The 66,690-nt window shown below is 40.3% G+C and overlaps 2 protein-coding genes across 2 annotated transcripts; one reads left to right on the forward strand and one right to left on the reverse strand.

Moving 5' to 3' along the window:
* Nucleotides 1-3,496: 3,496 nt before the first annotated feature.
* Nucleotides 3,497-8,818, forward strand: RBIS (ribosomal biogenesis factor; the record flags this gene model as incomplete). The annotated part of the gene is made up of 4 exons (XM_080693534.1): nucleotides 3,497-3,570; nucleotides 5,704-5,820; nucleotides 8,393-8,509; nucleotides 8,747-8,818. The coding sequence occupies exons 2-4, from the start codon at nucleotides 5,707-5,709 to the stop codon at nucleotides 8,816-8,818; spliced, it is 303 nt and encodes a 100-aa protein (XP_080549660.1). The 5' UTR covers nucleotides 3,497-3,570; nucleotides 5,704-5,706.
* Nucleotides 8,819-9,506: 688 nt separating this feature from the next.
* Nucleotides 9,507-32,743, reverse strand: E2F5 (E2F transcription factor 5; the record flags this gene model as incomplete). Its single annotated transcript, XM_080693838.1, has 8 exons — nucleotides 9,507-9,616; nucleotides 10,108-10,155; nucleotides 12,559-12,826; nucleotides 14,167-14,231; nucleotides 15,372-15,418; nucleotides 16,617-16,778; nucleotides 17,654-17,763; nucleotides 32,576-32,743. The coding sequence occupies 8 exons, from the start codon at nucleotides 32,741-32,743 to the stop codon at nucleotides 9,507-9,509; spliced, it is 978 nt and encodes a 325-aa protein (XP_080549964.1).
* Nucleotides 32,744-66,690: the final 33,947 nt, after the last annotated feature.

The raw sequence follows: 66,690 nt of genomic DNA on the forward strand, positions 1-66,690 counted from the left end.
GGTTTTCTGAAGCTTTTGTTTTGTTTGGTTTTACTCCCACACATTTTAGGCATCTTATACCAGTATTTTAAGATATTTTTATTATCTCATTTATTTATTTTTGTGGAACTGGGGATTGAACCCCTGGAGGAGGGATTCCACCTCTGAGCTATAGCCCCAGACCTATGTTATTTTTTATTTTGAAACGTGATCTCACTAAGTTGTTTAGGGGTTTGCTAAGTTGCTGAGGTTGGCCTCATTCCCCTGCCCCAGTCTTCCAAGTACTGATATTACAGATGTGTACAACCACTACCAGCTTTAATTTTTTTCTTGTGTGTATGTGGTACGAGGGATTACACCCAGGGGTGTTATACCTCTGAGCTATACCTCTACTCCTCCTCTTATTTTTTTATTTTGTTTTTATGTGCTTTTATTGGTGTATTATAGTCTCATATCATAATGTAAATCATGTTGACAGTGACATATATGCACATAGCACTTGGCGGGTCCCTCCCCGACCTCCCCCTTCCCCCCTTCCCTATACACAGTCCTGAGACTGACGTTGGTATATTCACATACGTACATATAGTCGATGATAATGTTTCCTTAATGAACCTCAGTCTTCCTCCTCCTCCCCTTCCCTTAGACCACCTCCCTGGAGTTTCTCCTCCATTATCTGGCATCCCTGTGCTATCCCTAATACTTTCTAGCTTGAATTGGAGAAAACATATGTCCCTTCTCTTTCTGGGCTTGTCTATCTCACTTAACATAATATTCTCCAGGTCTTTCTATCTTCTTGCAAATGACATGATTTTGTTCTTCTTTATTGCTGAGTAGAATTCCATTGTGTCTATTTCCCATAATTTTGCAATCCATTCATCTGTTGATGGACACCTAGGTTAGTTCTATAGTTTGGCTATTGTGAATTGTGCTGCTATAAACATGGGAATGCATATATTACTGTAGTTCTCTAGTTTCAACCTCTTTGGAAAGATACCCAGGAGTGGTATAGCCAGATCATATTGTGGATCCATTCCCAGTTTTCTGAGGAATCTCCACACTGATCTCCATAGTGGCTGAACTAGTTTATAATCCCACCAACAGGGTAGAAGAGTTCCTGTTTCCCCACATCCTTGCCAACATCCTTGCCATCATTCATTGTTACTTGACTTCTTGATGATTGCTACTCTGATTGGGGTTAGATGGAATCTCAGCCTAGTTTTGATCTGCATCTCCCTGATTGCTAATGATGTTGAACTTTTTTTTATATATCTATTGGCCATTTGTATTTCCTCTTTTGTGAAGTGTCTATTTTTTTCCCCTTTGAATTCAACAGTATCTCGCTAAGTTGCTGAGGTTGGCCTAGAACTTTTGATCATCCTGTTCCAGCCTCCTAAGTACAAGGATTACAGGTGTGGGCCACTGTGCCCTGCTTTTAAGGTGTTTTAAAGGGTTGATTTTAGCCAAGGCATGGTGGTACACACCTGAAATCCAGTACTTGGGAGGCTGAGACAGCAGAATTGCAAGTTTAAGACCAGCATCAGCAACTAAGTAAGACTCAGAGACCTAGCAAGAAACTGTTTCAAAACAAAAAGTAAAAGGGTTATAGGTGTTTGGCGGGTGGGATTTCATTCCCAATGGGGTGGAACTCCACTTGGTGGTGAGGCTTCAGGCTTTGTGTGCAGCCCTGCATAGTGAGCGGGATTATGCTTGGTGGGCAGGGCCTTGATCAATGGCCAGGACCTCTCTCCTGGGTCAGTTGGGTAGCTCAGATGTAGAATGTCCCTGGGTTCAATCCCCAGTACTACAAAACAACAACCTCAGCAAAAAGATTGATCTTTAATTACAAAAATATGAATAAGCATACATTAACAAGTAATTATGCCTTTTAATATATTTCTTAGTGATGAGCATAAATATAAGATGATTTATAGTAACATGGCTCATCTTTCTATAGTAAATGGCTGACAGCACAGAAAGAGGACTTACGTAAATGCCTACCTAGGTGGATTCTAGTCTGGTTTTGGCAACAACTAATTGTAAGACTGCCAGCAAAGGGTTCCAACTGAGCTTCAGTGGTATACTCATTTGGAAAAAGAGGGTAGTATTGCCTTATTTGGAAACTTAGAGCAAAATGTAGGCTGAGCTTCTGTTCAAAATGTTACAAAATTTAAGAAGCTGAGAAAGGAGGATCTAGGTGCATGGACAGCCTCAGCTACTTAGTGAGGCATTCTGCAACTTAATGAGACCTTGCTTCAAAATAAATAATAATAGGAGCCAGGCATGGTGGCACAGGCTTGTAATCCCAGCATTCAGGGGGGCTGAAACCAGAGGATCACGGTTCGCAGACAACCTCAGCTACTTAGTGAGGCCCTCTGCAACTTAGTGAGACGCTGTTTCAAAATAAAGAATAAAAAAATAGGGAAAGGGGTGTGGCTCGGAGGTCAAATTCCCCTGGGTTCCATCCTCAGACCAAAAAAAAAAAAAAAAAAAAAAAAAGGACTGGGGGTGTGGCTTGGAAGTAAAATGCCCCTAAATTACATCCCCAGTAATGCAAGAGAAAAAAAGATTACAAAATGACATATAAATGTCAATACTTCTACATTTGTTTTAAATTTGGCTTTTCCAATGACATTAACAAAATAAGTGTGGAACATGTGAAAATGGTTAACTTTAACGGGAATGGCCTGTTAGAAGAATTGAGTCAATTTCCTAAAAAAACCCAACCAAGAACGCTTCATTGGGGAAACACACACACACACACACACACACACACACACACACACACACACACACACACACACACACACACACACACCCTGAAGGCAAAAAAGTTTAAGTTCCATGGTGCTTTGAGTTCTGTATTTTATAGTGACTGGGTTTTGTACCTCTGCGACCAATCCTGTCAGAAATTCTCATCTCGAAGCAAGGAATTTTCAGTGTAAAAATCATTTTAACTTTTTGCTCATAATAAATGCTCTCCTCTGAGCTGATTAGATCTTTTTCAGTGCAGCCCTGGACGCGTCCAGCGGGGCGCAGCGCCACCTGCTGGGAGCTGAGTGGCGTGGGCAGAGACAGTCAGAGCAGCGGCGGAGGACTTGGCGTAAGGACTCCAACACCTCTGTGAGCGAACCCAACCCGGAAAGTCAAGATCTTGGCCGCCCGGAGCGTGCCAAGGAGTCGGGACTTCCCCTGGTGGGTGGAGCCTCAGCCTGTGGGCGTGGCTTCGCTCTGTTTACAGCATCTGGCTAAGTGGAAAATAATTGGTCTGGTGGGCGGGACTACGCCAGGTGGGTGGAAATTGCTCGGGGCAGGGGTGAAGTCGGACTCCACTCGAGGGCGGGATTCAGATTGGTGGGCGGGGCTCGCGCTACGCGCACGAGCCCACAGAGGGGGCGGGGCCTCACTCCCTGGGGGCGTGGCTCCACAGAGGGCGGGGCTTGGCGCTTGGGCGGGGCTACGCCTGGCTGGATCCGGGCCCCGGAACTTCCTGGCGGTGTGCGTGCAGATGGCGTCACCTGGAGCTTAAGCGCCCGGACACGAGTGTCGGAGGTCTGGTGACAGGTTGCTGGCTTTCTGCGGCGGATCGCGGTGAAGTTCGCGGGTTGGGGAGGACAGGGCGGGTCTGGGGCCGCCGAGGGCGCGGTTCCGCCGGGGTCTGTCTCCGACATCTTTCTCTCCGGGGCCCCGGCCTGCCAGCCCCGGCCCGAAATCCCCGCGCCCTCCCAGGTCGGGGTACAGTTTGGGGCCGCACCTGTTACCACAGTTTTCACGTGGTTGTCAGAACTTTCTTAACCCCTCTCCAACCAGGCTGTGCCTGCTCCACGAAGCTTTCTCGTGTTCCCAACTCTAGCAGACCCCCTGCCCTGTGGCCCCGCGTCCTGGCTGCCTGCACCACCGCCTGCTGCTGCGTGTCTGCGGATGTTCCTTATCGTATACAGATCATATCTGAGCATGCGGATGTTCCATAAATATATATATACATGGCGCAACAGGTTTTAATGAGTACTCGATGAATAATTGGATTTGGGGGTACTCTTGGAGGGATTTTAGATTACTTAATTTGAATTTTGTTGTTGTTTTGTGGTATTGAGGATTGAACCCAGGGGCATTCTATCTATGAGCTTCACCCCCAGCCCTATTTTGTTCTAGGTAAATTGCTGAGGCCGCCGGGAATCTTTGATCCTCCTGGCTCAGCCTCCCGAGTACTGCGATTACAGGCCTGCGCCCCGACACCAGTTTGGTTTTAATACGTGTATTTTCGGCGTCTTGTGTTATAATCATGTACTTTCCGCGGCGTTCGTTTTCTTTAATAGAAGTATTGTCAGGTTTCAATAACAGCCTGGCTCTGTTAAGTCGCTATCTAAGGCTACGTTATCGACAGATAGACATTTCAATCAAGAGAGCTAGATGAGCAAAGGAGACACAAGAAGACTGCAAGATACCTTCAGAGAACAATTAGTAGCTTGCCAGATTTCACCTACACTCAGGGTACCAGTAATAACGCCAGGCCAAAGTTAATTTCCTCTTTGTGTATGAGTAGAGCAGTTTAAGTTTCTTAGCTTTGAGGAGGTTCATCACAAGGCCTGTACCAGACACTGCCGCTGGCTTGAACAAGGGGTTGGCAAACTTTCGATATAGGGTAAGACAATAAGTATTTTAGGCTTTGCAGGTTATAGCTGTAGCAGGATAGCAGCCAGCAACAACACATTATTGAATGGACTTGGTTGTGTTCCATTAAAACTTACAAAGACAGTTGTCCAGTCTGATTTGGTCATTGGGTGTAGTTTGCCAATCCAGTCTAACCCAATGGGCTCAGGGACTGCAGCAGTAGGCAAACTGTGGTTTGGGATTGATTTATTTATATAAGAGAAGCAATATCACATAATATATGCTCTGATCTAATATGCACAACTCTAAATCTTGACGCCCCAACTACTTACAGTGATATTTGATATTGAGTAAATCAACTTCTCTTTTCTTTTTTAACCTATAAAACAGGGATAATAGTACTTCATACAGAGTTGTGAGGAGATATAGCATATAAAATGCTAACATAATACTTGACATAGATGTTTGAATAAATGTTAGCTATTAATATTTTAAAAATTGTTCCTCACATGCATTATTAAAGTCAGATTTGAGAGATGTTTCTAAGGTAGAAGTCACAGGCTTAGTGTGCATTTAGATACAGAGCAAATACAGTAAGGTTTCAGAGCAAGAGCCTTTTACATAGAGGTAAGGAAACTGACAGTAATTTGAGTAGGAAGTATAAGATTGGGGACCTGTTTAGATAACTGCACAGGAGAGAAAGCAGAATAAAAAGGAGTTAAGAAATCAAAGAGAGCAGTCCCTAAAGGATGATCAGAACCAGGGTAGTATAGTAGTGTGTAGACTAGCAGAGGGATGGGCAGTAATGGTTAACATTGTAAGATACTGCAGGAAAAGTGGTGTTGATGAGATTTCAGCTAGATGTTAACTGAGTATCTTCTATGGGCCAAATACTGGGGTGCACCAAAGGATCAGGTAAATATTGCTGCACTCAAGTACAAAAAATCTAGTAGGGGTGAAAGACATGAGAATAATACATTTAGCCACTTTTAAAATAATCAGAAATAAGATGGAATTTCTTAGATTTAATTGGTAACTTTAAAAGCTTAGAATTTAGTTCATAAATGTAAGCAGCTTAATTGAACTCCCTTTCTTTGTTTCTTTCTTTCTTAGACAATGGCCAAGAACAAATTCAGGGGGCAGAAGTCTAGGAATGTATTTCACATAGCCAGCCAAAAAAATTTTAAAGCTAAAAACAAAGCAAAACCGGTTACTACTAATCTTAAGAAGGTGAGTATTTGTTAAACACTTTTTTTTCTACAAGCATAGTTGTAAAGCTACTGAATAATTCTTTTATTTAAACCTAATGTTCATAGCCTTTCCTACAAAGGCAAAATGATTTTAAACATTCTTAAAAGAAAAATAACCTCTCTTTTTAAATTCAACAAATGTAAGAAAAAACATGTTAAGTGCAGATGTGTCAGGCACAGTTTAACAACTTTAGTTTTTTTAGAGCATAGAAATAAAAGTTTAAAATCCATCCTATGGTAAATAGTTCTTATCTCTCAACTCAGATATACTAGAGAACCTTGCAGAGCCAAAATATGGACTATCAGCCTGGACCCATTATATTTCTCCTCAGTAATTATCATTTTAGAACTCAAGTAATAAGTCTATAAGATGAAGATAAAATATTTCATTTCTTGAAATGCATAACTTGAAAAGTTTACTTTCTTTATATTTCAGAATATTTGAAAAATTTCATCATGTGTATTCTTTAACATTACTTTAAAAATGTTTTCAAATTTAATTCATCGGTAGAGTCAATTCTCCAGAATTCAGTAATTCTTACACTATTCCATAGAAAAGGGAATTCCCTTTTCTATCTATGGAATAGTGTAAGAATATTCCCTCAATGCTGGGGATCTAACCCAGGGGTGTCCTACTGTTGAGCTGTATCCCCAGCGCTTTTCACTTTTTGAGACAGGGGCTCACTAAATTGCCTGGGCTGGCCTTGAACTTGCGATCTGCCTATAGAGTTATTGAGATTACAGGCATGTGCCATTGTGCCTAGCTGAAAAGGGATACTTTCTTAAACTCATGAGCTAGCAAGTTTTAAGCTTTTGTTCAACAGTTTTGACTTTGTAAATTCCAGAAAAGAAATAAAGCAGGATCATATGATGGGGGTTTGTCTTCATAGTTGGCACTGAAGCCAAGACTCAAATGATAAGGAGCAAGCTGGGCATGGCGATGCACGCTTGAAGCCCCAGCATTTGGGAGGGTGAGACCAGAGGATCGTGGTTCATGGACAGCCTCAGATACTTAGTGAGGTCTCCTGCAACTTAGACCCTGTTTCAAAATAAAGAATAAAATAATAGGGCTGGAGCTAGGAATGTGAAGAGCTGGGAAGCACTGGCTGTAGTATTCACTAGGCAGAGAGAAGCAAATGCAGAAAATCTCCAAGCAAAGGCACAGTGTGGTGCATTTGATGTTTCATTTGGGTAGGAGGTACTGGAATCTTTATGTAATAGGTAGGATCTAAGAGAGCTAGAGACTGAGTAGAGAGCATGGTGGGAGAAAGTATCAAATACTTTCCTTAGAAAATGGGCTCAGTAGGTGAAGGTTCTAAGATTGCCAAGTATTAGATAAGTGATAAGTTGAAATTTGTGGTGATAACTAAAGTGAAGCCAATCCATCAGTTATGACTTTCTCAAGCTTCAGTTCTGGGCTCAGAAAGGGTTAGAGCTGGATTTAACCAGGTTGCCAAGCAAGTTTGATCAGGAGAGAGGAGAGGTTAAGTTAAAAGTGGATTGGGAAAAAAAACTGATTAAAATGTCGTGAAATCTGCTGGCTGAGGGAAAAATTGGGATGTAAACATGAAAAATGGTGAAATTCGTGGGAAAAGGTTTCAGTGAGATTTAGGAATTATTTATAAACCACATGAACTGTAAGGAGAAATAGTAGTACAAAGGTATTCCATAAACATACACGTCTGGGGAGGTAGTGGAAAAGATTCCTGGACATGTCCAAGAGACTTAGAGACCATAGGATTAGACTTTGTCAGCAAATACTGGAATGTTCTAATGCATACGGTGCAGAGTAGCTCAGGGTTTTGAAGGAGAAATTGTTTAGTAGCAAGGAATGAAAGACCACCACCCTCACCTCTTAGATTCAGTAGAAGAGGGCTGCTGGGGACTTCCATTAAGATAAGGTGTTCAGCGGGCATGGTGGCACATGCTTGTAATCTCAGTACTTGGGAGGCTGAGACAGGAGGATTGCAGGTTCATGGCCAGCCTCAGCTACTCAGTGAGACCTCTACAACTGTGAGACCCTGTTTCAAAATAAAGAATTAAAAAATAAGGCTGGGGGGTGTAGCTCAGAGGTAGAGTGCCCCTGCACTGCAATTAAAAAATCCCCAGCACTGCAATTAAAAAAAAAAAAAGGTGTTCAAGAAAAGCTCAGTGGTAGAGCACTTGTGTAGTATGCATGAGGTCCTAGATTCTATCCCCAGCACTACCAAAAGAAAAACAAATTCAAGAAAGACTCAATGATTTACTATTAGGAGAGACAGTTTTCTTATTTTATAGATGAGGGATGATAGCTCCACAGTCTAGAAGACTGTCATCACATATTTTGGCCTGCTTTTGCTAATAACGTTGAAGTGTAATACATGTCCATATAATTGTTATTTAAAAAAAAAACCTTTTGACTAAATTTGCCTCAAGACTATAACAATTTTAGTGCAAATTATTCCTACAACTTGGTAAGGTCAATAAAAGTGTTTAGATTTTTAGGTTTAATAAGATTAAAAACATTTTAACTTTAGTGGTAAAAGATTGGATTAATGTAATTTTTTTAATAGATAAACATTGTGAATGATGAGAAAGTTAACAGAGTGAATATAGCTTTTGTGAACATACAGAAGGAACTTGCAAACTTTTCGAAAACGCTTTCTCTTGAACCTCTTCAGAATGAGCTGGTAAGTAGAATTCATTTGCTGTTGAAGGCTAAAAATTAAACTTCAGGTTTTCAAGGCCTGTAAGTCAAGTGTAGTTTTTAATATTTGCCTCTCTAGTATATGTGGCATGGTATTCTGAATATAAGAATTTATTATCCTATATTCAAGGTATGAATAGAAGAAGTTAAACTGGATAATAAATAAAGAAGTTATTATTGTTTGCCAGAACTTCTGAATAAAATACTTCTCTCTCTTTAGATTCCTCAGCAGCAGCATGAAAATGAACCAGTTAATGTTGACGAAGCGACAAGATTAATGGCTCAGTTATAATATCATGGTGGTGTATCATATTCCCCAAAAAGATCAATAAAGTAAATGTTTTATACAACTTTATTTTTAAAAATCTTGTTAATGTACAGGCATTGGCACATTTTAAAAACAAACTACATCAACAGATCTTTCCTATACTCTAGGAAAGTGGAATGTCAGAAGTCAACAAAATGTGATAGCTTAAAGTGCTAAAACAGAAGGCACTTCACAAAATCTGTTCACTGAAATAGTTAGATATCCTCATTTACATCCTTCACTTTCTAAGTGGCAGTGAATATCTATTTGGATTGAAGGATATACAGAAAGACAATTTCATGGCAGTAAAAATACAAGACAAATAAATGATTAGCCCTTGGCCAATTTTATCACCTGAATTTTAACCTACCTCTTATGAGAGGAAAAAACTAAAGAATTAAAATTTAGAAGCAAAGTTGAAATCCTAGAATGTCATTACTTGGCGGTTAGGGAGGCTGGTAGATATTAAATCACTTTCCCCCTGAAGCAATCACAGCCCTTTGTTCTTATGGTTGAAGTTTTGTGAAGTAAAAAAGAAAGTATTAGGGAAGAGCACTTCAGAATCAGTGAACTAAAAAGGTGTTACATTCATTATTTTAAATACTTAGGTTATTAAGAAATCTAAAATGTTACACAGTTAGAGGTAGATAACAGTCCCAAGTTTCCATGGAATCTAATAATTTAGTATCTGGACATCAAACAGATCACACACTCCTTCATTATCATCTAAATTAAAGTTGTAGTCATCTGCTGGTGTAGGAGAAAGCCGTAAGAGAGGAAACACTGCAAACAAAAACAGATTCAATGTTAAAGATGGTTTTATACATGGATAATGATGTTTAACATAAAATACATCAGCTCAAATGGTTTCCTAAGGTTACACATGAATTTTTTTAAAAAACAGAAAAGTAATGATCATATTAATAACTGATGCTTAATGGGTACTTTAAAAAAAATCCCATGTAAAGACAATTTATACATTGGTTATTGATATTACTGTATCAACAGTAACAGTTGATTACTAAACCAATAATTTAGAAGCTTATTCAAAAAAAACAGCAAGTCTCCCCTTATGGATTCCTTCCCCTCAAAATGAAAGCAAAGAGAAATTCCAAAGGATAGCTATGATTTATTATGAAGTCCTTAAGCGAAAATCTTCATGAATCATAGGAAAATAAGTTAGAAAATAAAGTCTTCATTTCTCTTAAATTACATACCACATAAATTCTATAAAAGCATTAATGTATAAAGTAGTAAAATTTTAAACTACTTACCATCAGAAGACATCAATTCATCAATGATATCTCCGCTAACAGATCCTGCTAAGAAAAAAAGTGTCAGTTTTGTTACGTGCTGTTTACATATTTTCACAGTAAAAGGCAATTTTATCTAAACACAAGTAGTGAGATCATCAGTTTAATTGACAGTGCAAGTTAAAAGTACTAGAGCTTTGCACAAAGATCATTTTCATGAGCATCTACTTTGTGCTGGGCACAAACTCAAGATGCAGACCACACTCACCATTTAAAGGCAAAACTGACTCAGGTTTACAAAGTCTATATTACCATAATTCTCAGTCACCCAGCATTAAAACTTTCAACATTTTTGCATTCCTCCTGTTGGCTTTATCTCCAGATTTCATACATCAAGCACTATGTGATATTTCTTAAATCTCTTCATGATTTCTCTCTCCAATCACAACGGCATCACTCTTTTATAGCCTTAATCTTTCACAGTTGAAAAACTGCAAACATCTAATCTTCAGTCTTTGAAGCCTCTAACTGCTTCTTTTTCCCCAGACTATCTTCTTACATAGTGTGCCCACTACTGTAAAGCTCCAGTTATATACGTCCCTATGTCACAGCTCTTAATTGGCTCATCAGCTAAAGTCATAATCTGATGTTCAATCTAGACTAAAATTACTTCCTCTCATACTTCCAAATACAAAACCATATATAGGAATTAAGTACTCATTCTCCCTTAATGCTCCCTAGAAGCCAGTGTACCAACTGTGTAAAGCATATGAAGCTTACCTGCTTTATTCATACCAATTAGATAATAAACTTTTAAAGGACTATACCTAGTATGCATTCCTATGACTTATAGTATAAAAATAAAAGGGAAGGAAAGAAGAATGTGCTAACATGGGGCTAAAAAATAATCCGTGTCCAATTAAGCCTTAGCTTCACTTTTAACTACTGTGAATTCCCATAATAGCAATGAAACACTTCCACAGGTAAAAAATTAATCTGTATAACAAAATATACTTTGTAATCATTTGCAATATGACATCTATAATTAATACAACTAAGTCTGTCTGTCATTCAGCAATCACTGAGAGACTCCATACCATTCTCCCTTTATTTGGAATCAGGAAGGAATTGCTATAGACCTAGCCCTGGAACCAAGAGGAAAGGCTGGATGCCATGGAAATTTAAATTTAAAAGTTGTGGTTACTACCTCCTGATGCCAAATTTTTAGTGTTTTAGACAGTTACTGTTTCACAGATGCGACCAGTAAAAACGGCAGGATTTCCTAAGTAATTGGAATTCACGGTATAAGAAACAATATGGAGAAACAGGAAGTTTAAGTCACTCTTCACTACGTTCTGGATTTTTCTAAAAGGTAGCTAAAATAATTTATTTTAGACTTAATAAGAGATAACAGAACCACACCAAATAAACATCAGAGTCTGAATTATGTAGTCAGAAGAAGAAAAATTTGGAAATGGGAGAGGTGGTACACATGTGTAATCCCAGTACTTGGGAGGATGACAGGAGGATCACAGGTTCCTGAACAGCCTCGGTAATTTAGCGAGACTTCCAGCAACCTAGTGTGACCCTGTTTCAAAATAGAAAATTAAAAAAAGGCTTGTGGGTGTAGCTGAGAAGTAGAATGCCCGTGGGTTCAATCCCTAATAAAAGTACACATATACACAAAAAAGGGGAAAAAATTGGTTTAATTATTCCCAAAAATGGATTCCTAAAGAAAAAAACAAACCTTGGCCCATAAATCTTTGTCTCACTCAGTATCAATAGCTCTATGCACAATCCTAACCACATCATATTGTACCTTATTAGGTATATAAATTGTGTGTAATAAATATGTACACATGTATATAAATTGAATCTAGCTGGGTGTGGTGGCACACACTTGTAATCCCAGCATTCCGGAGGCTGAGACAAGAGGATCGTGGTTCGCGTACAGCCTCAGCTACTTAGTGAGGCCCTCTGCAACTCAGTGAGACCTGGTTTCAAAATAAAAAGAATAAAAAATAGGGCAGGGGTGTAGCTTGGAGGTCAAATGCCCCTAGGTCCCATCCCCAGACCCGCAAAAAAAAAAAAAAAAGTTGAATCTAGAACAATATAATTAAAGACACGATCTGTTTATAAATTTTCCTCATAATCTATTCTAGTGATGGGTTTGTTGATTAAATTAAACTTAATTTTGTCTGCTATATTAGATAATGGGATAATATCACAACTGACTAAGGAAAGTGCTTAAATTTATGTAATATACACGTATTTAGGTCTGGTACTAGGAATTGAACCCAGGGGCATTCTACCTCTCAGCTACACCCCCAGCCCTGTTTTATTTTTTTATTTTTAAACAAGGTCTTGCTAAGTTACCTCACTGGCCTTGAACCTGCCATCCTCCTGTCTCAGTCTCCCAAATACTGGGATTACAGGCCTGTGCCAACCACCCCTACTAGGCTCTGAACCCACCTGAAGATATTTCTGTAGCCGGTATCTGCTGAAGACTCTGGCTTCTTTCGGAGACATGTTGCTCAGGCAGGTTCTGAGCCACAGTGCTGGATCTCTGGGGCGTCACTGGAGCAGAGGACTGAGAGGAAGGCTGCGTGAGGTCATCAGGGGGGGGAACGGGGAAAACCACAGGCTTTGACGAACTGGACTCTTTATTTATAAGCAGCACGTGGATAGGTCCTGAATGACTCTTTAAGTTGATCTGGTACTTCTTTTGTCCATTCTGACCCTTTGGAGTTATTATATATAAACAAATTCAATATTAATACTTTGGTTATCTTAAAACAAAAATTAGACAGGCAAAGTTTTTAGGGGCCAACTAAATTCACACAACAAAATAAACTCATTAAGCTGAAAGACAAGAGTAAAGACCAAGAGCAGAAGGAGAGATTGAGAGCGCTAAATCACTTGCCCCTAAAAAGTGAGGTTTTCTAGCCGGGCGTGGTGGCGCACGTTTATAATCCCAGCATTCAGGATCGGGAGGCTGAGACCTGGAGGATCACGGTTCGCGGACAGCCTCAGCTACTTAGTGAGGCCCTCTGCAACTCAGTGAGACCCGGTTTCAAAATTAAAAAAAAATTAAAAATAGCGCAGGGGGTGTAGCTCAGAGGCCAAATGCCCCTGGGTTCCATCCCCAGATCCGCAAAAATATATAAATAAATAAATAAAATAAAATAAAAGTGAGGTTTTCTCAAATACTGATCATTAAATCTTGGCTGTGGAGTTCAGGCAACCATCCATTTCTGGTGTGTGTAACTGTACCTATCAGTGCTCAACAGTGCTGCAAGCACTCTCCCTCTGCACAAACTCAATGCCTGGCGTTGGAGACCAGGCTGGTCCTCTCAACATGCTGTCTTTATTTACAACTATGTCACAAGTCAAAACATTTTTGTTCATTTAGCGAGCACAATTTCCCTCCATTTAAAAAAGTTATTTGTATCCTGACACTTTAAAATCCAGTAATATTAATGCCTAAATACAAACTTCTAGAGTAGGTGGGCAGGGGTGAGGTAATAAAGTGAACTTTTCCTACTCCCTTTTTGATTGTTATAGATTTAATCTGTTTGCATCTAAAAACTAAAATCATAAAAATTATGTATGACATAGAGTCAAAGATTTCTTTAATTCAATAAAGCAGATGTCAGGTTTTTGGTTTTGTTTTCTGCAGTATTGGCAGGATTTTTTTAAAACCGAACTTTAAAGCAATTTTATATATTTACACTAAACTTTTTTTCAGTCATAGTTTTATATCAATTATAGATGCAGTTATTTCTATTGAATTTTTCAGTTTACGGGTCATATCATTACTTATTGCTTAACACCCTCTAGATGAAATAAAGTTGAACTTTTACAAAAACTTGTAATCAAAATGTTCAATGACTCAGTCATTTCTACAATTTACAAAAGTATTGAAGACATCCAAATTCAAATATTAATACTTTCAGATATAAAACTAGAAAGCAGTAATTTGATTCATACTCAGCTCAGGCACAGCACAAGGAAATATATTTGTCTTCCTTGAGACAGTAAATCTGTTTTCCGCACCTGTATAAAAGCTGTACTACATACCATTTCTGGGATAGGTACTTCCAGCTGTGTACCAGAAGGTGCTTGAATAGCCAGAAGTGTATCACCTGGTCAAAATATAAATAAATATTAAAAAATTACAGAAAATGCCCTTGGTCATAAAATACAGTGGCAAGAATTGAGAGCGCTAGCGTGAGAAGTATGGGTTTCGATCCCAGGTTAGAGAAGCTTGGGTTATATAAAATGAATGACATATAATTTACAACATAAGTTTGTTCTGAAGATTAAATGAGGTAATAGATTTATTAGTAATTCTTAGAAGAAAGTAAATAAAATGTTAGCTCTAATAGTCTCATTAGCAAATTCAGCTCAAGTCAATTTTGCTTTCACTGTAAAGTCTTGAGATTCTTAAAACCTTTTAACCTCAAATAAATAGCACTGTTGACTTGAAATATTGAAGCTACTTAAATAACTGAGAATGCTAGAGATTAGGTATGATAGAGAAAAATGTTGACCTTACATGAGTTTATTTTTAAAGTCAAAGTCAACAACAGATCTCTGTGGAACTGTAGATTAATACAATTTCCCAAATTTTCTAAGAAAATGCAAGAACCAGGATGGCAAAGTAGAACAGTAAACCCACATGTATTACCAATACAGTCTTACACAGAAAGTCAGATGAGGTAACTTGGTGCGCACGCGCGTGTGTATTACATGTATCTGTCCTAATAAACATGCACAATTAAATATGCATGCATGAAAAGCGTATTTTATTGTCATTTCGAGGGGTACACAGAGGATGGAATAGGATTAGGAATAATTTTCCTGGTTTTAATATGGAGTCATTACACTCTTTCTTCATGATCTCTTTGGGTTACATTTGTGAGCTGCACACCTGCTGTATACAGTTTCATAAACAGTGCTGATGAGAATTATGTTCTAATTCACTGACTGACTTTGAAAATTATTGCATAATCCTGCTTACTTAGCTTCCTCCCTGGCCCTGGTGCCCTTCACCTCCCACACTTGCTGTTAGCCTAGCAATGGAGTCAATGAACTGAAAGCTGTGAAAAGCAGTTATTGCCATGAAAACAGAAACAAAAGGAGCCTATCAACACACAACAGAGTAGGAAAAATATGCACAACTCTTTCTAAAAATGACTTAGGCTGGGTTCATGACATCTTAATCACTCTACATTTAAAAGGTAAATGAGAGGTAGAACGAAAGGCAAGTTCACAATACTTACCATTAAAGCAATTGCAGATGTCTTCATGAGTTACATAGGAAAATGTACTGTCATAAGAGTTAAGGAATAGCATTTACATCAAGCTCCATACATTTAAACTACAAAAATAAATCTGAGGGCCAAAATAATTGAATGAGAATATGTATGAAAGAGGAGTTTTATGTGACACAGGGTAAAATAAAAAGGAACAGAAGTCTGGAAAAGAAAAGACAAACCAATATATGTCCCTAAGAGGAGCTCCTATCCTCTGCTCTGAGAAGCCATTCTGATTTCTGTGACATCTGAGGACTCAGAAAAAAGTGCACATGCCAGGGGCTTCTGGGGGCAGGGAATGGAATGGGTGGAGACAAGGACACCGTGGCAGGGGTGGAGAAAAACCATGTAAGCTTTCCATCAGGAACATTCTTGGGCCTTTATGTTCTTTCATGAGTCAATGAAAGGGACAGAGGAGAGGCTCAGGAAAACAAAGTTTAGTATACTCACAGGTCCCAGAGACAGAAGGCACGGCAGACCACGCTGGAAAGGGATCAGAGTAGTCAGGAGGCAGAAGACAGAGGAGAAGGGAAAGCATTAGGACAGAACTTTATTGAGGTTTGCAAGAGAACAGTGACATAAGGGAAGGTAAACACTTCAGGACAGGCTAGCTGGGATAATTCTGGCCGGCTCTACGCTATAAGGGGTGGTCCCTAGTTGTCTTTTTCCTGGCAGGGAGATAATGGAGGCAGAGGAACAGTGCCTCCTGGAGAGTATGGGCCAGGCAGGAAGTGTGGCTCAGGACTGGAGAGTCGGAACTATCGCTGGGGTACTATTAGGCAGAAAGCACCACGGATTTACTAGGAACCATGGTATTTCATCTTCTAACCAAAATTTTTCATGACTTAGACAGTTGCTGATTTTTGCCACTTTAGGGCTCTGAACATAATTATTTAAAACTATTTATGCACTTAGCAATAATATTCACAGACCCCTGCCCTAATCAGATTTTGGCTAATATACTGCAGCCTCTCAATATGTAAACTGAAAATAAATTAATCCTTTTATCCCTCAACACAACACAAGAATGATGTCAATAGATGTACAGTATAACTTAAAAAGGTAACATTTTAAAATTAGGATAAATTAGATTATAGAACATGATATTCAGATACAAACTCTAAAAACACTAGAATAACATAACTGACCTTCAAACCAGAATATAAACATACATATTCTATAACTGTATGCATTACTTATTTGAAAGGATATCTATTATTAATGGAGTCGTCCATCACATTTTTGATGCTCTGCTGTAGCCACAACTTCTGCTGATCAAGTTCTCTTTCCTTTAGTTCTAGATCTTCAATTTCAGCCTTAAGAAATCTTAATCTATCTACAACTTCTTTAGTATTACAGCCAGCACCTATGCCTCTTAAGAATATATGAGAATTAATATCCCCAGGATCAGACCTAGGTTAACATCACTTAATTTATGTGATAATAAAACTAACTAACTTAGCAATATAGTCAAAACAAAAATATTTAAACTATTTTGAACACCAAACATGAAATCCTCACAAAATATGAACAGCACAGTTCTGAACCTACCTGCTTGGAAAATGTATGGATAACAGCAATAAAATAAGAAAAATTTTCAGTATGCTCAAAGTGTTCTTTGTCACCTGGGACATCAGGCTGATGACTTTTGGTACTGAGGTACCAAAAGAATGTCAAAGCTAAACAGTCACATCTAGCAGTCTTATGATGTAGACTAAGATGCCAATTAAACAAATTACAACCTTTTGGTATCTTGGTGGGATTTGGGCTAACAAAACAACTAAGGCCAAAGGAGACAACTGAAGAAAAGAAAGTATCTATCACAAACAACCATGCAGCAGTTAATAAGATATAATACGCATTTCAATCTATTATTTAAAGATACACATATTCCTATGTACTAAATACGGTTCCTATTCTGCAGGAGTTTCTTTCAGCTGGGTAGACTTGGGCAGCGAAGGATTAATAATGCAAAGCAGTGTGCAGTGTCTACCAAGTGGGTAGCTTGGGGGAGAAAAAGAGATCTGAACTTGGAGTATATATTAAACATCTAAAAAAGCAAAGGAACATTCCAATACAGGTGAGATATATCCAGAGGTCCAGAGAGGTGTGTCCGGGGAGAGAAATGAGAGGCTGATGTAAACAAAATAGAGGATTCCGAAATAGGGGACTTGAGAGAAAGAACTGTTAGAAAGATCAAATTTCACAAAACAAAGACTTCTAAAGTGGGATGCTGGTTTGTTACTTACTTCCACTGGATGCTATTTTTTGACTTTTTTTCAATCAGATCAATCCCTTCTAAGACATTGGTAATATCATAAATTCTTCTTTTTTGCCTCACAGCCAAAGTGTCTGCAGCCTGTTTAGGAAAAAGAAGCAGAAAGAATAATGAGATAAAGGGCAATTTGTATTTAAAGCCAAAAAAGGTTGGTTACTAAGTCTGCAGCATGAGAATCCAGTCCCATTTATGACCCAGTTAAGTTGCATGGGAATATCAGCTGCAGTTGTCCCAATATCCCAAACATCTCCTGAACAGTGCAAATACCAAAGAAATTCAGAGCCACCAGATGTCAGAATGAAAAAAATTGACAGTTATAACATAAAGCCCAGGAAAATAAAACAGCATAATGAGAATATTTCTCATCACTTTAAGAATGAATCTGAGGGGAGTTACTAATGATTTACCTTGTCATGTCCTATCTTCTCAGTTTGTAAGCAGACCAATCTAAAAGACAGTCTCACTTGAAAAATTACTCGCTTGAAAAGTTCTATTTTTTGGAAATTAAGACACCTGAGGGGAATTTCTGAACTAGACACACAGTAAAATACCTTTTAGTAACTCTGCATTTTAAAAACTCACAATGAAGACAGAGGAATGAATCATTCCATCCCAACAGAAAGCATAAAATCAACAAGAAATCAGAGTCTATAGCACAGGTGTGGTACTCACATCTAGTACACAGAAGTTTGGTAGTTTCATTCATAGTAGATATAATCAACAATCCTAATTCATGCTATCATGGAATGAAGAACACTGTACAGTTTTTCTAATTAGTACCCACTCACACTTCTGACATTTTCCCCTAGCAGAACAAAGAGAACTTCATAAAAGAGGTTACCCTACAGCTTTTTTAGAGTGTGTAAGACAACAGCCTCTCTTGAATATGGAACCACATTTTAAGATTCATGGTCTCTGGGCACAGTGGTGCACACCTATAACCCCAGTACTTGGAGGTTGAGAATAAAGGACCGCAGGTTTTAAGTCAGCCTTAGCAACTTGGCAAGATTGTCAGCAACGCAGCAAGACCCTGTTTCAAAATAAAATTAAATAAGGCTGGGGATGCTCAGAGGTAGAATGCCTGTGTTCAATCTCCAAAACAACTCATACATAACTGGTTACCAGCTCTCTCAGGGCATCACTACTTTCTTGATTCTATTTAAAAGTAGCTCCTACAAAAACCCAGTGCAGCATACTGTGTGAATGTGGATAGCAAGTGCCACCAATGGCTACTGCTTGCTTCACAGGCTTGGAACTTTCAGTTCAGTTTCAGGGGGCCCTTGGGGACCCCGTTTTCACTCCACAAGGCTAATTAATATCCAGAATATACAAAGAGCTCAAAAGACTCTACACTAGCAAAACAAACAACCCAATCAAGAAATGGGCAACTGAAATGAATAGACATTTCACAAAAGAAGAGATAGAAATGGCCAATAGATACATGAAAAGATGTTCAACATCACTAGCCATCAGGAAGATACAAATCAAAACTACGCTGAGATTCCATCTAACCCCAATCAGAGTGGCAAGCATAAAGATATCAAACAACAACAATTGCTGGCGAGGATGTGGAGAAGGAGGAACTCTTTTACACTGTCGGTGGGAGTGCAAAGTAGTTCAGCAACTATGGAGATGTGTGGAGATTCCTTAGAAAACTGGGAATAGATCCACCATTTGATCCGGCTATACCACTCCTGGGTATCTTTCCAAAGGGGTTGAAATCAGAGAACTATGTTAACATATGCATACCCATGTTCAAAGCAGCACACTTTGTAATAGCCAAAATATGGAACGAACCTAGATCTCCATCAACAGATGAATGGATTGCAAAATTATGGGAAATACACACAATGGAATTCTATTCAGCTATAAAGAAAAATAAAATAATGGCATTTGCAAGAAGATGGAAGGAACTAGAGAACATTATGTTAAGTGAAATTAGTCAAGAACAGAAAGAGAAAGGACATATGTTTTCTCTAATATGTTCAAGCTAAGGAGCAGTGGTAATATCAGAGGGATTCCAGATGATGGAGGGGAAATCTCAGCAAAGCTTGAACGAAAGGATAGGTAAGGAAGAAAGCTGAGTTGTTCAATGGAGGAGCTACATACGAATATGTGTAATAGCATAAATACAATATGATTAACCTGGACACTTTCTATTGGGGAGGAGGGAAAGGGAGGGGGTAGGGCATGAAGCACAATATAAATATACACCACTCTCAAATACGTTCCAATTATAAAAAATAAAAATCAAATAAAAAATTAAAAATAAATAATAAAAAATAGAAAAAAAATAAAGCACATGATGTACTTATACAAACCTATCAAAGTCAATCACTAAGCCAAACATGGGAAGGAGGGATGGAGAGGGCATGGGGTGGGGATCAGGTAAAGGCTAATTGAGCGATGTGTGCATGTATGTCTCCACAAGTTTTTTATCCCATTAAAATGTATGACTACAATGCACCAATTAAATAAATAAATAAATAAATAAATAAATAAATAAAAACAGGTGTCCCCAAGCATTTTTATTATATCCATCTGTTCTGGTTTTCAGGCAGGGACATAGCCAGAAACAGTGAACTAGGAGCCTAGGTAGAATAGACAGACAGAAGGAAAAACTAGAAAGTGGGGCTCTTTGGAGTGTCCAACTCTGACCTCGTATCAGAGAACCTCTAGAGAACTAGAAAACTAAGAGCAAGACTGGAGAGAGGCATGGTTTCACTGTATCTCCTTCGCTTGAGTTAGCAATTTCCTCTACTTTATCTACCATCAAAGAATATCCTATTTCTTGAATTTGAGAATGGTCTTGAGAAGAATAGCAGATCACTGCAGTCGGCTTTAACAATGCAAGGTCGGGGATTCACCTCTTAGTGCCTTCTGAGAAGCCTCCCAGTCTTCTCTTGGGTACTCACTGGCACATGAAAGCATTCATTACCATAGCAACACTGGGCACATGTGCGGTACATACATGACCACTGCACTCTTAGGCTGTCAGGTAAAGTGCCTCAGATTCAACTTGCAGCTCAGTTTTTAAAAGGCATCAAGCCGGGCGTGGTGTTGCACGCTTGTAATCCCAGCATTCGGGAGGCTGAGACCTGGAGGATTGCGGTTCGCGGACAGCCTCAGCTACTTAGTGAGGCCCTCTGCAACTCAGTGAGACCCGGTTTCAAAATAAAGAATAAAAAATAGGGCAGGGGGTGTAGCTCAGAGGTCGAATGCCCCTGGGTTCCATCCCCAGACCCGCAAAAAAAAAAAAAAAGGCATCTAGTTTGTACTTACCATCACTTAACATCACAATACTTAATCCCTAGTTTCCAAAACTAAACATTATTTCTTTTCTTTTTGTGTGGGTCTGGGGATGGAACTCAGGGACATTTGACCTCCGAGCTACACCCCCTGCCCTATTTTTTATTCTTTATTTTGAAACTGGGTCTCACTGAGTTGCAGAGGGTCTCACTAAGTAGCTGAGGCTGTCAGCTGGGATTACAAGCATGCGCCACCACGCCCAGCTTAAACATTATATCTTTAGTCCTTTTCTACTTAAATATAGGAATGGCCAACATGTACAGATCACACCACTTAAGAGCACCTTGAGGCAGCTTTTGTTTCAACAGTCAAGTTACTGTTCAGAAGGTAGGCTCTGGAGCAGGACGCACCATAATCCACTCCCAGCACTGATTCCTACCCTCTGCTGGTCTCCTAAGCTCACTAAGCCTCAGTTCCCTTTTTGTAAAATAGAATAACATACTGAATAGGAGAACTGTGGGGATTAAACTGGATAATCTCAATGATGAGATTAACAATGACTGCCGCATAGCTAATACTTAAATGTTGTCAATTAATCGCCTCATCACCAAACACAAGTTGAAACAGGATTGTCAGCTGACTTTGTGTATATACAGACTGATTTTGTTTTATATTGTACTTTAAAAATTTGTGTGTGAATTCTTAAGAGTTTTATTAAATAATTTGAACATTCATAGTTAAAAACAGCATACCATCAATCATCACTACCACCTCCATCCATTTATTTAACACCTACAAAGTTTCAGGCTTAGTTCTGGTTCTTAAAGATACACTGGTACAAAACAAAGTCCCTCCCCTCAAAGAAGGTAGAGGAATTAATAACATGTAAATAATTATGTTTGAAGGGAATACAGGTAGAAAGGTGACGTATTAAACAGTATTTTCAGCGAGAGAGCTCAGTAATATTCAAGCTGAATGGGGCAAGTCACCCCTGGAGAATCTGAGGGAATCACATCTCTGTTCTTGGCAGAGGAAGCAGCAAGTGCAAAGGCTCTGGGACACGAAATGTGCTTGGTTCTTAAGAAAAGGCAGGCAGGCCATTGTGGCCAGCAGAGTGAGAGGAAAAATGGTGAGGCAGGTGGGAGAGACAGAGATAATCAAGTCAGAGAGCTGGCAGGGGCCAGATCACTGGGGCCTTCCTGGTCACTGTGAAGACTTCAGATTTTATTCCCAAAAGCAGAAAGGCACTGGGAGACTTTAAGCACAGGAGTGATTTAATTTCACATGTTAGAAGGTTCTTTCTGGATTGCTGTACAGATGGGAGGTGAGGGGAAAAAACAGAGGTCAATGAGAAGACAATGGCTATAGTCCATTCAAGTGGTGTCAGGAGCTTGGATGGCAGCGGCGGCGGCTGTGGAGGTGATAAAAAATCACTGAGATTAAGAGAAAGAACTCAAGGATGCAGGATGTTACAGGAGGGACCGGCTGGATGAAATGGAAATCAGAAACTTGACTGGGCACTGTGACATCCAAGGGGAGAAATCAAGATCAATCAATCAACTCTTTTGAAGCATTCTGCTGCAAAGAGGAATGGAGCAACACCTGTAGAGAACTGTGGGGCCCCCAAGAAATGTTAGTTTCCTTTCTATTTTAAAGATGGAGGCTATTTCAACATGTGCGGATGCTGAAAGGCATAATCTGGCAAAGAGGGAAGAGGAGGAACCAGTGATGGGGAAGAGAGAAGGAACAACAAAAGGATGACCAAATAAGCAAGGGGTATGTGAACAGGCACAATGGGAACTGAACTTAGATAATCACAAGGAATATTAATAATAAAATAGTCCAGCAGCATACTAGGTGCAGTAGAGGTACACTAGTAAACAAAACAGGGAGACAGACGGGTTAGACATTTCATTCTGGTTGCTTTTTATTTTCTTGTCAGCTTTGAAGGAAGGGGCGATAGAACTATTAATGGTTAAGAGAAATTAAAATGTTGGTATAAGACAGCAAGAGAGTAGATAGTATAGAAGAAAAGCTGCACAGTACTATTGGCCCTTTGGAAGTTAGTGGTAAAAAATTTAAAGAAAATCATTGTGCATTTCCTCTCTAGCCCAGGAGAAATGCCTGGGCACAGACAAGGGGTGGGTAGAAATCAAAATAAGCCACCATGTTCATCCTACGCTGTCACTGTAGCTGATGAGTAAATGCACATGTGCTGAAATAAAACTTACTTAAAAAGGATACATTTACTATAAGAGGATTTGACCTGTGCAGTCATAGAGGAAGCAGCCAATTGTATCACACCATACTGAGGAAGTAAACAATAACTAGATAATAACAATAATAGACCTACCTTCCAAATACTAAACCCTTTTCTAAAAAATAAGATGTTCATCAATGGTGAGGCAATGTCTATAGGCAGAAGAAAATTAAAAGTTGTGATGTTGTTCATAGGTAGGCAAGCCAAATAAACCAGGACAGCTGCGACAGTTTACAAGTGCTAAAAAGGGCTTAGAAAATCATGAGGAAACAGCCCTTCACTTGAATAAATTAGTCCACTAGGCCCCATGTTAACTGTGGACAGGAAAAAAAGAGAGATTATGTGGTAGCTTTATTTGATTTAGGATTAGTTGCAGATCATTTGCTCAGAGATGTTGTTCTGATGGCACATAACATTGCATTCAAAAAAGCTAACACAAAAATAATAACTTGTAGGAAACACCCCCTTCTTCAGGTTCTCCATCTGCAAAGCAGGTAGTTTATTTTCTTCCAGAATCATAATAGTCAATACAGGTACACTCATTATGTTAGCTACTGTGCTTCAGAAATTAATAGTACAGTGAAGAGAGTCAAATCAAACATGTGCAAAAGAAAAGCTATACAAAACCAATTAGTTCCGCTTAACAATAAAGTGGAAGAAGCCAGGCATGGTGGCACACACTTGTAATCCCAGTACTTGGGAGACTAAGACAGGAGGATCAAAGGTTTATGACCAGCCTCAGCAACTTGTGAGGACCTCCACAACTGAGTGAGACCCTGTTTCAAAAAAAAAAAAGAATAAACATTAGGGCTGGGGGTGTAGCTTGGAGGTAGAATCCCCCTGGATTCAATACCCAGTTCCACAAAACAATAAATAAGGTGGAAGGACCCCCAAGACTGCCCACAAAATATCTTAATGAGGACTTAAAAAAAATGCACTGAGTAGTGAACCATTCAACTGTACCATGGGTATATTATGTTGACCTACTCTGTGATAACGTTTGGACTGATTTTATTACCTAATTTCTAATAATACTAAAGATAATTAGTGTGCAGAATGTTTGATGTCCATCCACAACAAAGAACCTTCTTAAAGCCAGTACCAGAGTATCTCCACAATAGGACTTTATATGGATAAGTTAATGATCACAACAGCTTTGTAAAGTAGGTGTTCTAACTGTACAATAGAAGACACTCAGAAGACTAACAAAGCATAGTTAAGTGTTCATTATATATTCTTAAGATAAATTTGTGGCTAAATATTTTCAAACGGGCTTGTGTGTGTGTGTGTATATATATATATATATATATATATATATATATATATATATATATTTTTTTTTTTTTTTTTTTTTTTTTTGCGGTACTGATGATAGAACCCAGTGGCAGTCTACTCTTCGAGCTACACCCTGGTCCTATTTTTCAATCTTTTTATTTTGTGAAACAGCATCTCACTGAGTTGCGAAGGGCCTCACTAAATAACTGAGGCTGTCCATGAACCGATCCTCTAGTCTTTGCCTCCCAAATGCTGGGATTACAATCGTGTGCTGCCACCACGACGCCTGGGGGATCTTGTATAATTTTAAAAGATTTTTATTTTCGATACTGGGGATGGAACACAGGAGCATTCTATATCCGAGGTACACCCGCAGCCCTATTTTTTATTCTTTATTTTGAAACAGGGTCTCACTGAGTTGCAAAGGGCCTCACTAAGTAGCTGAGGCTGTCTATGAACCACAATCCTCCTGTTTTAGCCTCCCAAAATGCTGGGATTACAAGCATGCACCACCATGCTAGGCTTTAAAAGATTTTGATGCACGAGCAGTTCCCAAGTTATCACTGTGGTGAATATGCAATTCAAGTATAACCTATTTTTTAAGCCTGAGTGTATAAAATGGCCTGAAGAAGCAGAAAGATCTTATTTTTACTTATTATTTACTCAGAAATAATAAAGCCAGGCATGGTGGAGCACACTTGTAATCCCAGTACTTGGGAGGCTGAGACAGGAAGCCCTGCTTCAAAATAAAGAATAAAAAATTGGATTGGAGGTATAATTCAGAGGTATGCTCATGGGTTCAATCCCCAGTAGCAACTAATAAACAAACAGTAAGAAAGAAGCTGCATACACAGCTAAAGCTTTGGAACAGTAACTGACATCTTACAGTATGAGGTTAAAAAATTCATAAACAGTCCCATAAAGTAAAGATATAAAGTGTTAGAGTGGGTGAAAACAAAGACAAGAAATACTTAAAGAGAGTGTAAAAAGCAAAGAATTCCTGGAGGAGGCCAAGGAGTGTTTCCAAAGTGCCTGTAGGGGCCGTTAAATCAACAAGGAAATTAAGTACCAAAAAATAAGTAACTGACTTTACGAGCACAAAGGGCTCCTTCCAGAACCAGCGTTAAGTACACAGCAAGTGTTTCAGTTCCCTCTCAATGCCTACCCCAAAGGAATCCCCCCTAAAACATAATCACCATTGGTTGTGCTACCCAACTGCTACTGTGTTCAGTATCTTTGAAATGTATACACTTTAAATTTTTTTCTAATTTTTACTTTTTATTTTCAATAAACTTTGCATAATCTTCTGAAAATCAGAATGGATCTCACTGAATTAAAATGAATGTAGTGGGCTAGATGTTCCAGAGAGGAAATCACTTGTCTTTTCTAGCTTCAGGGCTGCTACCTTCCCTGGCTGGCGGCCCCTCGCCTCCAGAAATGGTCAGAATGAGTGCTCTTCACACTTCTGCTTCCCCTTTCCTCTGTCAAGGACCCTTGAGATTACAAATGGGCCTGAATGAACAATCCGGTAAATCTCCCCATTGAGCTGGTTGGCAATTTTAGCCTTAATCCCCCTTTGCTCAACACTGTGAGAATTGGAACATGCATGGCCTTGAGGCACCATCATTTCACCACAAAGCATCCAAGAAAAGGGGCCGTTAAACTGAGTCCCAAAGGTTTAGAGAAGTGACCATTTCTGAATAGATGTACAAAGAGAGGCCTTTTCAGGCAGAAAGCCTGTAGCCATAAGGTGCAGAGGTGAGGGGATTGAGAGTGTGTGGGGGGAGGTAGGTCTTGAAAGAGAGAGGGCCAGTAAGGGGAGAGTGCACTGAAAGACACAGGGGGGAGACTGCCACCCAGGAGGGGCCCTGTAGGGATTTGGATGTAATTCTAAGAAGAGCAAATGTAACCACAATTGTGTGTGTGTGTGTGTGTGTGTGTGTGTGTGTGGTGCTGGGGATGGGACACAGGGGCTTTCTACCTCCGGGCTCTACTCTCAGACCTATTTTATATTTTAATTTAAAAACAGGGTCTCACTAAGTTACTGAAAGCCTCACTAAGCATCTGAGGCTGACTTCGAACCTGCGCGATCCTGTCTCAGCCTCCCAAGCACTGGGATCACAAGCGTGCACCACCATGCTTGGCTTTAACCACAAATTTTAAAATTTCACATATCTCAGTGTCATCTGACTTTTTGAGTCCCTTAATTCGCAGGCTAGCTGCCAGCCGCTCCCAAAGCCTTCTCTGGCACACATATCACCAATCTTCTAAGCTCAGTAGCGCTTGCAAACTCCCTCTCACGGTGTAAAAAGGGTGTGACTGTCAGTTTCCCAGACTTTTCCCCACAACTGTAATCTCAAAGCTACAAAAGGAAGGCATTATGGGGCACACGCGGGTTAACTCACTTTTCTTCTTCTTTGTTTTTTTGGGGGGGATGTGTTAGCTTTCTATCACTATAGCAAATACCTGAGGTAAATAAACATACAAGGAGAAAAGGTTTACTTTTGGCTCACAGATGTGGAGGTTCCATTTCATGACTGGTGGGCCCTATGCCTTTGGGGGCTACAGTGAGGCACACATCATGGTGGCGGTGCATGTTCCAACCTAGGGCCTGAATGTCAAAACAAGAACAGGAAAGGGCCTGGATCCCAATATCCCCTTTAAAGGCACACCATCAAGGACTGGAACACCCCCCACCAGGCTCTACCTCTTAAAGTTTCCATCACCTCCCCAAAGCACCATGCTGGGGACTAAATTCTTTAACAAAGGCCTTTGGGGAACATTTAAGACCCAAACCACAGCATTAGATGAGTTGGGGAAGAACCCCACCTAAAAACAACTTACCTACCTCATTAACTCTGAAAAATATGACATCTAAATTGCAAGGCCATTAATATTATATTTTTATTTGGAAAAATAAAAGCTTGATTTCAGCTATAAAAAGGTGCTAAAAATTGGGGAAATGCTCAAAATAGTTGACAGTGGTTCTCTTTTGGTGGTGGCATATTAAGTAATTTTATACTAGACTGTATTAACCTTTTCCCAAGTTTTCTAATATTTACAGATTACTTAATTACATTCTAAAGTTAAAAAGGAAAATCAGAAATATATTCTCCTTTTCACAAACACATTAAGACATAAACAGAGACTCGTGGACTAATTGGAAAAAGTAACTACTGGGAAAATTAAAAATATACATATAAATATAAGGAATATGGTAACCAACTTGCCGTACCAAAGAAATGGCATAAAATAATATATACGCCCAAATATATGTGTATACAAATAGGCACCGCATGGCTGTATTAACTAATGGAAAGTGGCAGTAAAGGAACCCAAATTTCAGAGCTAGTATTGTAAGCCTTAAGCCAACTTATCTTGTATAGAACTGGAAAAATGAGAGGGACTTCCTTTCCTTTTTATTTAAAATCAGCCCAGAATTTTGGAAGTAAATCAACCTTTAGTGGTTCAGGGCATCAATTCTGACACACTATACTGGCTCATATTTCATTTACTATGAAAATTGGGTAAATGACGTCATCACTTTTATGCTCAATTTCCTAATAAGCAAAATGGAATTACAACATTCCCTTTATAGTTTTGTTATGGGGAGTAAATGAGCTAACACAAAGAAAACACTTGGCATAGAGCCGATCATTTACTATTTGGTATGAGTAATGATTTTCCTTAATGTTGTAGAGCTTTAGTATTGGGATAATTTTTTTCCATTGAGCTATCTTACATTTAATATCTGCTTAATAATTAGACCCTGGGATGTATCCAGATAAGCTTTATATGTGTATTTTTTAACAGACTTTCTACTTTAAAATCATTTTAAGGCTCACAGCAAAATTGAGCAAAAAGTACAGAAAGCTCTCATATAACCCTTTCCCTCCCCACTACCAACACCCCCACCAGAAAGGGCCATTTGCTTAAATCAGTGAACCTGAACTGACATACTACTATCACCCAAAGTCTGTCTTACATTAGGGTTCATTCCCGATATGCATTCTATGAGTTTTGACAAATGTATAACAATACATCCTAGATCCACCATTACGGTATCATATGAAATAATTCCCTGCCTTAAAAACCCTCATTTCCTCCTCTATTGTTCCCTCTCCTCGTCCCTCTAACCCCTGACAGGCAACTGACATTTAATTGTCTTTACAGTTTTGCCTATTACAGAATGTTATATATTTGACTTCTCTTACTTAGTAATATACACTTAAGTTTCCTCCCTATCTTTGTCATGGCTTGATAGCTCATGTATTTTTGAGCACTGAATATTTCACTGCCTAGATATATCACTATATCTGTGTACCTACTGAAAAACATCTGGGTTACTTCCCTATGCAGCTTTTTGCATTAACATTTCAATTCGTTTGAGTAAATACCAAAGAAAATGCTTAATGGATCTTACAGTAAGAGTATGTTTAGCTTTGTAAGAAACCACCAATTTTAGCCAGCTGTTGGTGGTGCTTGCTTGGAATCCCAGCTACTTAAGATGCTGAAGAGGATCACAAATTTGATGGTAGCCTGGGTAGCTTAGTAAGACCCTTTCTCAAAATAAAAAGCGTGTGTGAACATCCCATGTACCTCCTTCTAAATCCAAATTTCCCCCTTTCTCCTAAAGTCACCAGTTAGATTAAATTATAAACTATCCTCTCATGCTACACTCATTATATTCATTCTTTTCTTTTAAGGCTCTATCTCCAAATATAGCTGCATTTAAGACCTAAAACATGAATTTTGGGAGAACTCTATTCAGCCTATAATAACACGGTTCCCAGACAGCCTCAACTACTTATGCCCCTCCGCTACTTAGTGAGACCTTGTTTAAAAATAAAGAATAGAAGCCGGGCGTGGTGGCACACACTTGTAATCCCCTGCTTGGGAGGCTGAGACAGGAGGATAGTGCAGGTTTGAAGCCAGCTTCAGCTGGCTTAAGAGACCCTGTGTCCAAATAAAATATAAAATAGGTCTGGGAGTATAGCCCAGAGGTAGAGGGCCCCTGGGTTCCATCTCCAGTACCACAGAAAGAAAGAAAGAAAGAAAGAAAGAAAGAAAGAAAGAAAGAAAGAAAGAAAGGAAGGAAGGGGGTGTAGCTCGGGGGTCAAATACCCCTGGGTTCCAACCCCAGACCCACCAAACAAAAACAAAAACAAAAAAACAGTACCAGTGTATTCAAGGATTTTTTAATGGATATCCAGGATATTCATATATTTTATGAGATGAGTATAATTCTTTAAATATTTGTGATCCTTCTTTTAGAAAATGTAAAATATTTAGCTTAAAAGTACCAGTGACACCAGGTGAAGTGGCACACACCTTTAATCCTAGCTACTCAAGAGGCTGAGGCAGGAGGATCACAGGTTTGAATCCAGCTTGAGCAATTTAGCAAGATCCAGTCTCTAGCCGGGCTTGGTGGTGCAGGCTTGTAATCCCCACGCTTGGGAGGCTGAGACAGGAGGATCAAGCAGGTTCGAAGCCAGCCTCAGCAACTTAGTGAGACCCTGTTTCCAAATATAAAGTGGGTCTGGGAGTATAGCCCAGAAGTTGAAAGCCTCTGGGTTCCACCCCCAGTACCACCAAAAAAAAAAAAAAAAAAGATCTCTAAACAAAGTAAAAAAATTAGGGGGCTGGGGATGTGGTCCAGCATTTGCCTACCATGTGTGTGGCCATGGGTTCAATCCCCAGTACAAAAATATAGAAAAGTATCCACAGTTTATACTGAAATATATCCCCTTCTCAAAATGAGAGTAAAAGCAATAGAAAAACAATGTCTTTATAATTTCAAATTAAAGGAAATTTATAACTGTCAGTGTTGGTCTACTTCCATAAAGCATCATAAAACTGTCTTAACGAAGTTGGGCCTGGTGGCACTCACTTGTAATCCCAGCATTCGGGAGGCTGAGACTGGAGGATTCCGGTTCGCGGACAGCCTCAGCTACCTAGTGAGGCCCTCTGCAACTCAGTGAGACCCGGTTTCAAAATAAAGAATAAAAAATAGGGCAGGGGGTGTAGCTTGGAGGTCGAATGCCCCTGGGTTCCACCCCCAGACCCGCAAAAAAAAAGTCTTAATGATCTTTTACAATGGTGTACAATACAAAACATCACTAGAAAGACTTCTGTGTAAGATTTCTTTTACATTTACAAGACTTTATATGTGTATATAAATGAATGAAAATACATGTAAATAAAATGTAATACTTTTTCATATATAAAAAGATATATAAGAAAAAGATATTCAAACCGTTTACTGTGCCTTTACTATAATAAGACAGTTTTATTGCAGAAATCTATAAACTTTTAGGTGAAATCCAGAAAAAAGTAAACGTTATGAAATATTAAACTCTGATATGTACTCATTGCCTCTATGACTTCTGTAGAACAAGTATGTGGCCATAGATCAAGCAGGAGAAAGGCAAAGACTTTAAATTCTAGCAAGGGCAGAGTTCCATCATATTGTGAGGCAAACTGAGGGCGAAGCCTTCAGAGTTCAGTTTTTTCCAGCAAACCCTAAACTCCCCTAACTTCCTATACAAAAGTCACAGGCTACAGTTGAATTTCTAAGTTCTAAATGGCAGTTTGCAATTTGTGCTCCAGGGCATCCCTGGTTTTCCTCTGATGATCGCCATGATGATCAAGTCTTTAAGCAGAATCCATTATAATTCAGCACGATTTAAATACTACTGATGCCCAAGGGCGGAGGCGCACACTTGTAATCCCCGCACTTGGGAGGCGGAGACAGGAGGATGTTAAGAGACCCTGTTTCCAAATAAAAAAAAATATAAAAAATAGGTTTGGGAATGTAGCCCGGAGGTAGAAGGGCTTCCAGGAACCCCAGTACCACCAAAATAAATAAATAAATAAATAAATAAATAAATACATACATACATACATACATACATACATACCACTGATGCCAGAAAGCACTTTGAGGGAGGAAAGAATGAAGTTGTGGAGAAAAACCAAGGGTAAAAGGAATTACCCAAGGTTGGAAAACAATCGAGTAAGCTATTTCAAAGAATGGCTAAACTACTTTCCAAAGTACAAAATACACAATATGCACAGTTCGCTCCATTTGTACAAAGTAGAACCATACAGACAATTTAACTTCCATTCACAGAACTATCACCACCTCTAGGGAAAGGAGAGGGTGTTCAAAGGCATGCCTTCCCGAGGACAACTGTGGAGAAGGCCCCCCAGGAGCAATGAAGCTGGCCCCTGCAAAAAGCAATGAAGCTGGTCCCTACAAGCCTTCAGCCCCTCACCCAGGGAACACTGGAGGACAGGCTCCTGCTCAGATGCTATTTCCATTATGCACAGGCTTAATGGTGGCAAGGACACCCTCAAGCCAGGACGGTCTTACGGGGTGCTGGTGCAGTCCTCCCGGTAATGCCAGATTGACAGTGTCCTTGAGGAGATCTGCAGTGATTGCAGACTCGTTAGTATATTTTGTTTTTCGCTCTTTGGTTCTTTTTTTAAACTTGGTGCGCTGGCTGCATTTTAATTCAAGTGATCTAATTCTTTTACCTCGACGCTATGGAATCCTTCCAAGTCCTGCCTGGAACGGTTAAGTCATTCTGTACAACCGAAACGCTTCTGGTGCGTGGTGTTTGAAAAATCTGAACCAGAGCAAAGAGCGCAACATGCATTCCCATAAAACAGAAGAAAGTTCCCTGGGCGCTTCGGGTGAAAGTTCTAAAACATCCTCCTTCGGTGTGATGGAAAAATCACACTTTGAGAAAATCGGTTAACAGGGGCCGAGTTATAAGCCACAAATCAAATATCAATGCCTACCTACCAGGATGTTTAAAAAAAAAAGTGTACAATCAAGAGGGGTTTGTCTTTTTAAAATTACTATTATTATTTTTACGGGTGTGGAAAGAAATTCACTTTAATTTTCTTCCATCCACCTCTAGAGAAAGCGGCACACCGAGTTCTTACACAGGATAAAGTCCTGGGCCGAGGCTCCGGGTCAGGCCGCCCGGCGGCAGGGGGAGGCCACGGCAGGGGGAGGCCACGGCTGGGGGAGGCCGCCCGGCGGCCGCGCGGGCCTTTGTGAGAGCGCGGCGCCGTCCTCCCGCCCGCCCGCCCGCTCACCGCCTTGAGGTCCAGGACGCCGTCCTTGGCCTCCTGCAGCAGCGACACGAACTTGGTGGTGAGCAGCCCCAGGCTCTTCTCGTGCCGGCTGCTGCCGCCCCCGAGCAGCGGCGTCGGCGACGGCTGCGGCGCCGGCTGGCCCGAGCCCCGGGGCTCCGCCGCCGCCATCGCGCCCCGCCCCCCGCCCCCGGCCGACAGGTGCGCCGCGCCCCCGCCCCCGAGCCGGACGCGCGACCCCGGCCACGCGGAGGCAGGGGAGCGGACGCAGAGCCCGGCTGCGGGCTCCGGGTTTAAATGGCAGGAAGTGACGCCGCGGCCGCCGTTGCCTGGAAACGCGCGCCGGAGGCGGCGGAGGAGGAGCGGGAACGGGAGGAGCAGAAAGGGGAGGCGCCGGGCAGGAGGAGGAGCGGGGGGAGGAGGAGGAGGAGCCCGAGGAGCAGGAGGAGGGGGAGGAGCATAAGGAGGAGGAGCTGGAGGAGGAGGAGGAGCAGGAGGAAGAGCGAGAGGAGCTGGAGGAGGAGGAGCGGGAAGAGCAGGAGGAGGAGCTGGAGGAGTGGGAGCAGGAGGAGGAGAATGAGCGGGAGCAGGAGGAGGAGGAGGAGAGGCAGGAGGAGGAGGAGAGCTCAGGGAGGAGTAGAGCACTAAGTAGCGCGCCTTTCAAACTTGACTCCTCGCAGTTGGCGAGCTGTCCTGAGGAATGGTGATCAGGGTCCGGAGGAAGAAGAATGGGGGAGAGAGAAAAGAAAAAGAATCTCCTTCTGGGTGGAAAGCCTCCCTGTGTGAAGTTGGCTCCTTGGTCTGTAAAGCTGCACGCGGTAGCCAGCGGCAGCGGCACCTTCTATCGTGGGGCGGTCCGGCCCTCGTTGCCCTTTCTGATCTTTAGCATCGTCTGCAACTCTCAGTAACTTGGATCAAGGGCAGACTTTTACCCTATACCTCATCCTTTTAGATTATGATACAGGAAAAGCGTGTTGTTTTTATTTTCCTAAGCGATCGTTTCCAAAGCCTTTACTTCATAGATGAAGTAACTGAAGGGAAAAAAGATGAATTTCCCGAATTCTTTAAAAAAAAAAAAAAGGTTACTAAGTATTAGTTTACTCAGTCTTTAATTTTATTAGGTGCCTATCAGTAATTTCTCCCAACCCCTTTAGTAGAACTGTAAAGCCTTCTATAATATTATAGCTCACAAAATATGTTCCTTGGGAACTTCTCTTGTTTCCCAGAAATGTACATCCCCAAAGCCCTATGTCCAGTATTGTTGGTAAAGTGCTCAAATTCTTGTTGTTAGATCCCAGATGTCCTACGTTTAAACTGCGTTCTTTACCAAATTGTGTTATTTTGGAATATTAGGCGCTTGCAGGTTCTTGTGCTTCATCAATAAACTATTGGTGGTAGGTAGGATCATGCAGATCTAAGTAAAAGAAAGGTGTTCCCCTCGTTTTATTTACAAACTCTTCGGAATCAGTGCAATATTTTAAATGATTTTATGTCATACCACTTTCCATGTAGTCAACACAACAATTATTAGAAGAATAAAAATTCCACAGGATAGCAATTAATGATGGTTTCATGTATGAAGGCTTTTAATTTAAAATAACAAACTAGGGGGGAAAAGAATCACGAAAATAAGGGGGGGAACTGACCTCAACATTAACTAGTACAGCTAGACACACCATTGTTAACAAAAATGTTATATTCCCATTCTCAGGCACAGAAATTCATTAATGACCAGGAAGCCATTATTTTAATGAAAGAAAGCAAAAAGCAAAATTTGGGATTAAGGATCTGAAGAAATACTTGGGAGGCTGAGACAGGAGAATGGCATTCTCTGTCAGCTTAAGCAATTTAGTGAAACCCTGCTTCAAAATAAAAAAAAAAATAAAATAGGTCTGGGCTTGTAGCTCAGACGTAGAATATCTCTGGGTTCCATTCCTAGTAATGATGATGATGAGGAGGAGGAGGAGGAGGAGGAGGAGGAGGAGGAGGAGAAGGAGGAGGAGGAGGAGGAGGAAGGGACCTGTAATTCCATACTTGGAAGACTGAGACAGGAGGATTGCAGGTTCAAGGACAGCCTCAGCAAAATAGTGAGGCTCTCAGCAACCTAGTGAGACCATTTCAAAACAAAAAAGTAAAAAGGGAGCTTGGGATGTACCTTGGAGGTAGACTGCTCCTGGGTTCAATCCCAAGTACTGATTTAAAGGGTGATAAATACATGACAGTAATCATTAAATTCAGATCAAGTACACTAGATTGGTGGGGCATATACTATGATCTGTTATAATTTATGTTTCTAATTAAATTTTCATTTTGGAAGTACAACTTCTTAGCTAGTTCAGGATGAGGCAAGAGGTGGGAGACTTAATTTTTTTTTTTTGGGGGGGGGAGTACTGGGGATGGAACCCAGTGGCATTCTACCTCCGAGCTACACCCCAGTCCTAGTTTTTATTCTTTATTTTTGAAACAGGGTCTCACTAAGTTGCAGAGGACCTCAGTAAGTAGCTAAGGCTGGCCGCCAACCACGATCCTCCTGTCTCAGCCTCCCAAATGCTGATATTACAAGCTGTGCCACCATGCCTGGCTGGGAGACTTAAATATTCTGAAATTAACAGAATAATTTATTCATCTATAGCTTATTGGATTTAGAGTAACATTTATGGAATGTCACATATGCCAATTAATGGACGTCCAGGATTAATTTAAAATATGTTCATTTTTCATAATATTTATTAAAGCAAATCAAACTAGTTACTTGCTGAATATAGCAGGCTGGTTTTTAAATGCATTAACCTACTCAATGGGCATCATCAGGAACTCTGAACTCTCAGATCTTCTCCATCAAAAAAGGCTGCTTACATCAGATTTATTACCCCATTGTTGTAAATAAATAAATAAAAATAAATTTGGCTTTCTACTTTTCCTTTCAAAACATTACAACACACTTATCTTCTATACCTTCTAGTTTAAAAAATTAGTTAAAAGGCATGTTTCAAGAGTATTCACCCTCTTATGATAAATGGCATTACCTTTGCCCACTCATGACATGTATGTTACAAAAATATGATAGATAATGCAAAGACCTGTTTTTATATGTAGTACAAACAGAAAATATAGATTACATTCAAACATTTTAATTCTTATTTAGTGACTTCTGTCCTTCCATATTGCCTTGTCAGAGCAGCTTATAAAAAGCACATATATAAAAATATAGCATGATGTAACATGAAAAGAAATAGTTTCCAAAGTATCTGGAAGAGTTTTACTGAAAACTGTAATTCTCCCTCTCATTAAGTTAATGCTTTTGATCTGCTATGTGGATTTTGAACTTCAGGAGGTATAGAAACTATTCATATTCAAATCTAAGAGCAAGAAATCCACTTTTTTTAACAAAAAATAATTCAACTAGAATACACTGGAAGTTTCTATATACTTATACTCCAACAGCCTTCTGTCTAGTATTACAGATAAAACAGGAAGGCAAATTATGGTCAAACATTTACTGAAGCTGCATTCCACTAAGAAAGACCTTCCTGGATGACCAAGTTGCTGGGCAACTCTCACTGAAACACTCTTGCTAACACCATTTCTTTAAGATTTTAGTAAGATAAAAATGCCTATTACAAAAGCATCAAAGCATAAAATGACAGCTTGTCCAGATAGTGAGGCATCAAAAGGAATGGACAAACAGAAATATTACCTTTGATCTTTGAACTCTTTCCTCAGTGAGTAACCCATCAAATAATTTATCTGTCTTCCCTAATCTACAGTATACATCCTGCTAGTGGTACCCAGAATTATTTAAACTGATAATTGGTAGAACAGTTTTTTTTATTTTAACATTTAAATACATTAATAATATAATTAATAAATATTAGAAAAATAAAAATAAACATAACCAGAATACTAAATTAGTGAGGGTGTATTCATTTCGAGTCACCCCCCCCCCGCCATGCCATTTTGGCATGGGGCTGTATTTCTATTTTCTGTATTTCTATCTTTCTAATAAACTTCCTTAAATCTTCAAAAAAATAAGTGAGATTTCATTTATGTTTAGATTTTAGCTAAGTTATTTAATTTTTAAAGGTAAGTTAAAAATTTTAAGAACACTGAAAAGAAATTAATAGTTTGTGGTATGAAGATATGATGAAAGTTATGAAAGTCGAATGGATAATGTCATACTGATTTTTAAATATATCCATTTATTCAGCACCATAATTAGCTAAATTTGGCAAACAGTTGTTAATCTCTTAGCTGACAGAATGCCATTTTTTTCTTGAAGACTTTAGCAGTTGTTCATCACAAAAGATTTGCTCTGAAAGTTTAGAATCCTTATGTAGACTATATTTTTATGAAGAGAAAATACAGATTTCATAAGTTCCATAATGTTCACAAAATAATGGGTAATGCACAGCAGCATTGTTAACACTGAGAATAGGAAGGGCTTTTCAGGATTTAAAAATACAAGTCAAGCCGGGTGTGGTAGCGCACACTTGTAATCCCAGCATTCGGGAGGCTGAGACCAAAGCATCACTGTTCGCGGAGAGCCTCAGCTATTCAGTGAGGCCCTCTGCAACTTAGTGAGACCCTGTTGCAAAATAAAGAATAAAAAATAGGGCAGGGGGTGTAGCTCAGAGGTCAAATGCCCCTGGGTTCCATCCCCAGACCCACACACACACAAAAAAAAATACAAGTCAAGTTTTCTTTTCTTTTCTTTCTTTCTTTCTTTCTTTCTTTCTTTCTTTCTTTCTTTCTTTCTTTCTTTCTTTCTTTCTTTTTTTTGTGGTACTGGGGTTCCTGGAAACCCTTCTATCTCTGGGCTACACTCCCAGACCTATTTTATACTTTTTTATTTTTGGAAACAGGGTCTCTTAAGCCAGAGCGGCTGGCTTCGAACCTGCGCGATCCTCCTGTCTCCACCTCCCAAGCACAGGGATTACAAGCGTGCGCCACCACGCCCGTCATCAAGTTTTCTTTATCACTGTTCAAGAAAAAAAAAATAAGTTCACCAATCAAGAAGCCCCCCTGTCCACCACCACAACTATAAAAATAGTGGCAAGAAGTGATAAAGGCAGACCCTCCATCTCACACCATGTCTTGTTCTCAATAAGACAGCTTAAGAAAAGAGAATCTAAAAATAAGTGCAAGAGGAGGTACTGGGGAATAAAATTGAACAAATCCACTATTATGAGTAATATCAATAAATTTTTTTAAAAAAGAGAGACAAGTGCATTCCCAAGAAATACAGTAACAATGCAGATGAAAGTGAAAAACTGGATAAGCACAATAAGATAACCATGGAAGTCATGGCAACCTCAAGAGCAGGCTGGGACTGCAAGGAAGGGGGAGGAGTCGTAAAGCCATAAAGTGTGTTGAAAGAATAAGCTACTAGAGGCAGTATTGCCAGGCTGTAATTGAAAGCCTAGAAAGATTTCAAAGATTTTTGATACTGAACCTATGGCACAAATTCTCATGGTTGTAGAAACAACTGTTTCTTTAGGTTCATATAAAAAGATAAGCCAGATCTGGTGGCACATACCTGTAATCCCAGTACTTGGGAGGCTGAGACAGGAGGATTACAGGTTTGAGGCCAGTCTCAGAAATTTAGGGAGACCCTGTTTCAAAATAAAAAATATAAAGGGCTGGGAGTATAGCTCAGAGGTAGAACACCCTTAGGTTCAATTCCTAGTACACAAAACTTAAATAAATAAATAAGAAAGATAGTCTAAGTGTTAGATTAAAAGGGGAATACAGACTTCTAGGAAGATGGCGGCAAGGTAAGCAATACATATCAGTTCTGCTGACAATCTCTATCGCCATGAAAACAGTGTCTTGACAAGAGAAAGAAACCAGCATAAATTTGAACAGAGCACCGAGAATTAAAAGATGGCAGAAACAAAGCTAGAAGGAAGATCAGAGAGCAGAAAATACCCTGCCTGCACCAATGGTGGTGGCCACGGGCACCGCAGTGCCACCATCTTGCCTCACTGCCAGTACAGCTGGCAACTGTGCCTCTAGAGACCCCCCAACACTGGCACAAAAACAGACCAATGGAGCAGAGTAGAAGACTGAGAAACAAATCTGCACACTTATAGCCAATTGATTTTTGACAAAGGGTTCAAAAACAAACACTGGAAAAGATAGCCTAGTCAACAAATGATGTTGGCAAAACTGGTTAACCATATGCAGAAAAATGGAAATAAACTACACAAGAATCTATTCAAGATGGATCAAAGACTTAGAAATTAGACCAGGGACCTTGAGGCTCCTTGAAGAGGGCATAGGTCCAATATTGCAACACATAGGCACAGATTAAAAAAGACCCCAAAGGTACAAGAAACTAAAAGAAGGACCAATTATGTAAGATTTTATTAAACTGAAGAGCTTCTGTACAGCAAAGGAAACTACCAAGAATCTCAACAGAGAGCCAACAGAATGGAAGAAAACTTTTGCCCACTGTTTCTCCGATAGAGGATTAATATCTAGAATATACAGATAACTCAAGAAGGAAGCTTACCACTAAGAAAACAAATAACCCAATTAAAAAATGGGCAAGTGAACTAAGCACACACTTCACAAAAGAAGAAATTCAAATGGCCAAGAAATGTATGAAAAAATGTTCAACATTAGCCGGGCGTGGTGTGCACACTTGTAATCCCCACGCTTGGGAGGCTGAGACAGAAGGATTGCACAGGTTTGAAGCCAGCCTCAGCTATTTAGTGAGGCTCTCAGCCACTTAGTGAGACCCTGTTTCCAAATAAAGTATAAAATAGGTCTGGGAGTATAGCCCAGAAGTAGAAAGCCTCTGGGTTCCACCCCCAATACTATAAAAAAAAATGTTCAACATTATTAGCAATCAGAAATATGCAAATCAAAACTACCCTGAGATTTTATCTAACTCCAATTAAAATGGCAATCATTCAAAACACAAACAACAAATGCTGGTGAGGATGTGGAGAAGTAGGAACTCTAATACATTGGTGGGATTGTAAATTAGTGCAACAACTTTGGAAAACAGTATGGGGGATCCTCAGAAGAATGGGAATGAACCTACCATATGATCCAGCAATACCACTTCTAAGTATCTACCCAAAAGAATGGAAATAAAATTACCAAACTAATGCTTGTGTATCTATGTTCATAGCTGCACAATTCACAATGGCCGAAATAGGGAACCAGCCAAGATGTCCATCAACAGATTGAATAGATTACAAAGCTATGGGATAGGTACACAATGGAATTTTACTCAGCCATAAAGAAGAACAAAATTATGTCAATTGCGGGGAAATGGATAGACCTGGAGAACATTATGCTAAGTGAGATTAGTCAGTCACAGAAATGAGATTAGTCAGTCATAAAACTTAGATGCTCTCCCTAATATGCAAAAGCTAGGGAGAAAAAGGGTCATAGGAGGAACTGTAGATGAGGAAGGAGAAACCATACAATAGCAAATAAGGCAAACTGAGGAGAACCAGATGGGGAAAGAGGGAAACCCCCTAATGTATATGATGTACATTCACAAACATATCAATTACTAAACCAAACATGAGAAGGAGGGAGGAAGAGGGAATGGATTCAGATTTGGAGAAGGGCTAAATGAGTAACGTGTGCATGTATGCCTCTATCATCTTGTACTCCATTAAATGTCTGGCTACAATGCACCAATAAATATAAATAAATAAAATGGAAATTACATCCAATTTCATTTATAAATCAAATGCTAACTTAAATTTATGTGTACACGAGCAGACTCCAGTTGTGCAATTTTTGAAGGAAGATAAGGCAAAATTCAGCCTGATTACAGATAGAACTTTACTTCTAAATTTAGCATGTTCATAATTTGCTAGGAGTCATGGTCCCTCGGTGGAGGAAAACTAATGTGGTAAATTGCTATGGAAAAAAAGTGTTTTGATTCAGTTAGTCTCAGATAAGATTTCACAGACTGATACCCATATAAATCACTCTCAGCATGCATATAAACCAAATAAAATGTTCCCACTACAAAAAGACTCATTACCATGTCTTCAAAGCCTAAGTATGTCTTCAAGTAGACCCTGGGGTAAGGTCAGAGAAGGTTTCTTGTTTCTAGCCTGTGGTTCATAGTTCCAGAAAATGGATGTTTGTTTTACCCTCTAGAATATTTAACTAGAATCTTTATACCTAACATCCTACCCTTGGAGCTCAGCAGTCTCAGGAAGAGGATATCTTAGCTTTGGGAATTAGGTGAGTTGGATATGTACTGTAAATTGGAACATATGTACATAACATTTTTTCAGCCTATGATACGCTCTGGGTAAGGAGCCCTTCTTCATGGAACCCTTGACTCAGAAAGCCAAATGATTAGTAAAAACCTTTGGTATCTTTTGGATAATCTCTAGTAAAATCCCCTCTCCAACACACACACACACACACACATGTGCGCGAGCACACACATCCACACACATCCACACCACCACCACCACCACCAGCATGAGTCAATATAAGGATCATTTCTCTATCAAACAATGATCAGAACTGCTTTTAACGAACTGAAGGCTTTCTGTACCTCTTTCTCACAGAATATTTCTCACAATACTCTGTCAGCAAGTGGAAGTGGTATATACCAGATTATATAAATGCTAATAAATAAGTTTTATAGAGCTGGATGTGGTGGCACACGCCTGTAATCTCAGTACTTGGGAGACTAAGACAAGAGGATCTCAGATTCATGGTTGGCTTCAGTAACTTAGTGAAATCCTGTTTCAAATTTAAAATAAATTAATAAACAGAGCTGGGGTGTATCTCAGAGGTAGAATGCTCCTGGAATATGTTGAACTGCTAATTTCCAGTATTACAAGAAAAGAAAAAATGCTTTATTGGGTGTTTTCTTCCTTCCTTAGTGCACATCAAGGATTCTTTTCACAGCTTTCCTGATCTGTCCTTTATATTGTATCACCTACACTAATAAATTGGTGTCAGCCATATTCTGAACTCAACATTGGACAGAAAACCTGTCTGACTTATCAATGGGTCTATCTGGTATTGGGCTGCACAATCTCTACAGAATGGCTGATTTGTATGCTCATTTTCACATATTCACACCATTCCCTCCAATAGGCTGAAGTAGACATACATGAAACAGCAATAGAGAATACCATTCAAATATGGCTGCACAGTGTCCCAGATACTTATATATTTATAGGCTGTGGCTAATATGCCTCAACAATCAAGACTAGAACACTGGGAGTGTCAGGCATTGATTCAGATAAAAATTGAACTCATCAGCTGTCATTCAAATCCACATATCACAGAGAATTAGATGCCAAAGGGAAAAGGAACAGAAAGCATATATATTAAGATTCTCAAGTTAGCATAGCCAATTCAAATGAGCACACCTTAACCTAATGAAGCAGAAGTTAGTGTTATTTTAGCCATTTCAGATTTGAAACAGTACCCAAAAAAATGGTGTGTCAATAAGAATGAGCAAGAATATGCTGCAATAACAAATAAAACCCCAAGTCTCAGAGACTTAAAACATTATTATTTATACTCAGAATGATTGTCCAGAAATGGCTGCATGGCCCTATCCAACCAGAATGGTGCCATGGACATGTGTTCCAAATGGTCAGAACTTAAATATTTAACTAAAAACACTAATGATGCCATGTTTGTGATGTGGGGTGGCATTAACAACTTTTGTGGCAAGTCACTTTAACTACCAAAGAAAGAAGTCACACCAGAGGGATATATCTGAGATTACTATAGGCAGAAGTTGATAAGAGGGTTGTGCAGGAGCTCTCTAGTAAAGGCCTAAGGGTACTATATAGGATAAGAATTTTAATTCACATACTCTATGTTAAGAGCCACAGCCAAAGTAAACTGAAGAGAGCTCTCGCCCAATGCTTCTCAAACTTTAATATAAATTCTTATCACCTAGTGCTTTTGTGAAAAATGTACCCTTGGCTGCGGTTGTAGCATGTGCAAGACCCTTGGTACAACCATCAACATCAAAAACAAAAACAAAAAACCTTATTCAACAAGTTGGTCTTGAGGCCTGAGGATCAGTATGATTAGGACACTTTCAAGTTATGAGGATGCTCCTGGTTTTCTTGTCACACTTTTAGTAGCCAAGTCTAAACTATACTAACCCATGAATATAATGTTTTCCAGAATCCTGCTTCTGTAATTACAAGATTCAGTTACAAGAGCAACAGAGGTGGAGCTCATCCATCAATAGTTGCAATATCTGTATGCACTTCATGCCAGTGGGATTATGGGATGGTATACTAAAGACACATAAAGTAAATCCCAAATAAATTACCATTAGAGAAGTGATGGTACACATTATAAGAAGTAGCACCCCGACAGATACTGGTTTCTCCTAACCAGGACAGTAGTGTTCTCCCAACAAAGGGTAAAAATTCCTCCGGATAGCATTCTTTTTATCCTCCCTTAGGAATTTACATGAATATGTGGAACTGCTAACACTGAGACTCAAACCTGGCCATGCGATAAATGTTGTGGAAGTTCAAGGAGAATGAAATGGAATAAAATGGTCCAAAAATAGAGATGTGATATCTTTTGTGTGTGATATTGGAGATTAAACTCAGAGGCATTTTACCTTCAAGCTACCTCCCAGCCCTATTTTATTTTTATTTAGAAACAGGATCTCACTAGGTTTCTGAGAGTCAATACTTTCTAAGGCTATCCTCAAACCTGTGACCCTCCTGTCTCAGCCTCCCAAGTACTGGGATTACAAGCATGTGCCGCAACATCCAATTGTAGATATGATTTTAATGGAGGGGAAACTTGTGAGCCACCAAAGTATAAAGGGCTTCCCAATTCATTCTATGTGGCTAATAATGTTCTGATAATTTCTGGTGACTCCATATTAAAAATAACACTTTGGACCGGGTGTAGTGGTACACACTTGTAATCCCCATGCTTGGAGGTGGAGACAGGAGGATCACACAGTTTCAAAGCCAGCCATGCTGGCTCTAAGAACCCCTGTTTCCAAATAAAATAGTATAAAAAATAGATCTGGGAGTGTAGCCCAGAGGTAGAAGGGTTTCAGGAACCACAGTACCACCAATAAATAAATAAATAAATAAATAAATAAATAAATAAATAAATAAACACTTTGAAGTAAGTATCTACCTGTTAGGAGCCATTTTAGTCCACACTATAAGGTCACCATTATATGAAGATAACACTGACATATTTAATCCAGGAAGAACATAATAGGTGCATGTTGTCACTGATAGCCTCACAGTGCCCATTGTGAGAAGGAACTACTAAGGAGAGTGCACAGTAGGACAGAGATAAAAATCTCAGGCATTCATGTTCTAGAGAGGAAATCCAGGCTGGTCTGGCCATCCAAGTCACCCCTTCACATTGATGCTGGCATCACAGTTAGTACAAATTGGGTAGATGTGGTAGACTGGGTACTGAGGATGCTACTTGCTGAAGTCTCTTGCATGGATAACTCTGGGTCTAAAATTACATTTAATATCAGGGTCAGCTCAGGAAGACCCAGACAATTCTCCTCTCCTTCTGCAGCCAGCACCTTTCTTTTACTGAGGGTTTAAACAAAACAAACAGCAAGGAGGTCACAAGTTAACTTTAGGATTACAGGCCAGGTTTAGAGAGAGGCAATCACGAACTAGGTTTAGAAATATCATCAAAGTCCACCTTGTGGTCCCATACAGTCCAAGAAAGCATCTCTGCTTGTGGACAATTTCCACTCAGCATATACTACATACCTAGCTAAGCTGGCCCAAAATGGTGCCCTCATAGTGTGGACTAGGATGACTCCCAACAGGTAGTTACTTCAAAGTGTTATTTTTAATGTGTAGTCACCAGAAATTATCAGTACATTATTAGTCACATAGAATGAATTGGGAAGTGTTCCCTCTTCCTCTATTTTCTGTAAGAATTTGGCCAAGATTGATTTTATTTCTCCCTTAAGTATTTTATAGAGCTCACCAATGAAACCATCTGGACCTGCACTATTCTTTGACAACTCAATTTCTTGAATTTTTACAGACTGATTCAGATTGTCTGTCTGTTCTTGAGTTAGTTTTGGTAATTTGCATTTTTGTAGGAAGTTGTTCATTTTAACTAAGCCATCTAATTTGTTGGTCTAAAGTTGTTGATTGTATTTCATATGATCTATTCTCCTTCAGTAGAGTTTAGAATCAGTAATGCTGTCTTGCATTCCCATCTTTTTTTTTCTACCTGGTGGTGCTAGGGAGTCAAACGCAGGGCCTGGGACATGTTAGATCAGAGCTCCAGGCAGCACTGAGCTGTACTCCCAGCCTGATGTCTTTTTTTTCACTTATAATTTTAGTAATCTTTATTATTATCACTACTACTACTATTATTGTTGTTGTTGTTGTTGCTGTTGTTGTTGTTCAGAGTTGCAAAAAGTGCATCGAGTATGGTTATGTTTTCAGAGAACCAAATCTTGGCATTTTGGCTTCATAATTTTTCTTGTTTTGTTTTCTATTTCAGTGATTTGATTTCTGCTCAGGTCTTTAATATTTTCATTCTGGAGTTAAATGGCTAATATTTTTCTGATTTCATAAGAGAAAAACTAAAATTATTAATTTAAAACCTCAGTTTTTCTGATATATGCACTTATAGCTGTAAATTTCCCTTTACACATTGCTTTTATATATCCCATAATTTTTTATTTGCTTTATTTTTATTTTCATTAAATTCAAGATGGTTTCTATTTTTTGTAATTTTTTATTTGATTCACATGTTATTTAACTGTGTGCTATTTTATTTGCAAATATCTGTGGACTTTCTACATTTCTTTCTCTAGTTGACTTCTTGTTTAACTACACTGTGGTCTGAGAGCATATTTTTATTATTTAAATTTATATAAATTAATTGAGACTTGTTTTATAATCTAGTATATAGTTTGTTCTGTTGTCCATGGGTAGAGAGCTCTGTATAATATCAGGTCAAATTAATTTATAGTGATGTCCAGGTCTTCTATATCTTTGCTCATTTTTCTTAAAGTTATTCCATGAAATACTGAGGGTGAAGTATTGATGTTACAAATTATTAAATGGTCTTTTTTAAAGCTTTGTTCATCTATGTTGTGGCTCTTTGCAAAATACACTCTCTCTCTCTCTCTCTCTCTCTCTCTCTCTCTCTCTCTCCTCTCTCCTCTCTCCTCTCTCTCTCTCCTCTCTCTCCTCTCTCTCCTCTCTCTCCTCTCTCTCCTCTCTCTCCTCTCTCTCCTCTCTCTCTCCTCTCTCCTCTCTCCTCTCTCCTCTCTCTCTCTCTCTCTCTCTCTCTCTCTCTCTCTCTCTCTCTCTCTCTCTCTCTCTCTCTCTCTCTCTCTCTCTCTCTCTCTCTCTCTCTCTTCATTGTATTTTCCTGGAAGAGAAGAAGGGGAAAAAAGAGTCAGCATGTCAGCATGTGAGTTACAAAGTAAATAGAAAACGGAATAGGAAGTAAGTGCCCAGGTACAGCAAAATGAAACAATCAAATAAACGCCCAGTGATTGGGTCACTAGAGCCTAAGGGGATTTCATCTCCTGTAGTTCAGGAATGAAGGGAAAGAGTAAGGTAAAGAACAGACAGGTACACAATTTTCCTCCCTCCCTCTCTTCCTCCCCATAAATTCAATATTTCACACAAAGCTTTGGTTTCTAGCAGTAAATATGGGTTAATATTTGTCCATTTCCTACTAAACAATCTTATGACTTCTTTGACTTAAGTTTCTCGCACCTGCATATAAGTTCCTGAGTAAATGGAACAAACATTCATATTCTCTTTTCTGGTCTCCTGACTCTGCTTTCTACATGAAAGGCCCCTATTGCTTCTTTCTACTTTAGGATTACAAATTGAGTAGGTTTGAGCCATCCAAACACAGCAGTGTGGTATTCAACATGGATGGCATTAAGAACTAGTATTGAAGCCAGGTGTGGTGGTGTAAATTTGTAATCCCAGAACTTGGGAGGCAGAGATAGAAGAAATTCATGTTTGAGGACAGTGTCAGCAAGTAGTAAGACTCTCATCAACCTAGAGAGACCCTGTTTTTTTTTTTTTGTTTTTTTTTTGCAGGTCTGGGGGTGGAACCCAGGGGCATTTGACCTCTGAGCTACACCCCCTGCCCTATTTTTTACTCTTTATTTTGAAACCGGGTCTCACTGAGTTGCAAAGGGCCTCACTAAGTAGCTGAGATTGCCTGCAAACCGTGATCCTCCAGTCTCAGCCTCCTGAATGCTGGGATTACAAGCGTGTGCCACCACGCCCGGCCTGTATGGAAAAGCTTCTAATTTTTTAAGATTGATTTTGAATCCAGACACTTTGCTGAATTTGTTGATCAGTTCTATAAGCCTTTTTATTGAGTTTGTTGGGTTTTCTAAATATAGTATTATGTCATCTGCAAATAGTGAAAGTTTGAGTTCTTTCCCTACTTTTACTCCTTTAATTTCCTTTTCTTGCTTTATTGTCCTGGCCAGAGTCTCAAGTACTCTTTGAGTATTATTTTTAGCTCTGGTTTTGAAGACAAATTCCTTCAGCTTCTGTTTGTCATGGAAGCTTCTTATTTTCCCATCTAATTTGAAAGATAGTGTTTCTAGGTAGGAAATCTTTGGCTGCAAGCTGTTTCAGATTTTGGAATATGTTACTCCAGGCCCTCCTGGCTTTCATGACTTGATTCGGGAAGTCTGGAGTGATTCTAATTGGTTTTACTCTGAATGTCACTTGGCCTTTTGTTTTTGTTGCTTTTAAGATTCTTTCCTTGGCTTCTACTTGTCTAAAGAGAGTTTTATAAGTTTCCTGAACCTGTGTATTGACCTCTTGCTCTATGTTTGGAATTTTTTCTGCTATTACTTCTTTGAAAAGATTGTTGATCCCTTTGGTTTCACCTTCTTTTCCCTCTTCTATGCCAATTATTCTTAGGTTTTCTCTCTTAAGATGGGTCCATATTTCTTCAATGTTCAATTCCTGCTGTCAAATTGTTTGCATTTTTGTGTGTGTGTGTGTGGGCCTGGGGATGGAACCCAAGGGCATTCAACCTCTGAGCTACAAACCCCTGCCCTATTTTTTTATTCTTTATTTTGAAACCAGTTCACACTGATTTATAGATGGCCTCACTAAGTAGCTGAGGCTGTCCGTGAACTGTGATCCTCCAGTCTCAGCCTCCCGATTGCTGGGATTACAAGCGTGCATCACCATGCCCGGCTATTTTGCATTCATTTCTGGAGTGATCATTTTCTAGTAGTGAGATTCTATTCTCCATGTGGTATAATCTATTGTTTACAGTTTGAATTGATGCCTTTACTACAATAACTGCATCCTTTATTTCTTTCAGACTCGCTCCAAATTCTTTTAGAAAATCCTGTATTATTTCTACAGTTACCTTCCTGATTTGATCTTCTGGAGATCTCTGCATTTTTATGTTATCAGATTCTGTTATTGTGGGGTTGTGGGAGCTCATTATTCCATTGTTGTTCCTCCTTCCTATGATTTCAGAAGTTTGTACCTGTTGCTTTTGATAGCTTTCTCTCAGTCTCTAGATGTCAGCTGGTATATACATGGGCAAGTTGTATTATATTCAACAGTGAAGGCTGAGTAAGGAAGGAAGTGAAGGAGTAAATGGAAGAATAGGGTAAGGTCTCAGATAGGGTCAAATAGTATGAGAATATGAGTTAGGTATGGCAGTATATGCTAGAGATTAGAGATAGTACAAATGTAGTAGTATTCTAGTAACCAATGTAGAGTGTCTTGTATAGTGATATGAAGTGGATTTAATACAAAACAAGGGAGAGATAAAAAGAAGAAAAAAGATAGAGAGGGATAGAGAGGATAAAGTAGGTATGTACAAGGGAAGAAGCTTGGAAGAGGGTTTGGGAAGAGAGTTAAAGAAAAACAAAACAAAACAAAACCCAAAATATCCAAACAAACAAAAGCAAAGCAAAACAAAACAAAACAAAATGGCCAGGGATACACTGTCACGAACAAAAAAGACCAAAAAACCCAAAACAACCCAAACAATGAATTAATGCAACTCTACAAATAAATGACTATTCAGTGGATAGATTCTCTGCAGTCTCTCTCTTTGTAGATACTGGGTGTCACTGGTACCTTTCCCTCTGTGAATCTGGTTCTCTGAGTCTTCTCATTCTATGCAGATGGGCAGTATCAATAGGGCTGGATTTAATATTAAGTAAAGGTTACCCTCCACACTTTCCACAGATTTGGAGTCTAGGTCTCTCTCTGCCTCTGTTGGTAGTGTATGCCTCTGAGGCCAAACTCAATGTAGGAGTCTCTGTTCTCCACAGCTAGGGCTGGGCTAGTCTGTCTTCTCCCTGTTCACCACAACTGGGAGGTCTGTGGTGTTCCCGGAGATCCTACTCATTGGGTTTAGTGTTAAGTGTAGGACTCACTCCCAAACTTTGCACTGATCAGTGCTTGAGTCTGTTTGAGCATCTGATATGATGAATAGCAGATCCCACTCCCACCTTCTCTGGGTTCTTCTCTGGGTCATTAAAACTTCACTATGAGCTCTGGATCTCTGGAGGGTTTGGCTATTTCAGCTGCCTCTACTCTTTCACTGGGTTGTATTGCAAAATCTCAGACCCAGGGAGTTAGTTGCAGCTGTGTGAGATACTGGGGGCGCCGGGCTGGGCATTTCCCCTGGGGAACTGCGACTAGGGTGTGGTAATCTCTGCCACCACTATCCCTTCACTGGGTTGAATTGCAAGATCTCAAACCCAGGGAATTCATCAAAGCTGTGTGAGTCTCTGGGGATGTAGCACTGAGATTTCTCCTATAGGGGCTGCCGTTTCACTTACAATTTTGGTGTGCACTGGTCTGAATCTCTGGCAGGTGTGGTAGACTCAGCTGCCACTGGCAAGATGGCACCACTGCAGCACCTGATGAATTGACATTTTATCACAATAAATCATTTGTCTATAGTAACATTTGTGTGTGTGTGTGTGTGTGTGGGAGTATTGGGGATGGAGCCCAGGAACATTCTACCTCTGAGCTACACTTCTAGCCCTATTTTTTATTCTTTAATTTGAAATAGTGTCTCGCTGAGTTGCAAAGGACCTAAGTAGTAGCTGAGTATGTCCTCGAACCACAATCCTCCTGTCTCAGCCTCCAAAATGCTGGGATTACAAGCATGCACCATCATGCCCAGCTGTAGTAACATCTTTTTGTTTTAATGTCTATTTGTTCTAAGACTGGCATAATCACTCCAGCTTTCTTACTATGGTTGTGTTTGCATGATATGTATATTTTTGCATTATTTTTGTTTGTTTGTTGTACTATACATTGAACCCAAGAGCATTTTACCTCTGAGCTACACCCTCAGCCCTTTTTTATTTTGATTTGAAACAGTCTCACTATATTGCTGAGGCTGGTCTAGAACCTATGATCATCCTGTCTCAGCCTCACAAGTACTGGGATATAGATGTGGGCTGCTATGCTTAGCCTTTCATTCTTTTCAACTTATTTGTATATGAGTTGAATGTGTGCCTTCTATAGGCAACATTTAGTTGGATGTTGCTTTCATGTCTATGTTAGCCTTTTGATAGTCTTAGTAAATCCATTCTCAGTGTTATTTTGATATAATTAGTTCTGTCATTTTACTTATTTTCTATATCATGTCTTTTATTGCTTTTATATCTTCCTTACTTCTTTTTTTTTTTTTTTTGCGGGTCTGGAGATGAAACCCAGGGGCATTTGACCTCTGAGCTACATCCCCTGTCCTATTTTTTATTCTTTATTTTGAAACAGGATCTCACTGAGCTGCAGAGGGCCTAACTAAGTAGCTGAGGCTGTCCGCGAACCATGATCCTCCAGTCTCAGTCTCCCAAATGCTGGAATTACAAGCATGTGCCACCACTCCTGGCCTTACTTCATATTTCATTGACATTTTCTAGTGAACCATTTAAATTCTTTAATGATGCCTTAGTGGTTGCTCAAAGGCTTGCCATACATCTCTCATCAGAATATAGAACATACTCATATTAACTTCAATGTGATAGAAATGTCTTTCTTCAGGCTGGGTGTGCTGGCTCATGCTTGTAGTCCCAGTACTTGGGAGGCTGAGACAGGAGGATCACACAGGTTCAAAGCCAGCCTCAGCTACTTAGTGAGGCTCTCAGCAACTTAGTGTGACCCTGTTACCAAATAAAATATAAAATAGGTCTGGGAGTGTAGCTCCGAGGTAGAAAATCCCCTGGGTTCCATACACAGTATAACACACACACATAGAAATATCCTTCTTCTAGTTTCATTCCCTTCTTGTGTTATTATTACTATATTTGTTAAAACACAATTATAGCCAGGTGTGTTGGCGCATGCTTGTAATCCTAGCATTTGGGAGGCTGAGACAGGAGGATCGGGGCTCGAGGACAGCCTCAGCTACTTAGTGAGGCCCTTTGCAACTCAGTGAGACCATGTTTTAAAATAAAAGAGGGTGAATTTGCTCGAACCACCCCCCCCATGCCACTCCCGAATGGCATGGGGCTGTAACTATCTTCTGTATTTCCATCTTTTTTTTTAACCTTAACATATTTTATTTGGCACCCACATAGGGCTGACTTTGTTTCGGGTCACCCCACTAGGTCGTTTTGTGGCATGGTGCTTTACTCTAAGCTCTAACTTTCCCTCGTGCTAAGGGTGTCAAACCCGTAACATAATTTGGCGCCCATGTGAGGCTATCTTTTGAGCCAAAGGAGACTCCAGCTTATTGTTGCAGGGGATTGGTTATGGGGGGGAAAGGTGTGTGGTGTGAAATAATCCCCCCCCCACCAGACACACAGAGACAAACAGAAAAACTGTGGATTCTTGTCCTAAGCTAAGAATAAGTATTCATCGCTTGGACAGCTGCTGAAGATTTAAAGAAGTTTATTAAAAAGATAGAAATATAGAGATAGTTACAGCCCTGTGCCAGAGAGGGGCACAGGGGGGCAATTCGAATGAAAATGCCAAGGAACTCCAGTTTACTGAGTTTTTATCCTGTCTAAGTCCAGCAGGTCCCTCTGATTTTTGGAGATCATGTTACCGCTTATCTCCAACCCCGGCTCTGCTTCTGTTATCTCTCCAGCTGAATTTATGGCCTAAAGGGGGAGACATCTCTGTCTTCAAACACAGGCCCAGACTTATGGCCAGAGGGGGAGGCATCTCTATCTTCAAACACAGGCCCCCAAACTGTGTTAAATTGTTCTTAGGAATGCAAGGACATGTTGGCTAACCCTGGCTTTCTTAGTAACGAAGATATGTTTCAAGGTTGGACATCTTTCCCAGTATTGATACATTAATACTTTTTTTTCTTTCTTTTTAAACTCTCTTTCTAATACCAGTACACTTATGGTGGCCCAAAAGTCATTACATCTTGAAGGTCAATAACCTTCCCCAAAATGGGACCAGATCCTGGCAGATGACTGGATGGCCAGTGCCAACGGGCTCTCTGGAACCATGGAGACTCCTCTGCCATGGACTAGCTACGGCAGAATCTCCAGGGGAGGGTAAAATTCCCTTTTAAATACTGTAGGGGATGATAGGGGACTTTGAACCGCCTCATGGCTTACTCGAAGGCTTAGTGGTGGCCAGTATGCGATCTGGGATTAGCACCCTTCGGAGGTAAGATCCTCGTTGCCTATGTCCATGTAAGGGGAGCAGGGCCAGTGCTTGGTCCTTATTGAGGCTTCAAGGAAATCCACTATTGTCTTGTTAGGCCCAATGAGTACCTGTCCATTCTGTCCACATGGAATATGGGACACTCTTTTAAAAGCCCTATATAAAGTTAAATCTAAAAAGAAAGGCTAATGGCCTACCTTTAGAAAGCTCCCTAATCAGGAGAAGCCAGCTAGCACCCATTTCTAAAATGGTAGTGAGTTTTTTTTCCATTAGTTGGAAACAGGTTCTAGGGAGATAAGCTAGGTTGCTTTTAGTGGCAGCATCTAGGAAGCTTTGCCATTAGCAACTGCAACCACGTGCACCCTGTGGGTCTGTAAACTATGGCGGTTTGCAGTCCCCAGCAGCCCTGAAATTCTAGCAGCTATTGGAAGCCTCAATGGGTAAGCTTCTCAGAGAGCTCAAGAAAAACAAAAAAACAAAAAACAAGCCAAAAGTTTCAGCCAGATAACTAACTGCCAGGCAGGTCTGCTAGGTGAATGGCCACAGCCAGGAGGCATTGTCAGGCCTTCAGCAGGCAGTTACAGCTCCAATTGCATAAGAAAGCCCTCAGGGAAGTAAGATCAGGAGGGAGCCATGCCCAACCTTGTGGTAGCTCTGGATTCTTAGGCCCATAGAAATTGGAGAATATTTTCAGAGAGGCAAATTGATAAGGTTATTTAAAAAAAAACAGCAATATTTTCAGCTAGAAAACTTCATTGAGAAAAGGAACAGGAAAAGGGTCAGATGCAGGGCAGAAGGGAGGATGGCTAAAACTTCAAGCCTGCAATGCCCTTCTGGTGGAATGTGAGGCCACTCTCACTGCTCCATGCCATCCCAGCTGGACCCCTCCCTGCTGGGCCACTAGCTTTAAGGGATGCAGGGAACCTAATCTGGACAGAGAAGGGCCATGCAGCTCAATCAGACAGGGGAATATCGGGCAAGAGGAAAGGGTGGCAAAGCCCTTTCCCATTTAATACCTCCCAGTGGGCAGCAAACTGGTGGGAAATGAGGCAACCCTCAAGGCTCACACACACACAGGGTGCGGGGACAGGAGGATGACCCCTAACACAATATACCTCTCTCTGTCTTAGATGGGATTCCAGCAATATCCTAAATGCTAGGGTAATTGGTTTTAGATTGAAAAGCTCTGGGAAGGGGGGGCGACCTTGCCCAGACAGGCCACTAAAACCCTACCCTTTCTCTCTCAGATGGGATCCCAGCAATCCAAAGTGGAAGCCAGATCTCCACTCACATGCATTCTCCAAAACAGGGAAAAGTTTGATCCCCAAATGCTAAAGAAACTCTCATTTTTCTCTGCACCCAAGTATGACCTCAGTATGTGCTGGGGGATGGAGACACATGGACCCGCCAGGGAGGTTTAAATTATAACTCTATTCAGCAACTAGATCTCTTTTGTAAAAAGGAGGAAAGATGGATAGAAGTAGCTTATCCTCAGTTGTTCTTTAACCTCTGAGATCACCCAGATTAGCCTCCAATGGGGAAAAGGGAGTTTAAAGTTGGATCTATCCATAAGCAGTTTTTACAGGCTGAGTTTAAAGCTTTATCACCAACTCAAACAATAGATGCTGGCATTCTTAGTTAATTCTTTACCCGGTAGAAGGGAAGGCCATCCTCAGACAAAGTCTATTACTGTGGGCTGCCAATTCAGTTTACTAGGGTCTTAAAAAGGGAAAGACGGATGGGCAAAAGCCATGAAAGAATTCTGGCTGAGCACAAAAGCCTAGGCTCAAGTCTATTTTAGGGGTGGAGAACAAGGGCATCTCTGGCATAAATATCCTCAACCATGAGGCCAAAAAAGGCCTTCCGAGATCCAGCTCATAGGACAAGGGGGACCATTAAATAGCTGAGCACCCTCAGTTCCAGAGAGAACTGGGGTCCCCAGACCTAGGTTCCCAGTGATTCCTCACAACTCCCACTGTACTGGTATTAGGAAGAGGGTTTAAAATGTATTAATGTGTCAATACTGGGAAAGATGTCCAATCTTGAAATATATCTTCTTTACTAAGAAAGCCAGGGTTAGCTAACATGTCCTTGCATTCCTAAGAACAATTTAACACATTTTGGGGGAGAAGACAAAAGGTAAAAGCCTGTGTCTGGAGACAGAGATGCCTCCCTCTCAGGCCATAAATCTGGGCCTGTGTTTGGAGACAGAGATGTCTCCCCCTTTAGGCCATAAATTCAGCTGGAGAGATAACAGAAGCAGAGCCGGGGTTAGAGATAAGGGGTAACATGATCTCCAAAAATCAGAGGGACCTGCTGGACTTAGACAGGATAAAAACTCAGTAAACTGGAGTTCCTTGGCATTTTCATTCGAATTGCCCCCCTGTGCCCCGCTCCGGCACAGGGCTGTAACTATCTCTATATTTCTATCTTTTTAATAAACTTCTTTAAATCTTCAGCAGCTGTCCAAGCGATGAATACTTATTCTTAGCTTAGGACAAGAATCCACGGTTTTTCTGTTTGTCTGTCTGTGTGATAGTGGGAGGGGGATTACTTCTCCACACACACACACACACCACGCACCCCCCCCCCCCCGCCCCAACCTATCCCCTGCAACACCCACCACTTGAGTTAAGACTAAAGAGCCTTAGGCGATCACACTGAGATCTCAGAGGCAAATTTTAAGGCACTGCCCTTCTTTCCCGGCCAGGGTGGGGGCATATCAGGCCAGCCCTAAACCATCTCATTACTCAAGTTCAGCCTGCTGTGTCCAGGGTGACTTTCCATTCTCCCATTCTTAGCCATACCAGAGATTTCAGCTCCTTTGCTAAAAAGGAGATATAATGTCAGGAAACCAAAAGATTTTTTTTTTCCGCTTGCTGGCTGCACTAAAGTTATTGCTCAAAGTTTTCTTTTATTTCTATTTCAACCAGTCTTAGTTAAAATGGTAACTTCAGAAAACCTGTCCAATTAGACTTCTGAGATGTGATTAAATAAAGTTATTTTCCTTGACAAAATTAATGTTTTAAGACACTAGTGATACTTATATGATATCATATATTTCTGTGGTAATCTATGAGACAGTTATCATTTTGCAAAATTAAGGTTTTAAGGTACTAGTGATATTTACCTAATGTCTTATAATTCAATTATTAAAGTGGGAAAATGCAAAATGCAATGCTTTAAAATGCTTTTAACTTCATAAAGTTTAGAATAACACTTAAGTCTTTTAAATGGGTTTTAAAATTACTATATAAACAACATTATAAAATGGTATTAATTTTTGTTTTGCTTGTATGTAACAACAATAGACAGATATAAAGAGTGTGTCAGTGTAAATTTTTTTTGTAACACTAGGAAATTTTGTGAGATTAAGAAAGCATATTGTAAGGTTTATCCTAAGATTGTCCCAAATGGGAAAGAAAGGACCAGGATAAATAATCAGAGGGTTAAAGCAAGTGAAAGGGTTTGTGGAGTGTTTGTTTGCATATGTGATAAAGATGGGTTATTAGTTAAAAGAAGTAGTTTTCTAATAAGCCTACGTCTTGTATATTCCCAAGAGGAAAGTGCTAGTGTTCAGCAGTAGGGGTGTACTATGGATAGGAGAGGCTAGAGGATTACTTCTGGCAATAAAATCTAGAGACACAAAAGTCTGTAATAATTATTTAAAACTGGCTTCAAGATTGTTTACAGGAAAAAAAGCTGCAGGAGACTGAGTCATATCATACAGGGATTTGAAATTGCCTTAAAATTAATTCCAAAAATAGCTTGTTAAGTCCACTGGGCAAGCAATCTAGAGGCAGATGTTCAGGTGAAGATTGGCAGCTTGGTTTCACTCATATGCCAGGGGAAACTTTTAGGACTTTTCTGACTGGGACATAGTCCTAGATAACAACGTTACTCTATTGTCAGCGTACCACCAAGTTTTAAGTAAACTCCAAACAGTGCCAGAGCAGAAGGGGGAACTTTTGTTTTGTCCAGGTGACATGGTACTAATCAAATCATCTGAAATCTTTATTCAAATTACCCCAAAGCCTATTTCAGGTCTCCACAGTACTAATTTCTAGATTCACATGGTGCAAAATAAACTAAATACATCTCCCTTTTTTTTGTGTGTGTGTGTGTGTGGTACTGGGGTTCCTGGAAACCCTTCTACCTCTGGGCTACACTACCAGACCTATTTTAATACTTTTTAAATTTGGAAACAGGGTTTCTTAAGCCAGCGTGGCTGGTTTCGAACCTGCGCGATCCTCCTGTCTCTGCCTCCCAAGTGTGGGGATTATAAGCATGCACCAACATGCCCGGCAGCAAAACAGGTTTTAACTTCTCATTTAAGTGCTACGTTTAGGATTTAATGGTTAACCTGTATTGTGAGTGTTGTCTCATAGGTTTGAAGCTTTCAGACATCAGCTGGTGGTATGAGTGGACCCAAAGAAAAACAGCTCTTTGGATGGCCATAGAGACATACTCACCCATCTGACTCCCTTACCACCAACCTGTATGCATGTTACCCCAAAGTAGGGGAGGGGCTTATGTCACTCTTGTTCAGCTTGAAGAAGCCCAATGAGCCATCATCCTTATTCCTTTGCTAAGGGATACATGCATGTAGGGAAAATGGGAAAAATAGATGGGGATCAAGCTCATGTTAACTGTTAATAAGAATTGTAAAAGTCAAAATGTATTTTCTCTATTTACCTTTGGCCTGACAGTTGTCAGGAAGTTCCTAGACAGAGGGGGTATGTGCCAGTATTGGGAATGGTCTAGGAAGATTTGAGAAAGCTCTGATTATTATATTTCAAAAATTGGTGACAGGACTTGGTTTCTGCCAAAAAAAAAAAAAAAAAAAAAGCAGGCAACTATTCCAATGTAAATTAACCTAGCTAAAGGTAATTAGCAAGTCTGTAGGAGAGGGGAACTAGGAATTCCTTATCCTCATTCTAAAGACAGCTTTACATAAAAATTGGATAATCTAGCTAGGATTGGAGGAGGGGGTCGACCTTTGACCATGACCTTCCTGAAAAGAGACACCTAGGCGGGTAAGTAAGGGGATGAACCTTACAGGGTAAGGGGAGGTACCCTATAGGGACTTTTACTATGGAGGTCATGTGTATAAAAAGTCTGTTCTGTGCTTTGTATTTCAGTGAATTCGTTCTAACCACCCCCTCATGTTACCGTTGGGTAACATGAGGCTGTAACTATCTTCTGTATTTCTACCTTTTTAATAAACTTCTTTAAATCTTAAAAAATAAAGGATAAAAAATAGGGCTGGGGTATAGCTTGGAGGTGGAATGCCTCTGGGTTCTATCCCCAGTACCAAAAAACCCATAATTATACATTTTTGTAGATATTTAATGTTTATTTGAGAAGGGAAAAGAAGCAAATATACACTTATAGTTTCTTATATTAACTCATATTTTACCTTTTCTTTGTCACTTCTTTTTTTTTTTTTTTTTTTTTTTTTTTTTTTTTTTTTGCGGTACTGGGGATGGAACCCAGGGGCTTTCTATCTCCAAGCTATACCCTGAAGGGTCCAAGAATTGCCCACCAACCCAAATATCGAAGGACTCACAAGAGATGTAAAATGCAAGTGAGGTTTATTGTGCTGCAGCTCTGTCCCGGCTAGCCAGGGGTCGAGACCAAGACACTATGGACGAGGTTCGACCCCTCCCCACTCCACGCTCTGAATTTTATAACCCTAGGAGGGAGTGGTTACACACGAGGGAGTGGTTACACACGTCAGAGCCCGCCAAAAGTTCAAGCCCGCCAACCTTAGAATACAACCAATCAGGTACAAGGACAAACAAGTACAACCAATAATTTTAAAACATGCATCCACACACGTCAGAGCCTGCTCTGCCTTTCCCACCCACCTTGGCTGGGCCAGGCTTATCTCTGCACTGAAGAATCTGCCTGGAGAGCAGATTAGCCTGGCCTTGTTTGCTGATCTAGCTCAGAGATATGGGGATGGGGTCCCATTGACAAAGACCTTGGCCGGCAAGCTGGAGATTAGAGGCTTTGACCTTGTGGATCCCCTACCCTCGTCCTTGAATCCTGCAACCTGGGCAGCTGGGCTTATGGATCTTCATTCTATTTCCAATCCTACCTTACTTCTATATCTTGACTCTATATTTTAATACCTTATTTCTAATCCTAATATGGAAGAAGACTTCTCTAGTTAACTTCTCACACTGGGGGGAAAGCACTTCTTCCAGCCTGCTTTCCAGCACCCCTACAACCTCTACCCTTTTTTTTCTTCTTCATTTTGAAATAGGGTCTCATTGAGTTGCAGAGGGCCTCACTAAGCTGTGGCTGTCCAATAACTGAGATTCTCCTGTCTCATCCTCCCAAATGCTGGGATTATAAGCATGAGCCTCCACACCTGGCCTAATTTATTTTTTTGTAGTTTCAAGCTTGCATCTTGTTATTTCCTTACATTAATAGTGGTGTGGTAACATAATTGTACCAGTATTGGGAATGGCCTAGGAAGATTTGAGAAAGCTATGATTATTAATATATTTCAAAAATTGGGTGAGGGGCAAATCTGTGCAAGGATTTGGTTTCTGCCTAAAAGCAGGCAACTATTCCAATGTAAATTAACATAGCTAAAAGTAATTAACAAGTCAATAGAAGAGGAGAACTAGGCCTTTCTCTATCTAAAGACAGATCCTAGGAGAGGAGAACTAGGCCTTTATCTAAAGACAGATCTACATGATAAGCCAGCTAAGATGGTAGGAGGAGTCGACCATCATGAAAGGAGACACTTTGCCACATCTTGCTGGGGGAGGTACCTTACAGGATAAGGGGAGGTACCTTACAGGGAGGTTCACCACGTCAAAATTACATAAGCAAGATGGAAGTCATGGGTATAAAAATTCCGGTCCACATGCTGTATCTTGGGAGTGGTGAGGTGGCCCAGGCCACCCTCCCCCCTCATGCCATTTTGGCATGGGGCTATAACTATTTTCTGTATTTCTATTTTCTGTATTTCTATATTTTTAATAAACTTCTTTAAATCTTCAGCAACTGTCCAAGCTATGCATATTTATTCTTATCTTAGGACAAGAACCTATGGTTTTTCTGTTTTTGGTTGTTTTGGGTTTTGTTATGGGTTGGGGGAAAGTGTGTCCGGGACCCTTGCAGAGGTTCCTGGGGAACAGTTTCCCCACAAACATATTCTCCCCAAACTGTAACAATAATTACCTTTCCTGGTGCTTTTTTCTCCCTTTTTCTTTCTCTTTTGAAATGCAGGTCCAAATTACTGTCTTGGGTCACTTGCTTTCTGAAATGACTCAAAGCCAGAACTTCCTTCAGCATTTCTTGTATAGTTATGTATGGCAGTGACAAGTTTATTCAGATGTGTTCTGGGAATGTTTTAATTTTGCTTTAAGCTTTGAAAGAGTTTTGCTGTATCTAAGTATTTTTTTTCCTCTTTGAGCACTTTGAATCATCTTGCTAGCTTTTCTTGTTTTTAATGAGAAGTCAATTATTGCTTTTATTAGGCTTCCTGAATGACTGGTTCTACTCTACTGCTTTCCAAATTTGACCTTTGTCTTTCAGTATTTGATGTCTGTCCTTGAGTTTTTCCTACTTGAAGTTGAGTCTTTTGTAGACATAATCTTTCTAATTGCATCTGGAAGTTTAGAGCCATTGCACCTCTCCTGTATTTCCCTCTCCTGTATCTCTTCCCATGGGTGTGTTTGTGTAGTATTGTGACTCACATTTTTCTGAGATTTTGTACATTTTTCTTCAATCTTTTTTTCTTCAGATTGCATAATCTCTATTAATTTATCTGCAAATTCACTGATTTTTCTGCCATTTCAAATATACTATAGAGTCCCAGTGGTAATTTTTAAAAATTTCTATTATTGTATTTTTCGGTGCCAGAGCACCCATCTAAAAAAAACAAAACTATTTATTCATTGTACTAGAGATTGAACCCAGTATCTTTCTATCTCTGAGATACATCCCCCACTTTAAAATTTTTTTTTAAGACAGGGTCCCATTGAATTAGTCTGGGTTGGCCTTGAACTTGTGATCCTTCTGCCCCAGCATCCTGGGTAGCTGGGATTACCAGTGTTGCCACAGTAACTGGCTTAACTCTTTATTGGTATTTTCTATATTTATCATGGTGTGTGTGTGTGTGTGTGTGTGTGTGTGTGTGTGTGTGTGTTTCTGGGGATGGAATCCTGGGCCTTGTATGCATTAGGCAAGCACTCTACTACTGAGTTATGTCCCCTTTTCACTTATAGTGGTGGCTTTGTTGTCTATTTTTTCCTGTGTATACATACATATCATACTGAGGAGGTAGAAAAGGAAATAGGCAGATAGGGAAAAGGCCTTGGTAGAAAAAAGTTAATTTTCTGAGTTTCCTGAGTGGCGACAAATACCTGAAATTCCAAAGGCTCAGAGATAAGAAGGCCAGAGCTTCACAAAGCCATCTGTTTACTAATCAACAAACCAATAAGTCTGACATTCCTGAAAGGAGATCCTTCAAATAACTTGCAAATACCCTATGCAAATCCTGAGAGCTGCTTCCCAGAATTCCCAAAGTCACCCTAACCAAAAGCGGACTTACAAGCGGTGGACAATGGCCCTTAGGGATCAACAATTGGGGCTTTCCCTCTCGGGACCCCCTCCCCTTTTGGGGAACTGTTCTCTTTCTCGCAGGTCGTGTTGGCTCTGAGAGAAGGCAGAGTGCATCTGAGGGCACGTGGCTCGGGCGACTCTCGAGTAGTGACCTGAAAGCCTCTGCTGGACATCAAGGCTGGCCAGGCCCCTACATGTGACCTGTACCTCTTTTCTGGCAGATCGCGTGGACTCTGGGAGAAAGTAGTTTGCAACTGATGGGCACTTGGCTCGGGCGACACTTGGGTAGTGACCCTGAAGGCAGCTACTGGACCCCGGAGTTCTGACCACCGCTTTGGGGTGTTCGGCCACTTTTCTCTATTCCCTTCTGGCAGATCGCGTGGACTCTGGAAGAAAGCAACCTGCACCTGAAGGCAATTCAGCTTGGGCTACTCTCAAGTATTGTCCTGAAGGCAGCTGCTGGACCCCAGAGTTTCAGCCCCTTTGGGAGTGTTCAGTTACCTTTCCCCATTCCATGCTGCTTCCAATAAACCTTTTACTCCCCTTCCTGAGGTCTGCGGGTGTCATTCTTCTGCTCACCGTAGACAAGAACCTGGTAAGGAAACGTCGAGTTCCTTCTTAGGAAACTCCGTTTCCTCTCGAGAAACGCCGGGTTTCCTCTCAAGAAACCCCCGTTTCAATACTATCCTATTCTTTGGATGTCATATATGTATCAGTATTGGGAACGGCCTAGGAAGATTTGGGAAAGCTCTGATTATTAATATATTTCAAAAGAAAATAATTGATATATTTCAAAATAGTTGTGTCAAAATGGCGGCAGACATGGGTAAAAAAAGGACTTGATTTCTGCCTAAAATAGGCAGCTATTCCAATGTAAATTAACCTAGCTCAAAGTAATTAACCATGGAGAACTAGCCCTGTCTCTATCTAAAGACAGATCTTAAGAGAGGAGATCTAGGCCTTTCTCTAAAGACAGATCTACATGATTGGATAAGCTAGCTAAGATGGTAGGAGGGGGTTGACCTTCATGAAAGGAGACACCTCACCAACCTTGCTAGGGGAGGTACCTTACAGGGTTAAGGGGAGGTACCTTACAGGGACATTCACTACGTCAGAATTACATAAACAAGATGGAGGTCATGGGTATATATATATTTGCAGTACTGGGGATTGAACCCATGGTCATTCTATGTCTGAGTTACACCCCAGCCCTATTTTTTACTCTTTATTTTGGAACAGGGTCTCACTAAGTTGTGGAGGGCCTCACTAAGTAGCTGAGGCTGTCCACAAACCATGATCCTCTGGTCTCAGCCTTCTGAATGCTGGGATTACAAGCCTGCGCCACCACCAATATACTTTTTGTACAAAGTGAACACCAAGGTAATATATTGTAGCAATTTTAGATATTGGTTCCTTTTGGTGTGTGAGGCTTTTTTTTTTCTTTTTTTGGTTGTTGTTGTTATGGACTTGTTAGTAATTTAACTAGACATGTTATTAACTAGACATGTTAACTAGACTAGTAATTTAACTAGCCATGCCTGTTTCTCCTGCAGTATAATTTTGATGTTGAGCCTCAATTTTCACCAACTTGAGAATGCAGAGTCACCCTTGGATAGCATCTCCCTCCCCATCAAAACAAACCCAGGCCTTAGACTTGCTAAACAAGCACTCTATCACAGAGATACACTCCCAGTCCTCAGGGCCATTTTTGAAGGGCTGCTTTTCCCAGATCTTTGTTAAGGTGCCTTCTGTTCCACATCACACCCTGTGGTTGGGCTCCACTCATTGCTGGCAAATTGCTATTGTTCTTTACACAAACTTGGGGCACCAATTGCTCCAATCTGATACAATTAAATTCAAGTAGAGGCTGGGTATGGTGTCCCACACTTCAGTACTAGTCAGTGAGGGGGGGGGGACTGGACTGCAGGTTCATGACACTCTGCAACTTAAGATGTTGTGTTTAAAATTTTAGGTTAAAGTTTTATAACAAAGTGTGCTATGAGAGTGCAGTGCGGTGTAGTTGCTAAGGAATTGCTTAAACTAATAATGTTGATCAATAATATTGTGTACAATAATTATAAGTCGCAGTCAGGCATCTAAGCCAGAAAAGGCTTACAGGAGAATTCCTGGAAAAGCTAAGGGCATCCACCCTACCTGAGAGCATCTGCCCAACCCAAGGTCATACCTTAGATAAGAGACCCTCTCTCAATTGACCTTCTCTCCTGTGACCCTGTTATCTTCGGGAATATCTGTGTGCTTTGTATAACTGGTTAATGTATAGAGTGGTAAATGTTCAAAGTTAAGACTGATGTAATAAGAATGACTTTGCAACACAATAGTAGATAAGATACCCCCTACCCCTACCCTATTATCTTAAAACAGTCTGTACAAGTTACCTTAATGGATGGAAGCTGTAAATTCAAAAAGCATTATCAATGATGTAACAGAATGACTTGCAAAATGTTGTACAACTGCATAAAAATCTCACCGAAAGGGCGATCTTGGCCCTTGCCGCTTATGTGGATGAAGGGTCCAAGAATTGCCCACCAACCCAAATATCGAAGAACTCACAAGAGATGTAAGAATGCAAGCGAGGTTTATTGTCCCGGCTAGCCAGGGGTCGAGACCAAGACACTATGGCCGAGGTTCGACCCCTCCCCACTCCACGCTCTGAATTTTATAACCCTAGGAGGGAGTGGTTACACATGAGGGAGTGGTTACACAAGTCAGAGCCCGCCAACCTTAGAATACAACCAATCAGATACAAGGACAAACAAGTACAACCAATAATTTTAAAACATGCATCCACACACGTCAGAGCCTGCTCTGCCTTTCCCACCCACCTTGGCTGGGCCAGGCTCATCTCTGCACTGAAGAACAGATTATCTCTGCACTGGAGAGCAGATTAGCCTGGCCTTGTTTGCTGATCTAGCTCAGAGATATGCGGATGGGGTCCCATTTACAAAGACCTTGGCCTGCAAGCTGGAGATTAGAGGCTTTGACCTTGTGGGTCCCCTACCCTTGTCCTTGGATGGATCTTGATTTTATTTCCAATCCTACCCTACTTCTATCTTAACTATATTTTAATACCTTATTTCTAATTCTAATATGGGAGAAGACTTCTCTAGTTAACTTCTCATATAGGGGGGGGAAAGCACTTCTTCCAGCCTGCTTTCCAGCACCCCTACAGTGGAGACACATGCGCTTGGGTCCAGGTTCGAACCTGTAATAAAGTGTGGCTTGATGGACTAATAATTGGCTATGGACAGTTATTCTCGTCCAAATACACTACAACAAAGACACTGTTTCAAAATAAAAGTCCGGTGGCTTGGAGAAGGAATGCCCCTCGGTTCAATCCCTAGTAACCCCCCATGCATTCAAGTAGAAATCATATCTGGTTATTTTATTTATTTATTTTTTGGTGGTACTGAGGTTCCTGGAAACCCTTCTACTTCTGGGCTACACTCCAATGTACCAGTATTGGGAACGGCCTAGGAAGATTTGGGAAAGCTCTGATTATTAATATATTTCAAAAGAAGATGATTGATATTTCAAAAATAGTTGTATCAAAATGGCGGCAGACATGGGTGAAGGGCAGATCTGTGCAAGGACTTGATCTCTGTCTAAAACAGGCAGTTATTCCAATGTAAATTAACCTAGCTCAAAATAATTACCAAGTCAAGAGAGGAGAGCTAGGACTTCTGCTTTCTAAAGAGATTTACATGATGTTCCAGCGAGGATAGGGCAGGGTTTGACCTTGCCCTTCAGGAAAGGAGCCGCCTTGGCACTCCTGGTTGGGGGAGGTACCTTTCAGGGTTAAGGGGAGGTACCTTACAGGGACGTTCACTAAGTCAGAGTCACCCAAACAAGATGGAGGTCATGGGTATAAAAGGCCGAGTCCACGTGTAATCCCTTTGGTGTACTCATTCGAGTCATCCCTCCATGCCAGCATAGTATGAAGCTGTTCCTGTTCTCTGTATTTCCATCTTTTAATAAACTTCTTTAAATCTTCAGCAAGAGTTCGGGCTAATGTGTATTTATACTTAGCTCGGAACAAGAATCCGCGGTTTTTCTCTGTTTTTCCTGTTTGTGTGGTTGTGGTGGGGGAATTACTTCTTCCCTAACACACCAAACACATTTCAACCGCAACATCCAAGACCTATTTTTATACTTTTTAAATTTTGAAACAGGGTCTCTTAAGCCAGCGCGGCTGGCTTCGAACCTGCAAGATCCCTCTGCCTCCCAAGCGCAGGGATTACAAGCGTGCACCACCACTCCCGGTTATATATGGATATTAGAGGGCTCTTCTTGCTTTCACTGGTTGTCTGGTCAACCGGCTGACACTTTAATTGGCTGTTCTCATACAGCTACCAGGCTCCTCCTAAGTGCTTTTTTCCCCTTAGACAAAATCTGAGCCATAACTCCAGATGTTAGGCACTTAGGAGAGTAGCCCCTGGGTCTCCTAGACCTGTTTCTCCCAGTATGAAGACTGGTGAGGGGTCCTGGGCATGGGAAATTTGCCTCTCAGTATTTTGGGCCTGCTCTGCCTAAGGTAGGCACAGCTCCAGCTCTGTGTGGAAGCTGGCTGAACCTTTTGGTTCCAGGAATTTTATCAGTAGAACTTTTGAAAGGGTTAAGCAATCCTGAGAGTCCACCAAACCCTGTAAGATACCATTTCTCTTGACTGGGAGGAGAGGGGACAGGGATCCTTATTTGGGGCTGCAACCATCCAATGTGGACCTTCCCTCCATCAGGCTGAGCTGGAGGTGATGAAAGGTAAACATTTCCTGGCTAACTGTCACAGGCTTTTTTTGAGATTTTTTTTTTTTGTTGTTGTTGTTCTGTTTTAATAAATGTCTTATTTGCTGTATGCCATTCAGACAATTCTTAGATTTTAAGTAGATTTTAAAATAGTTTTCACCAGGTATAGTTATTTCATTGGGGAGCAGGTCTGCAAAGCTCCATTCCTTAAGTGGAGCCTGCACTCATTTTTTTTTTTTTAATCGTATTTGTTATTTTCTTCATGGCTGTGCCAGTATTGGGAATGGCCTAGGAAGATTTGAGAAAGCTATGATTATTTATTTCAAAAATTGAGTGAAGGGCAAATCTGTGCAAGGACTCGATTTCTGCCTAAAAGCAGGCAACTATTCCAATGTAAATTAACCTAGCTAAAAGTAATTAACAAGTCAATAGTAGAGGAGAACTATGCCTTTATCTAAAGACAGATCTACATGATTAGATAAGCTAGCTAAGATGGTAGGAGGGGTCGACCTTCATGAAAGGAGACACCTTGCCACACCTTGCTGGGGGAGGTACCTTACAGAGACATTCACTACGTCAGAATTATGTAAACAAGATGGAGGTCATGGGTATAAAAATCCTGGTCCACATGCTGTATCTTGGGAGTGGTGAGTTGGCCTGGGCCACCCTCTCCCCTCATGCCATTTTGGCATGGGGCGGTAACTATTTTCTGTATTTCTATTTTCTGTATTTCTATCTTTCTAATAAACTTCTTTAAATCTTCAGCAACTGTCCAAGCTATGCATATTTATTCTTAGCTTAGGACAAGAACCCACGGTAATTTTCTGTTTTTGGTCGTTTGGGGTTTTGTTGTGGTTTGAAGGAAAGTGTGTCTGGGACCCTAACAGGGGTCCCTGGGAACAATTTCCCCACAACCACATTCTCTCAATCTGTAACAATAGATACCCTAGTTAACTATAATTTGCATTTTAACTCATCATCCTTAGCTTAATACTAATGCAATCAGAAAAACTAGTATACTACAATATAGCTATTTTCTATCCTCAAATCTGTTGTCATATATGTACCAGTACTGGGAATGGCCTAGGAAGATTTGAGAAAGCTATGATTATTAATATATTTCAAAAATTGTGTGAGGGGCAAATCTGTTCAAAGACTTGGTTTCTGTCTAAAAGCAGG

Source organism: Muscardinus avellanarius (assembly GCF_963383645.1).
Source record: "Muscardinus avellanarius genome assembly, chromosome: 4".
Classification (NCBI taxonomy): domain Eukaryota; kingdom Metazoa; phylum Chordata; class Mammalia; order Rodentia; family Gliridae; genus Muscardinus; species Muscardinus avellanarius.